Source organism: Paramormyrops kingsleyae, chromosome 1 (assembly GCF_048594095.1).
Source record: "Paramormyrops kingsleyae isolate MSU_618 chromosome 1, PKINGS_0.4, whole genome shotgun sequence".
In the NCBI taxonomy this organism is placed as follows: domain Eukaryota; kingdom Metazoa; phylum Chordata; class Actinopteri; order Osteoglossiformes; family Mormyridae; genus Paramormyrops; species Paramormyrops kingsleyae.
In genome coordinates, this window is record NC_132797.1 from 20756324 (window position 1) to 20828412 (window position 72089).

Here is a 72089-nt window from a genome sequence, read left to right on the forward strand (position 1 = left end):
GTGTCTTCAGACGACGCTTGAAGACAGGAAGGGACTCGGCCGTTCTTATGGCAAGAGGAAGTTCGTTCTACCACTGAGGAGCCAACATTGCCAAAAGTCTTGATGCATGTTGTCCTCTTTTAAGTGCTGGTGGTTCGAGACGAGCAGCCCTTGATGCTCTGAGAGGACAGGAAGTGACACGATTCTTGATCAGTGTTGCCAAGTAAGGAGGAGCTGTTCCAGTCTTGGCTTTAAAGGCAAGTGTTAGGGATCTGAACCTGATGCAGGCAGCCACAGGGAGCCAGTGCAGGTTCCGTAGAAGAGGTGTGATGTGTGAGAATCTAGAAACATTGAAAATGAGTCTTGCCGCTGCATTCTGGATCAGCTGAAGTGACCTTGTTGCCTTCAATGAAAGACTAGCCATAAGGGAGTTAGGGTAGTCCAATTTGGAGATGACCAAGGATTGGACGAGTAGCTGAGTAGCGTCTATCGTGAGAAAGGGACGAATCCTTCTAATGTTGTAGAGAAGGTATCTGCAGGACCTGGACAGGTTGTTAATGTGCGACAAGAATGTCAATTCGTCATCCAGAATGACACAGAGACTTCTCACTGTTTTTGAGGGGACAATAAGAGAGTTTTCAAAGGAAATGGTAAGGTCAAGAGTCAGTGATGAATTGCCTTTCATGTACAGCAGTTCAGTCTTACTGGGGTTTAGCTTGAGGTGGTGGGATGTCATTCAAGAGGAGATATCAGTCAGGCAGTCTGAGAGTCGAGTTGAGACCTGATGGTCATCGGGTGGAAAGGAAAGAGAGAGTTGAGTGTCATCTGCATAACAGTGGTAGGAGAGCCCATGTGCAGATATGACCTTCCCAAGAGAACCCGTGTATAAGGAGAAGAGAAGGGGTCCTAGGACTGAGCCCTGAGGAACACCAGTGGCCAGCCTTCTTGGGGCTGATTGAGAGCCTTGTCATGCCACCTGAAATGACCCGTTATCAAGGTAAGATGCAAACCATTGCCAGACTGTACCTGAAATCCCAAGGCTGGAGAGAGTATCCAGGAGGATCTGGTAGTTGACCCTGTCAAACGCTGCAGACAGGTCCAAGATTACAATTCCCAAGGTGGCAACGTGTGGCTCAGTGGGCTAAGCCTGTGTGCCTGTAATCTGAAGGTTACCGGTTCAGACCCAGCCTCAGCACGTCTGCGGGTCCTTCCGCAAGACCCTTAACCCCCAGCTCCCTGGGCGCTGCTACGGGCAGCTGCCCTTCACGGACAACTTACTCTTCAAAATACAGCATGTTGAGGGAGGCATAAAGACAATTTCCCCACGGGGATCAATAAAGTATCGATTATTATTAAGGTTAGACTATATATATTTAATTAGATTGACCTTATTGACCCCAGGGGGGAACTTCTGTGTATACAACAGCAAGGAACATAGAACACAGACAAGCATACATTCAGTGCAAAAGAGAAAAAGTGCAAAGACAGTAAACATAGTGCAAACAAATTAAAAAGTACAAATATAAGTCTGAAACTGAATTTTATGGAATGTTGAGTATATAAATACATGTTAAGAAAAAGTAAAATGACAATAAAAATTGATTAGCTAATGTCCAATTAAACTGGTACAGACTTTTACTGTGACAAAGACGGGATGCTGTCCTGACAGGTTATGGCTGAGGGGTGGAGGTGGCATTTCAGGAGGAGCTGTTGTAGTGCCTGATTGCAGTAGGTCTGAAGGAATCCCACACAAGCTAAGGTAGAATTAGCTGGGGGCTAAAGGTGCTCTGAGATAATGCCCCCTGGAGTGGATAGGTGGAATTGTTCATAATGCCGCCCAATTTTGACAAACATCCTCTTCTGTAATACCGCCTCCAGTAGAAGTACAGTAGAAAATAACAGTGCCAAATATATCCATGCAGTACAGGATTCCAGTGGGCCTATTGGTGGGGTTCCACCCAACTTGAAAATCAACATGAAGGCCCAGCATGGAAGTTCCTAAAATATCCCAGCAATTTACATTGACAGGGTCAGCCAGCCCTAGAGTCCTTCTCACATGCAGAGCTCAATGAGAGGCATAGGAACCTTCATACAGCAGAGATATTGAATTGGTGTTTGCATTCCTTAATGTCTGTGATGTCATCTGTCTTTTTGAAACAAAATGCAGCTCTCTGGTCCCATTTTTGGGCTGTCAACAAGGGTCTGTACTATACCAGCTGAGGTGTCCTCAACAGAACTTAGTGGAGTGTGGGTGACAGACAGACAGACACAGACAGAATACCCACTGATTCTCCTCAGGAGAAGACTGAAGTGTCAATCAGAGATGGCCATGCCCAGAACATCTCCAGTGTTACCATAATTTATCGGAATGATAGGGTTGTGACCAGTGTTGCCTGGAGACACATGGATTTGGAATTGTAAGTGGCCACATGCTTCATAATCTGTTAGTTATTGCTGGTAAGATACCTGTGCCTCAAATTACACCCAAGGGGATCTACAGTGTTTAGCATGCCATTGGATGATAAAGGAAAGGACTTCTGATTTGTCGCTAAACAGGGACTCAAAGCACCACTAAAGAATTAAAATGCTGAATTTCTTGTATAGACAAATAAAGCACTTATTTATGCAGAACATGGTCCAAAGTCATGTTTTGCTCGCTGTGAAAAAATGAGATCTGGAAATTACTGGTACAGAAGGTGAAAGCATCAGTGTACAGTGTTGCTATGGAAACCTTCACGGTCAGAAGAAATGGTGCAATATCTGGGACTCCTGGGAGTTTGGATGTCAGGTTAGTTGTGATCAGTGATGACAGAAACAATAACGTGTTCAAAGTGACAGTGAGGGGATTTGCCTTCGTAGGACACAGGCTGGTACTGGGGGGAGGTTTCAGACTTGCAGATCCCAATTCAGATTACTGTTAGTCAGCTGACACCAACAGCAAACAATGACACTGTTAGCACAGGTAGAGAGTTCATTAAAGTATAGTATCACGTAAACAGCTGTAGATGCTTTCACATGTTGTTTCATACAATAAGAAAAAGGTTATTCAAATATGTAGCCCAGCAAATCAACCTATTCTCCTGCATTAATCAATGGAATATGTTTTTTCCCTCTTGAGAAATGTTGGCATTGTAATCCTTCTACATAATTCCGTGTTCCTGTTAGCATTTCTGTCACTACAGGAGATATCAAAAACAAGTGATTACCATGTTTTTCATAAATTATTCATTCACACCCAACATGGTCTGTCAGATAGAGCTGAACAAGTTGGCTGCCATTTTGCTCACAAATATGGAAATGGGCAATATCACTCTGAAGAACTGTTGTGTTGTTTCTGGATTTAGCTTATTATTTACACAATTAGATAATTTATATAATTAGATATTATTGCAAACTCCTTTAGACTGACAAAATGTAAAACACAGTTGTTTAATTGTAATGTTAATAATTCATTTTTAGCATTGTTTTCTCTTGGTATGATAGTATACTGCAGACAGTGAATTGTAATGTTAATAATTCATTTTTAGCATTGTTTTCTCTTGCTCTGAGAGTTATTATACTGCAGACAGTGATCAAATTGATAGAGGCACTTTTTATTTATTTATTTTCCATATTTTGTAAAATGTTTATTTCCAGTGCAATGAACGTTCTCAAATTCATTTAACTCTATTTATGTGACAGTTTATTTTAATAAAATTACCAACACTGCATTCACCATATAAAAATGCACATGGCATTATCTTCTAACCTATTCATCTACAGGAATTCTAAATATGACCACAGTATGATCCATACAGGGGTAAAATCACTAGCTTCAGATGTGGTCCTTCCTAATCTTTACCCAGATGACATTTAAGGAACATCTGACAGGTTTGTACAATCAGAGCCCAAACTCTGAAGCAAAGGATAGGAGATCCAGTCGAAGAGAAGAAAATGGAGCATAACAAACCACGTAATTCATCTGGAAACTTCACCAGTTCAGTAATTCTGCTCAATTATCTAACTTGTGTACTTCATTACAGAAAATAAATGTATGAAATGTAAGATGGAAACAGATGAGGTTGTGTTGTGCATTTATTAAATTTGCCTTCGTATTTCAGCAATTGTACGTGTTTACATCGCAATATTTATTTTGTGCCTGGTTCCCTGGGGTAACTGGAGTTGAATTGGTTGAGTCAGAATGATTGTAAAATATGTGCGGCACAGCCTCCAATGTTCTCGAATCACCGGAGCACATGCCACAACAATGGACTGTGGGAGGGAACCGGTGCAAACACAGCAGCAAAAACACACATGCATGGGCCCGCATGGTAACAGAATCCACATCCTCAGGCACATGCGGGTGAAATGCCAGCACTGAGTCACTACTGCTACTCTTTATTTGAGTGTCAGGAGTGTCGATAAGCAGTAGCTGGGTCTGAGCTTGAATGGCTATGTGGGCATAGCACAAACCAGGGAGGAAGGCACTCAGGAGTCATTTCACCCCGACTGCAAGCAGCGCTCACCAGTCGATGTTCTTTGTCTATAAAAACATCTACATTCATAAGCCATCCAAACCAGCGATTCCTCAGTTCCTGTTAGTGTCCTGTGATGAGCGGCACTATAAGGGAGATCAGTGCTCACAGCTGCACTTCTGCCTTTGCACGTGTATGACGAGTAGGATGGCTGAGCTCGTCCCTGAGATGATTCCAGTTCATGTGTCCCATCTTTATCAGAAAAGAGAATAGAGGTTTCCATAGTAAGAGGGCCAGCAGATAGCCCAGCTTCAACGAGACACCACTTAAACAGCTACTTTCCAAAGGCAGTAATGCTGACCGATCAGACCTGAGTTCATTACCATAATATCTGCACGAATCTGGACCTCGGCCCACATACTCTCTGCATATTCTTGGGCTCCTTGCATATTTTGCTGCTGCTATATCCTTCTCCACATAACCATGCAAATCTATACCGAATGTATAATTTTTATATATTAATTTGTATTTATTTGGGAACTTGGTTTTAGGCAGTAGTTAAACTTGCACATCTAGTTGCACATTTTACAAATAATGATTTAGTGGCTCTAAACTGTACTGTTGCTCATACCTTTAAATCTATTTTAAGTTATTTCTGTTTATTATTTTATTATGTATGTTCTATGTAGTTTGAATTAATGTACCAGTGCTGCCAAGACAAATTCCTGGCAAATGCAGGCGTACCTGGCCAATAAAGTGAATTCTGAATCTGATGACCTCATTTGTTATTGTTCTTACAGTTCCTGCTTTATTCCTAACAGACAGAACTTGGAGCATTGTAACCCTGAGTTTTGCATGCATTGACTTAATTCATAAAACAAATTCATAGAATATTTTCTATGCATATTTTAGATTTGCAATGAGGACATTTTACTAGATAAAACATCCAATAGTTTAATTTGCTTTCAACACCTTAAACAATAAAGACAATATTACATAACTGTTTTAATCTTTTATGCATTACTTACATTTTATTACCTTTCCACAATTTATGCAAGTACATATAATTTTAATGCATCCGTATAACAATTAACTTTTTTTTGTATTAATGCTGGACGTTGTAGTGTCAGTGATACACATTTAGTTACCCAGAAGTGAAAACACAAAAAAATGTACAACATTAAAAGAGAAGCGACAGAAAAACAAAGCGTTTGTTCCTTGCGGCCAAGTTTTTTTTTTCAGGAGTCATGAGGCAAGAAATTAGTTTCATAGTAATTTATATTCCTTAATGGGCCCGAATAAATTGGCAGAACTTGGGAAGCCCATCACTAGGAATCTCTGTTAGTTACTGAAGTTTAGCAATCACAATCAAGTTTTTGTTAGATAAACGAATACATAATACATTTTGTTATAACAGTATAATTAATGAAGTTAATGCAGACCAACACTGTCCCGTAGCTTTTCTTTCTTTCTTTTTTTTTTAAATATGTGACGTTTATTTCTTTTTTATGAATTCCTGGTTTGCACCTCTGGGAAACGGCATATAGATGAATAGCAACTGTACAACTGAACAACAAATGCAAACTTTTATCCATTTTCACTTGACTAAAAGACAGGACTACAAGGGCACCCGACCATAGACGTGCATTTTATTTTTCGCAAGAGGGAAAGAGAGATAGAGAGAGAAACCCAACAAGCAAGGTAAACACATTTACAGACATAGGAACGTTTAGAGGGGGGTAGCATGAAAGGGCTTCGATCTGTGGTTTTTAACCATGGTCCCTGCGGCCTGCAGCGGGTGCATATTTAACAATGTACCCAGCTGCTTCAGTGCTTCATTAAACCAAGCGTTGCTCCTATTGAGCCCCTCTCTCAGGCAGTACTGAGGTTGTTAGCGGTTTGAAGAGAGCTGGGAAATCCTGCTGTGCCCCATCAAGACTGAGAACCAATGGTTTGGACCAATGGATTAAAACAGAGAAGCCATATTGTAAATAATAATCATAATAATAATAATAATAATAATAAAAAATACAAATAAAAATGATTGGAAGAATGGCACTGATGAGTTAAAAACACTTCAGCTCTGCTCCTGTTTGAGAAAATCGGTGGACAGCAGATGACCAAACAAACCATTACCCATGTAGTATGTACATGTGTAAAGCAACAGCCGGAGCAGTAACAAGAGAACGGAACAAGCTACCACATGTAGCGCAGAGCGAGAGCACAGTTCCACTGTGTCAGCACCAAATCAACAGGTAGATTAGAAAACACAGCACCCTGGAGAAGAAAGGCATAGGAACAGGTTTGGGGAAGGATAAAAAAAAAAAAAGCGAGGATTCCTCCCTTTCTGTATCTTTTTACTGAAAGAAACAGCAATGGTATAAGCATCGCAGGACAAGCATTGTAAGCTAGCTACATCCTGATTGGTTTGGAAAGGAGACTGGGGTACAGGGGACTGGGGTAGGGGAGACCGCGGTGAGGGCAGGGGGGTGGGGTGGGGTGGGGGGAACGGTAGGACCGATACTTGTATCAAAGTTCCAGCAAAAAAATACAAATGACTATAATATGGGTTGGCTATTTTCTTATATTTTCCCCAATTACTTTGTTTGGAAAGTCATTGTGCATTAATCTTTAACTGCTACGGTTTGATCCTTGAGGGCGGCGGATGCTTCTGTGCTGTTGGCCTCCAGGGCTGCACTCTCGGGGGCCGCTGTTGAATTCGGCACTGCCTCTTTCACTGGAGCTTCCTTCGGAGAAGTAGCGGCCACGGTCGGTGCTGCCGGTTCTGTGGCCTTGGCATCCGGGGCAGTGGGGGCAGCCTCGGTTTTGGCTTCCGGTGCCGCGGGGCTCTCCGCTTTTCCACTGGCTGGTTCCGCCTTGGACTCCGAGAGTGTGACGGCTTGGGGCTTCACCTCAGGCTCCTTAGTGGGAGGGTCAGGGCTGGTGGCAGCAGCAGGTGGTGCCTTGTCTTCCTGCTTGCCGGTAGCTGGTTTGTCCTCCTGCTTAGAGACGGGCTCTTTGCTAGTGGTTACCTCAGCCTTGGGCTCACCGTTGACCGTGGGCTTGGCCTGGTCTTCCTTGTCTGCAGCATCCTTGTTCCCCTCCTTATTTCCTGTCTGGTTAGCCACTGGCTGGGCCTCCTTCTGCGCCTTGTCATTGGCCACGTCGGTGGTGGCCGCCTCTGGGGCCTCGCCTTTGTTCTCTTCCTGGGCTGCTCCCTCCTCCGCAGAAGACCCTTCCACCTTCTTGTCCTTGGCCTTGTCGTCACTCACATTGGAAGCCTTCTTTTTTTTGCTTAGCTTGCCACCCATTTTCTGTTAGGAAGAAAAAAATGAACAGCACATATAAATAAAGGAGTTAGACAATCAGTGAAAATCATATTATAGTTATCTACAGTATTACTACTATTAGAACTGCTACTACTACAGTAGCTCCTACTCGTATTGCTACTACTGTAAATAATTCCATTGGCACTGCTATTGGGTGGTTAACTTTCAATTATATATATATATTTTATGAATGTGATGCCATAATAGAACAAAGAGGATCATTTGACAAAAATAAATAAAGATGTATTTGCAGGACTGTAACACCCACACCTATCCCCGTCTCGTGGTATAGTGCCTTGGGGCAGGAAAGCTCGCACAGGTTAACCTGAAAGCTAAGTGATCCGATCAGGGTCACCCAAGGCTTGAGTTGCTAGCCATCCTGCATTTTATGGGATTGTCCCTCAATGAAAAATAAAATGCTATGTCCTGTTTCAAACCAATTTTGCTAGAGATTTGTTGTATGCAGATCAACTTACAATTTAATCCGAAACATTAAAAAAAAAAAATCTTACTGTTTTTTCATCTGAGACCCCTGTGGCGGGGGGGGGGGGGGTCGGTTGTCTTATTTCTTGAGATTGAAAATGGCAACCATACCCAAGGCACACAGCTCTTAGCTAAGGGGCTAACTAGCTATGTTAGGCTGTACCCACTGGATGATCACAGTGGTGAAAGCGGCAATGACAGTATCTCAGCGTGCAGAGGAGGAGACAATAACACACTAAAATAAATAACAATATATGCTGGAGAAGAAAACCCAGCGCTGCAAGGAAAGGATCGATACTGCTTCTCCAGTACATATTTGTAATATTGCAACAACGAAAATTAATTCTAAATGTATTAAAATGACGGTGTTGTTGCCTAAAGGAACATAAAATATCTGTGTACACTTTAAATTAAATGAGTAGCCTCCCCAAATGCCACTATCCTCCAGAATCAAGTAGCAAGCCTGTCAGAGTAAATCCCCAAGACTATCACTGGACCTCCAAAAACAGAACAATTTCAGGATCATAATGGGATTATAATGTATAGAAAAACAAGTCATTATTACCAGTACAATGGCAATATCAATTCCCTTCCACTACACAACAGACAATTTTCTCAGTACAAAGTTGGTTTACCTGCTGTCAAATTAATAGTTATTTATAGTTACGAACATCTTCCAAATTTAACAGTGAAGCAAAATATAATCCCTGTAACTGATAATAGCAATACAAGCAATTTACTCTCACCAGCATCTGCTGATATTAAGAACAAAGCTATTGCTGCAGATGCAGTTTTCTCTGATGAGATGTGTTGGTGTTTTAGTGGAATAATGGAAAGGAAAAAGAGAAAGAGAGAAAAAAGAGAGAAGAGATCAGAAAAACAGGAACAAGTACGTGAAAAGTACAGACATGGGCATGACGTGGGAAAAAGACCAAAAACGATGGAGAATGACAGAGATTACATAAGACAGAAGTCTGCGCTGATATATTTTCAGCCTAATTCTTGAACAGACGTTTGCACTGAGCTGTTCTCCAGCATAGAGCCAAAAAAGCTTGGATGGAGAAACACAAAAGGAGTTGCAGCGAGACAATTTTTGATTTTTCCGAGGAGACAGGGCCAATGGCAAATCGAAGAGAGTCAAAATTAACAGACCCTTCAAGATGCAAGACACGGGGTGCTTCAGCTGAGGAAGATCAATTGTTGCCACACTGCTGAACAGCAGAACAATGCGATAACGGTGCATTCCGGAATTACAGTCACCCTAAACTACAGTAATATGAGCTAGAAGTGATGGAAAATTAACTTTATTTTTCTTAAATTAGTTATTATGTTGTGCATGTAATTGTGACACCTTTTATTACATTAAAGATGTGATTGCTCTTAAAAAATATGTATATGTATATAAACATAAATGTGAATATCCAACCGTGAGATTCAACTATAACTCAAGCTCCTGAGAGGCAGACTATGAAGTAAAATGTCCTGGTATTTGATCCGCCAATGATGCCATGCATCGTAAGAAGGTTCCCCAGGCTTTTGGAAGAAAAACAGCCCCATAATATTGCAAATCCACCTCCGTCCTTCACAGTAGGGATTAGGGCCTTTTATGTATGATCATTCCTCTTTCAGAGGCAGATCCATCCTTGGTATTTGAGTCATCTGACCGTAGATCATGCTTCAATCAAAATTCCAGTGACATTTCTTTCGTTTCTTGGGATGACTCCACGGGCTTTCTGACAAGCCTTTCAAATGGCTTGTTGGTATAAAGATGGTGTATAACTCTCATTTTGGAGACTTGAGGCCCCCAGGTTGTAACCGCCTGCAGTTCTCCAGAACATTCTCCCTCTTGAATCATCCTCTTGACTGCAATCGGAGCCAAAGTACACTTGCATCATCTTCCGTGCAGGTTCACAACAGCACCAATTGTTTTACATTCCTTAATTATACTGGAGATTGGTGTTTTCAAGCATGAAGCTATTTTTATAGTAATTTCATTAAATTAGTGTATTCCCTGATTTTCCCCGCGTTGATGGATGACTAAGGGAGTTTGGCATGGACGTCATCTAATACTTATACCCCTTAAGACTGAAGTGTGCTTAGAAAGAAAACCTTATACAATAAAATACTTCTTATATTTTGTTTATAACAATTCCCCGGGGTACTAACATTTGTGACTTCTGTGTTTTTTAGAGTTAAAAAATACAGTAACTAAGAAGTTTTCTTTAAATAATTATAACTCAATCTCAAGCTAGATTTCCCTCATATTTTGACTTTAAGATACAGCTGGTAAACAACAAGACCATTTCTCATCACCCATTTAGTTCATATTTAATAAATGTGAAAACTTCTGGGGAGCACTATGTTAAGCAATGCTGGGAAGGATTTGAGGAAGGTGAAAGAACAGGGATGATATTTAAGTATGACAGTGGGGAGGGCTTTAACAAACACAAGTACACAGAAAAACCAAATAAAATACAATCAGTTTGGCTTCAGAACTGGCGTGATAAAATGGGTATGGAAAGAAAGCTGATTAGGCATCAGGGTCTGTGTGGTGTTGGTGAGATGTTTCAGGGTACTTATGCGGGTAATAAGTGTGTATTTGCTTAGAACAAAAAAATCACAATTAATATTAGAATATACTGTATGGGAGCTGACAGTAACACAATAAAAAATAAAAACATTCTTTGGTTCTCCAAAAAGTTACTGATATCCAGTTGGATGGCTAGATGATCACCTCTTCAGTTCACAAATCTCTCCTCAGGGGCACTCCATCCATTCCATGTATTTGTTAAGTTTCACCAACAGCTCAGTTATATAATTAATTAATGAGTTAAATAACTAAATGTGGTATTGACTAGTCAAACCTTTGGTATTGGGCTGCTGCAAATACTGGAGTGACTTTAGGAGAGGTTTTGAAATAGCTAAGCTGACACACTTTGACAGACATAATATCACAGTTTTACACAAACATGCAGATCATTTAAAGATCATTTCTTTGATAGTACTGTAAGTCTTAAATGAAAATAAGTTAATTTCCTAATTTCCTGCTCCCATCTTACGTGCTGGTAGGAAAAAACAAATAACTGCATTCAGAGAAAATGTCTGGATAGCAAATGATACTGTGGGCCAGATGTGTTTCCAAGTCATTACCGATATGGAAATCTAGGTATTCTTCCCTCCCATATCCATAGGGAGGGAACTGAAAACAAGAATAGCACTTTTAGACTTCTAGAACATCTAATCTCTGTCATGCTATCAACTGAGCTAATGTACCCAGATCTGGTGACATGGCATAGATACAATAGCAGGTTGGAGCTATCTTTAGGGTGCATGAAGAGATCAACAACTTTCATTCCTTCCCGTAAAAGCTTTTCTGTCTTTTATCACACATCCCCTTGGAACCAGAAAAACTGGCACAGTTGAAGTCTTAGCCATTATATTTCTGAATACTGGCAGAATTCGGGGAATCAAGCAGCTTTCGTCAAATGAAAACACGATGAGAGCTGATTGGTGGTTGTCATGCACACAACTGCTGGTGCAGTTAACTCAAGTAAGAGACAGTAAAAAATGTATCTAATATAGCAAGCTTGGTGCGAGACTGACATTCATATGAGAGAGACATTGAATAAACTAGTAGGAATGTGTGCGTTGAACTTTGTCGTAAGGAAGGGCAATTTGTACAAATGCATAGGAATCTTGCTCTACTTTTGAGACACAAACAGGCGAGGAGTAAAGCTTGGAGTCAGAGCTCAGGTTCAGCCGTTTATCTCACATCTATCCCTGGAGCAGTTTTCAAAGGGGGATGGTTAGAGGTCATGCTTATAGGCTCAGCGGCAATGCAACTACTAGCCGAGCCTGGGATTCACGCTGGCAACCGTCCAACCACAGAGCCCTAATCCACTGAGCCACTCAACATCCTCCCAAGAGTTGTGGGTTATTAGCTGACTCTTTCAGGGTGAGCTTGATTACCACCTTTGAATATAAAAAGAACAATAACTGGCAGGAGATGAGAGCAAGTAGCAGAATTTGCGAGCGCCGCCCCCCCCCAAGGACCTGCCTCGGGTGTTAGCAGGTGTGTTTCTCGCTCAGTTCTAGTTGTAGCTGTTTGTGAGGAAACGAGCCGCCTGATGGCAGCAGAAAGTGCTGACGAGGCGCTTCCCAAAGCAGAAACGGCAAGGGAGAAGGCCATTATTTTAAGGCTGACCAGCTCAGAAAAGTTAGGCAGAAGCAGGAAAGTTTAACGACGTTGTCATCAAAAAAAAAAATCTAAATAAACAAGCAAACAAACAAGCAAATAAATAAAATGACACATTCCAGAATTATTTTTATTTTGCATGTATGTCTTTGAATTAATTGTTAAATGCATCACATAACAGTATGGATGTATTTTTAGCTAGAGGCAGCCAGAGAGTGTGGAGGGAATTTATTATTCAGGTTGTTTTATAACCTGTCTGCCGAACACAAGCCCACAGACATGCGGCATACAAACCAGCACAGCTTCACAGAGACTGGTGCCATCTGCTCTCTCACTGGCCGAACGAAGGAGACACATTTCATACCTTTTGATACTGACACTCACTTTTATTCCATATAGATTTAACACCGTTTATGTATGGATCTCACTTCCATAGCTTATTCTAATTTTGGGCTCCTTTTTCATAAGAAACATGTTAACATTATTATTTTTGTAAATGTTCCTTTGCCATATTTTTTCCCTTTTGAAGTGCCATCTAGGTAAGATATTTTCAAACGAACATAATTGCTGAACACAAACTGAAATTGCATTAGAATTAATGCTGGATTAACGTTCAGAATATCCTCTGGGTTTAGATTATTTCAGCCCTACTCCTTCCATGCACAGTGCACATATGGAGGATGTTCATCTGTTCCTATTTATGGAATAGAGTTTTGTGCTCAACCCTAGTAAACTCATCCCCATGCCAAGTCTCACACTCCCATTTCCTCATGTGCGTTTTCCCCATGCTACTGCTGAAATGTCAGCTGTCTGCTTTCCACTCAATGCCGCCCTTGTGAAGTCACCACCACTCCAGACTCCAAGCAAAGCCCCCCCCCGATCTGCAGCTATGTCTGCCCACCCACCAGGACTAAATACCACAACATGTAATAAAATACACATCCAGCGCATGATCTGTTTCGCTTGCTTCTCTCAGGTAGATGACTCAGACCACTCAGACCACAAACAGCACTTCAAGGACAGCCTCTTCCCCAGTGCTTTCAGACTGCTGAAGAGTTTCTCCCGGCTTGAAATCAAGCAACAATGCAACATTTCAGTCTTTACATTCTCATCAGCACAGACCCATGATGATCTATTTGCACATTATAATAGCACATCACATGTGATGTGTGTTATGCACTATATGTATGGACGTCTGTTGTTTGTATTGTAGCCATGTCAATTTTCAGCATCTAAACCTGCCGTAAACATTGTATTCATCTCATATTCATCCTCTCTGTTGTGTATCTTGTCTGTTGTATTTATCTTCTGTCAGTTTAGGCCCTAGTTGGTCAGTGTTTATTGTCACGGTGTCCCCACAGTACCAAGCTGTGTCAAAATGAATTCCCACCCGCCTTGGCAGTAAAGATGCTGACATTCAATCCATCCATCCATCCATCCATCCATCCATCCATCTATCTATCTATCTATCTTCTAACCACCTACACTGGTCAGGGTCATATAGAGGGCCTGGAGTCTATCCCAGGTAGCACTGTGATAAATGAACAATCCTTTATTTGCCATTTGCAGAAGTATGAGTACAGGCACACTGGAATTCTTCTCTTTACCTCCTTCTCTTTACCTCCTCCTTGTGGCGCAGGATCAGGCAACATATGGCAACCCCGGAGCTGGGGATTAAGGGCATGTGACTGTATTGCCAAGGCTGGAGCTTCAACTGGTGATCTTCCAACCACAGGCACAGAGACTTAGCTCACTGAGCCATTCACCCCCCCCCCCCCCCAAGAAAAACACCCGGCTTTTGGGATCTGAACGTTGAGCCCCAACGTAGGCAGTGTTGTGTGCTTGACCAATGACTTAGGGCCCATTCTTACAGTAAGACAAGAGATTCTGTGAAAACAAGTGGGAAAAACATATAGACCCCCTTCATCTCCAGCTGGACTCAATCTTACATTGTGCACATAGGAGTGCATTACGTCCTGGATGGGATTCCAGTCCATCACACACATACTCAGTCACCCTCTATGGGCAGTTTAGAGACACCAGTCAGCCAAGCTGCCTGTCTTTGTACTGTGAGATGAAAGAGGAGAAGCCATACAAAACCCTCACGATATGGTGAGATCTCCATACACACTCCACTGAGCAGAGGCACCTTCCCACCCATAATCCCTTTATCTTAAATTCTATTAGCGTCCTGTGCTGCTTTAAATACAGCACTTTTCCCTACTGGTCTGTTCCACAGCTGCTGCTCTATTTCCTCTGGCCTCCTGTCTGCAGGAGGGGGCACCCGTGTAATGCTGTTCAGAGATTTCCCTCTCGTTTGGCCTCCTTAGGGCTGCCCGCTCCCATAACCTGCATATGATTGGCTGGGAAGTGAAACATCGGCCGCGACTTCGCAGTGGTCCTCAGCACGCACGCACTTCAGGTTTAGCTTTGCGCCCTCAGGCCAGGAAACAAAATGGTTTCTGGGAGATAACTTTAGCTTGTACAGGAGGGGCAGGTATTTTCTTCTATAACGTCTTTAACTTATATAACTACAAAGAAAGCTGGCTTATCTCTGTTGACATCTGGCATTATCACATTCAACTCATAACTACTGAACTGTTGAATCTTTCTGTGATGCTGTAAACGTACCTCAGGCTCCTTGAGGTGACCTTGCTACCCTGTAATTGGTCCATCTGGCTATCAATCTCCATTGCAGAAAGACTTAACAAATGTCTTGTGACTTCTAGGGTTATAGTTTAGGTCTGTTTTCCTTCAAGGAGACCTTGGCAGCCTTATTACTGGTCTCAGAAACACCCTAACTCTATTCTTGCAGCATTTCACTCATCCTCATACTTGGTTTAACACTGTTTTTCAGGAATTTCACTCCAACTCTCATTCTGTCAACAGCTCTATTAAAGCTAATTAATGATCAGCCCTGCTGAAATTAAAAGTGGAATACACATAGGCGAGCTAGGAAAATGACTGAAAGCCTCTGCTGTAAAAATCTCAAAAAGCAAACACAACAAATTGGTTTTGGCAAAAAAAAATAAAGAAGTTTTGAGCTACTTAAAAGGCTTCAAATTCCAATGACTGGTGGAGTAAGCTGGTGTCCATAGCTGGTGATGGAATGCTGATCGAGTCTCGGTGAGCATAGAGCCAGGCATCTACAGAGAAAGGCCAGGATGGACAGGATGCCAGTCAATCACAGGGAACAAGACAGACAGCACCCTGGACAGGATACCAGTCCATAACAGTGCTCATAACAGGAAACCTTCACCTAATCCTTCACTTTAGTGAGCAGGAATGGGAGGATCGGAAAGAAATATGAAGAAGAGTGCCAGGAAAAGGACCCTGTACCCTGGAGTACTAAGGCTAAAGCTCCATTTGCTAAGCCATACAGGATGGATGGATGGATGGATGGATAGATAGATAGATAGGTTGAGAAATAAAAATGAACAAATAAGCTTCTTTGACAACCATTCTCTATAGTTGAACCTCTGACTGTAAAGAGCTAATCTTAAGGTCAGCTGCTGTATAAAAAGCAAACGGGAAGCAAGCAGAATGATTGGTACCTATTGTTGACATCTAAAAGCTGAAGAAAAGGTGCCCGATGAGTTTGATGCTGTGCTCTGCATTTTTCCTGAGCAGACATACAAATAACGCCACAGAATATACCCTTGTGTCAAAGTGTCTAAACATGACACCGGCTTCTTGCAATGCTTGTGGTGGCTAGATGTTGAAGACACTGACAGTGTAGAATGACAGCTCATGTCTCTGGTGCTTTTTGCTGCAAGCATAGCGGTTTTGAAAGCCACTGAGGACAAAATGAGCAACAGACACCATTAGGAAGCACATAGACATCTGTGTGAAATCAGACCCACAAGAAAAAGCCACTGCACTAGTAAGAAACTTCTGACATTTAGAGGTTGATTATAAATGGACAAGTGTTCATTCTAGGTTCAACAATGACAGATGAAATAGGCAGAAATAAAAGATTGGATGTAGAGTGGGAGAATGTTTTAGATATAAACAATTTATTGGATATTTTTTTTCCTTGAAGAGGACACACTTGGCTGGAATAGAGCTGAATATATTTCATGTTGATGGTCTGGACGTTTTACGAACAAAAAAGACTCCAATTAAAACAAAACAGAATGCTTTCCATATTTGAACAGTCAATGAGGGCAGTGGCTTGGATAATTAGTCTGCCTGCGATTAAGCCAAAGAATTCAAGTGCCAGGAGAGATTCATGAAAGACAAATCGGAAAATTGTAAAGTATGTAGGATTCAAAGTAAAGCCACTGTAGTTTCTTTAAGGAAAAAAGCATTATTAACAACTTGACTCTTATTAATGACTAGAGCGAATACTATGGGAAAAGTAAATTAGTCAGGGTGCTGGAGGCCTGAAAGCACAGGACACAGGGCTGGGGTACATCCTGGGCAGGATGCCAGGTCGTCATAGTAATTTATCTAATTAATTAAATTAATCAATCAGTTAATTTATTAGTTTAGCTGGTGGTGAAATTGTAGATAAGCAACCTTAAACCTGCATTATGTTTAATGGTGGAATGGAAAATGGGAGTAATTCTGAATTTTTATTTAGACTGAGCAGTAAGTATAGCTTTGGGTGAGAGATGAAAATCAAGATTCTTTTCAGTGAATTGATTCCTTTGAATTTGTTCAGCTAAATAATTCATTCATTTCCAACACAGTCCCTGTAGAATTTTTTTGTTCCATTGATTGGGGGGGGGGGGGGGGCACTATCCCAGACAGCAGACTGGCTGGGGTTCACCATGGACAGTATGCCAGTCCATCGCAGGGCACATACACACACTCACTGGCACACATTAGAGAGTCCATGCAAAGACAGAGGAGCAGCCATTCTCTACCGGCAACCAGTTAGTCTGCAGATCGTGGGAGGAAATCCGAATACCTGGGGAAACACACACAACACAGAGAAAACATGCTAACTGCTAACTGAATGTGGAGCGGGATTCACCCCCAACCCTGGAGGTGTGAGGCAACAGCGCCCCCCACTGAGCCACCTTGGTCCTGTTAACATTAATAAATATTTTATTACTTAAACTATATAGGCTATTTAGCTTTATGTATTATATACTATTATATTATAATATAATGATAAAATTATACTGGCCATACTGAGTTTTTCAGATGTCTGTACATCATGCTGAGTTGGTGTTTTGGTCATGAACGGCACCATGCAGGTTCACGAATCTTGTTCGCGAAGTGGACAGTGACAAATTGAACCAAAGAAACAAACAGTGTTGACCAAACTGAACGAAACATGAATGAACTGAACAAAATGCAGATTATTGATAACTGAGATTATTTTGTATACATAAAATATTCATTCAAAAACAATGAATTGCTCATGAATGACACAAGTCTAGTTCGCGCTTAGTCTCTCCATCGGTCTCTCAGTTGGTGGCTCAGTTCTCCTTTTGGAGCGGAGTCCAGTCTCCAGGTGTGTGGGTTTGGCTTTAATCTGTGAGTGTTTCATTTCTATGTTTTAATCAGGGTTGCCAGGCTTTGCGTTTCCCAAGTGTTGTGTCTTGTTTTAGTGAGCCAGCATCTTGTCTCGATTTTCATTGCTCTGGTTTGCCCAAGTCTTGTTTCTATCTACGTGTTCTTGGTTAACAAGATTTCTGCAGCTGGTGCACCATGCAATCGGCGTCTTGTGTCGTGTTTGTTGTGATTTTCTTGTTTTTTTTGTTCTTGTATTAAAGCCTCTTTTCCTGCTTCCCATGTCCTGCTTCCTGTGCCCTGGTTCCTGTTCATGGTTCCTGTTCCTGGTCTTCCCCAGGGTGCTTCATCTGAGTCTGTTTCCCATAAACCTTGTTGTGGAGCTGCCCATCCAGTCAGCAGCATCAAATCCCACTGGTTACCCATTTCCTGTAGTGTACTGTCCAGTGGTCTCAATGACCATCAGGAGGATAGCCTGCCATTGAGGACGGACTGTCCAGTTCAGGGTGCTGTATTCTAAAGGTCAATAAATGTATTGGTACATGGCCTCGTACATTTTACATCGCTAAACAGATTTGGGATAAGTTGGCAGATTCTGGATTGGATAAGCTGTTAAATGATCCTGACCCTATGTTTTAAGTTATTGGAATGTAAAACTCAGGTTTAATCGTCTGGTTGACTTACGACTGAGATTCTAATAAAGAAATTAAAGTAAATAAATAAATCAACACTGGCACGGCAGGCAAGGCACAGTGAGAGCCTTTCAAGAATGTCACCAAGAAGTTAAACAAGTATATAAATCTGCTGTATTTCTGTCTCACAGTTTATGGTAATAGGACATAGCCCTAGCCTTTATGTTAATAAATATAGGTACAATCTATCTATATATAATAGCCCATTTATTAAATTGCATATTAACATTCACTTAAAATAATGGATTTACTTTATACTCTTATTTCACTGTTCCAGTCCCATGTGGATTAAAAGGTCTTGGCAGTGAGTCAAGGTAAACTATATGAAAATCTTTCCGAGTGGTTAGATTAGCAGACATTTGCGGTAATTCACATTTTCCACTGACTAGAGATGGAATCACGTTGCCTGAGCCTCTAGTAACATCCCTGGAAGAAGTATCTCTGTCACAGTATCAGTAGCAATTATCTGCAATGCCTAAAACTATGTTTATTTAAATGAATAAATAAATAATCCGTAGTGTGCAAAAGTCTTGTGTAGTAAAAAAAGCAAAGTATAAAGGATTTTCATGTTTGTGTAAAACTGTGATATTATGTCTATCAGAGGGTGTCAGCCTGTATTGTAATGTTTTTTTTTTTTATTCCTAATATGGCTAATGAATTCCTCGCTGACTTTAAAAAAAACAATTTCATTAAATAATTAAGTGGGCCGGTGGTGAAATGTAACACAGACATGGAATGGCTGAGGTGCCCCTGAGGAGAGGTTTGGGAACTGAAGTGATGTTCATCTAGCCATTAAGACATCCAGATGAACAGCCTTAAACATTTTCTTTGACTGCCTAAGACTTTTGCACAATACTCTATATGTGTCCTCAGGACAGAGAAATAAACGTTACTAAGAACAAAATGGACTAAACACCTTTTTGAGGATGACACCAAGTACTGATTCACTCAGTGACATTACAGTGTACTGCATAGCAATCAGTACAATATCCGGTATGTCCTCAGGAAGTGCTCTGCAGCAGGGGTCTCTAACTCCGGTCCTGGAGAGCTACTATCCAGTCTGTTTTCTATCATACCTGGCTTCTGATGAGCCACATCTGTTCTCAGGTAAATACCATGGCCAGATGTGGCTCATCAGAAGCCGGGTAGGATTGAAAACCTACTGGATAGTAGCTCTCCAGGACCGGAGTTAGAGACCCCTGCTCTACAGGCACCACCTAAAAGGAAAAGCCGCAGCAGGAAATGGCATTCAGAGCTCAAAAGAGGAGAACAAATGCAAATAGTTTCTTTACACAACAGCAGCCTGCTGTAAGTGGGCATTGCTTCTGTGACACAGAATTACTTGTCTGAGACTGAATGTAGAAGTCAATACATTACCTTTCATTTCCATTCACAGGGGCATTCTTCAAACATTTTTTTTCTCAAAAGTTGCCGTGGGATATTTTCTTTTCATAATTAAAATTAAGCAAGGCAAAAAATGGTGGTGGTAATTAAGTATGGAAATAAATCATACAGCACAAAGAAAAATGTAAGCTATATGTGAAACAGTCACATATTTAGCTAATATAGGGGGTGCTGCTGGCTGACTGTCGCAATCCTACATAAAGGGTCTGTGGAATAGTCAGTGTGTGACTACAGAGTGTTAGATTTATTTGGTTCTAGTAATTTACCAAGATATTATCAGCATTCCTTGCCTATTGAACCTGTATCGCTCTATCAGATACTCGTCAGAATGATCTGAGTGTCTTGACGATCCCTCAGAACTCTTACTGTTGGAAAAGCACGCTTGACTAAGAGTGCTTGATCATCTACAGAGATTTCCGGGAGGGTCTGACTGCTGTTATTTCACTGGCCAGGATTAAATATGGCGAACCTCCCAGCCAGCTGAATCCAAGTTATCCTGCCACGAAACAGGATTATGATGGGACACATTGCCACGGAAGCATGGCAGGATGAAGCCTATGCTTGCTTTGACTAACCAAAATATCCGGGGTTACCGCTAAGATATCCTGAAACTTAAACATATCTTCAGTCATCGCCAATGTGTGAGAGCAAAAGGAGAAAAGAGGTTGACTTCCTGAGTGTTATGCTTCTCCTGATATACTGCAATAGACCCGGACTATTTTGAATGGAATGACTATTATTGAAGTCAGGGTTTCCTGAAAAGCATTGTAATTTGTTTCTACTTTGAACAAGGATACCTGTATTCACCTAATTGAAAATTTGTACAACACTGTGTTTAAAGATGCATTAAAGGTGTTAAATCGTAGACTAACCCAAAACATTTTATTGAGTTAAAGTTATACACTATATGGACAAAAGTATTGGAACACGTGGCCATTAAACATGCAGGAACTTTTATGACATCCCATTCTAAATCCATAGGCATCAATGTGGAGTGGGTTCCCCCCTTTGCAGCTATAACAGCTGCCACTCTTCTGGGAAGGCTTTCCACAAGTTTATGGAGTGTGTCTGTGGGAATTTTTGCCCATTCTTCCAGAAGAACATTTGTGAGGTGAAACATGGACGTAAAGGCCTGGCTTACAATCTCCCAAAGGTGTTTGATGAGATCGAGGTTAGGGCTCTGTGCAGGCCAGTCAAACTCTTCCACATCACACTCTCCCAATCATGTCTTTGCCTTCCTCAAATTGTTCCCACAAGATGCCTTGGTATTCTGAAGCATTAAGAATTCCCTTCACTGGAACTAAGGGGCCTAGTCCAACCCCTATAAACAGCCCCATACCATTATCCCTGCTCCACCAAACTTTACAGTTGGTACAATGTAGTCAGGCAGGTAACGTTCTCCTGGCATCCGCCAAAACTAGACTCATGCATCAGACTGCCAGACAGAAAAGCATGATTCATCACTCCACAGAACATGTTTCAACTGCTCCAGAGTCCTGTGATGGTCTGCTTTATACCACTCCATCCAACATTTCACATTGCGCTTGGTGAGGTGAGGCTTGCATGCAGCTACTCAGCCATGGATGTCCATTCCATGAAGCTCCTGGCACAGGAGTTTTGTGCTGGGGTTAATGCCAGAGGAAGTTTGGAACTCTGATGTTATTGAGTCAATAGAGCAATTGAGACTTTTACACACGACACACCTCAGCACTCAGTGATCTCGCTACTTTACATAGTTTCGGCTGCTCCTAAACATCTCCACTTTGCAATAATACCACTTACATTTGACTGTGCAATACTGTGAAATTTCATGAACTGGCTTATTGCAAAGGTAGCATCCTATGACAGAACCAGCCTTGAATTTACTGATGTCTTCAGAATGACCCATTCTTTCACATCCATCCATCCATGTAACTGCTTCTGAAACCAGAGCCTATACTGAAGACTAATGGTGCAAGCTAGGGAACAACCCAGGATGAGGCACCAAACCATCACAGGGCACACTCACACACCACACACTCACGTGTTCACACCAATGGGCAGCGTAATAACTCCAGTTAACCTCACCATGTTTTTGGACTGTGGGAGAGAAACTGGAGTACCCAGCGGAAACCCCATGATGACACGAGGAAAACTCCACACAGATGGAGCCATGGACCCTGGGGTGTGACGCAATACTGCTAACCACCGTGCCACCCCGTTCTTTCACAAATGCTTATAAAGCCTACTGCATGGCTAGGTGCTTATGCACCTGTGGCAAAGGGTCTGAATAAGACATCTTAATTCAATGACTAAGAGGTGTGTCCCAATACTTTTGTCCATATAGTGTATCCAGAGGGCATTCGAGCTTCCACTGGTTCCATCACTGAAATTTGAGGGAGCACATCATAGGTGGAAAAATGTTCTTAGGACCACTCTGAGACAATGAAAGTTCTATGATAAGTGCTGGAAATGTTGGAGGTAGAAGCTGCCCAGCTAGTATTACTACAGCTACAAAAAATCAGTGGAATAACTGAATGCCTAAAAACACAACAGTTCCCTGCTACAGAAATTCAGCAAATAGGAAATTTATAATAGGCTATTATTCTGTCTGTTTATGACACCCTCGGGGTCCCTGGTTAATGGGCAAAATTATTAAACCCCCTTCCTGATTCAAAGGGACATATTTAACACATCTTAAAAATAAAATAAAGATCAGTATTGTGGAAAGGCCAAATCAGCCAAAAAATGCAACATTTTTGCATATACCAGGTACACCACAGTCCTACCTTGAACAGATTTATGGACAAATGTTCAAATACATTTGCAGGGTGGTGGGCTTCTGCCAGACATTATGGGCTTTATTTCTTTTACCACCTTCTCAAGCAAGCTGTTAATTAGGGCTTTGGCTGCAGGAGTCCAGGAATCTGTGGACAGATGGTCAGATTTGTCTTCTGGGCTCTCAGGATATCAATCCCTCCTCATGTAGGGGGCTTGTTTTACAAGCGATGCAGTGACAGTTATGCATTTTTCCCATCATTTGAGAAGGTAGCTGGAAGATTAATGTGGTCAGTGATGTGGCAAAAAAATCTTGGCCCTCCATAAGGAGCATCCTTATTATGATTATTGTATGGTAAAGATTACAACACATTGTACTGTTTTTTAGCAGGCACTTTTATCCAAAGTGACAAATATTTTTTGAGAAAGTAGGATCAGCCAGTCCCTGGAGCAGCTGGGGTTGAGGGCCTTACTCAAGGGCCCAGTTGTGAAATCACTCTGTCAATCATGGGCTTTGAACCAGTGACCTTCTGATCAGACATAGCATCCTAGCCTGCTGAGCACATGCTACCCCCATCACGCATGGTGCAAACTCAAGCCCCAGTTGACCTTGCTCCAGAAGTGTGTTTTAATGAAAAACATCACCATTCTCTATATACTGATGAATATCTACATACTTTCCTGTTTATTTTGTTTAGATCTTACATTGTGAATGGTTCATTACAGCGTTTCCGAAAAGACCCCAGCAGAATAAGTCCTTCCTCAAATGTTCAGTGTTCCACTAAGAACTGAAAAATATCCTAGAGCAACAAATCATTATGTGTTACTCAATGCATCGGAGTTCTTGTGTAACACTTGTGTAACAGTTCTTGTGTAAAAGTAAATGCTTTGTGTTTATTATATTTTTATTATATATGAAGTATTACAATGCTAACAAGAAACAGAATAGAGGTTCCGCTAATGGCATTCATCCCAAGCAGGGTTTAGTTCTATTATGGGCTCAGTAGATGGCGCTGATGACTCACACCTCTCGGGTTTGGGTTCTTGCCCCAGTGAGCGTGTATGTGTGCATGTGCCCTGCACTGGCCTGGCATCTCATCCAAGGTGTACCTACGCCATGTGCCCTACACTTCCTGGGACAGGCTCCAGGCCTCTCTGTAACCCTGACCAGGGTAAGGGCTCCAGCATGGATGGGTGGCTGGCAAGCCCATGTGCTATTGGATAGTCGAGGGGGGGCTCTGCAGGCTAGGACTGTGTGCCTGTAGTCAGGAGGTCACCAGATCAAATTCCAGTGGATTGCAAAGTGATTTCACCATTAGGCCCTTAGGCAAAGCCCTTAACCACAATTGCTGCAGGGGCCCACTGACCCTGCTTTCTCAATTGAACGTGGGCTACTGGCCCACAGTGTATGATTGTGGTGGCCCACTACCTTGTGCCCTGTGGTTGCCCACTGCCTTGTGCCCTTTGCTGTCTGGGATAAGCTCGAAACCCCCCAAACACACACAACCCTGACTGGAATAAGCTATTGGAAAGTGGATATATATATATATATATATATATATATAGTGGAGTTATGTATCAAAGGTAAGTAATACTCATTTCCCTAATAAGGAGGTAGTTACTACCTGAGAGTACAATAACTTGTACTGACAGGTACTTCTGAGTATTGTTACCTGTCATTTGATATATTGCCACATTAGTGTCCAGTGCTATGCTACTTGCAATGATTTCTGACACAAGAATTCGGTGGATATAAGCAAATTAGTTCAGCCCTTAAGACTCAGAGGCTTGCATGGTGAAGGTGTTACAGATGACTCAGTCTAAGAGACAGTACTGGGAGACCAGTAAACGGGGGTGGAAACTGGAAAGGAAAACAACCAGTTTACTGGTGCCCAGTGCAAATGCTCATATATCGCTTGTAATCAAGAATGAACACCTAACACATTTTAACATATCCGTGAATTGTTTGAAGTATTTATATTTTCAAGATAATTTGAGTTTATGCATGGTTTTAATAGGAACATTTCTTGATTAATAAATGTGTATATTTGTTACATAAAAATAATAACTAAGAAAATGTAGTTTTCTATATTTTACATTATATTCTATATTTATATTCAACAGCCTATTAAAAATGAAATAGCTCCAAACATGCATAATGATATTTTCCATCTTGTGCAAGTATTATATATAAAATATGTGATTTGAATACATACCTGTATATGTTTGTTTCACTGATACTTAAATACAAAGTAGATATTCTTGGTTTAGACATAGTAATGGCAATCTTATGGACAGGATGGTAGTGTAAATATGGATAGTAAGGAAGTAAGTGATGGATCAGTACCATAATGTAAATTAACCAGTGTTAACATTTTTCATTTACAAAATGTGCAAAACATTCCAGTAGCAGTATATTCCATGAAATGTATAAATGAGCACATACATAGACAGCAGAGTATATTTAAATGAAGAATGGACCCAAATACATATTTGTCCAGAGATGAATATGCATGGAATTATCACTATATAAGTGAAGGTAAGGTCATGATACTTGCAGTTTGTTCTAAATGTCTTTTGTTTATGGAGTTGTATTACTATCACTATCCTCTGGTTTCTCGTAACTCGTTAGTCATGGTTTCTCATTATTCATGGAAATGCAGTGGAAGGAGCCTGACCGGCCACAACATCAATATCCGTTGCTGTGTATAGATCCTAATTGTTGTGCGATGAACTTTAGAAAACACAACACCGGAGCAAATACAGCGGAGAAAATGAAGAGACCACAGCACAATTTTTTGTTTCACTCATTTCTCAGTTTATGGGTGTGCATCTGTGAGTAATATCTATCTTTTTGCAAACTGCAAGTTCTTCTCTGTTTCTCATTAATGAAGGGCTTCTTCCTTGCTTTATGGGGCTTCAGTCCTGCTTCTAGGAGCCTGATACGCACTGTCCTAACAGTGCACTTCACACCTGCACTTAATGTTTCCCATTCCCTTTGAACGTCACTTGATGTCATCCTCCGATTCATGAGAAATTCTTGGATAAGTTAACGGTCGTCTCTGGCATTAGAAAGTCACTTCCGCCCTCTACCTGCCTGCTTTCTGGTTGTTCCCAGTCTCTCCTGTTTCACCTTATTCTTCCGTACTGCTGTCTTAGAAATTGTGAACCTGGAAGCAACCTGCTGCTCAGTGTAGCCTTCTGCCAGGAGAACCATGATTAAACTGAGATCTAACAATGTAGATTTGTTTGTGGCTGTAGGCAAAACGACCCGATAAAGAATGACTCTGGGTATAATGTAGGCAGTACTGCAGTCTGCAGGGCGTGTAAAGAGCAGCGGTTCCCAACCTGCTCCTAGGCGACACCCAGACAGTCCACATACTTGCTGCCTCCCAGCCCCCTACCGGTGTAGTACAGTCTGACGCTTTATATCAGATCCCGACTAATTGCAGATGCTATTTTAAGTCTGAACATCGATGGACAGAAAGCTACTCAGTAACATAGCAGACTAGTACACAAAGTAGTCGAATAAAAGCAAAGCAAAAGTAACTGTGAATGTGATTAAAATCTCTGATTATGGGAGACATTCAAAATAATTTACTGAAAGAAATTTAACGTTTTTAAGACAGTAAAATAAAATCTTTCTGTAAAATCTGTATAGATTTTCAGGGTATATGTTTGGGAGTGCATGGAGCAGAGGAGCAGGTCCTGTATTTGTATGTATATACACTATTTCTTATTTTAGACACTGTTAAGGTTGTATAAATAACATGAGGCTATACGTCTGGGGGAGCAGAGAGGAGAGTGAACAGGCCTCCTGATCCGAAAATTCACTCACTGGGAATGTCGAAAAGTCCATATGCACTGACAGGCGCGTTCCAAGAGAAACACAGCGAGAAGATGTCGGCTGCCTGTGCATCCAACTCATGAATAAGAAAATAAAGCCAAAAACCAAAAGCGCTTCATTACCATTTTAATATCCTCCAGATCTATTTCATGTTTTGCCCTTCCTCCAATTTCTACAAATCAATATTTTAGTAAAGTAACTGCTATGATCAGAAATCAAAGAAACTCAAACACAGATCCGATTTGGTTAACAAATTGTTCTGTCTTAGGCTATTTACACACACATTACCTCATGTGACACCTTCACCATTTGCCCAGGGTGATACATAATTCATATTGTAATTTTTAAGCTTAAGGGCACATCTTAAACGCTCCTCCAGGATTTCAGCTTGTCTGGTTACTTATCCAGTTTATTAACACCGTTCTTGACCTATGAAAGAAAGTAGTCACACTGCAATAACAGGGAATGATAAGAGAAATGAATTTCCAAAGTGGGAGAGAGAGTGAAAAAAAAACTTTTTCTAGGTCACTGCTCAAATCTCATGCAAATGGCCAAGCTACCCACTGACCACCGTGCCCAAGGCCCTGGGGAATTACAGATTTCTGGCTCACATGATATTGTTGGCTGAAAGCTCAAATACTACAGCCCTGACACTCATGAGCTATGAAGTCTTGGCCTCGATGTTTTATACTGCTGGAAATTTATAGCATTACAGCTAGGTAGTAATCGCTATCTTTCGGATTTCTCCTTTTGGTGTTCCTCGTTTTGCTGTTGCTTCGCTGATGCGCTATGGTCTTCTTATTAATCCTTGTGAATTACTGAAACCGATCTTAATTTCCTTTTCATGTTTGTCTCGGTGTCCCCTGTATGAATCAGAATTCAAGTAAGTTTGACTTAAGAGATGTAAATGCAACAGTCAGCTCTCTTGTTGATTCAGTAAAGCTCACCAATATTGAAATTGGCTTCCAGTTCAGTTGAGTGACTGCAGAAATATAAAATATTTAGTCGAACTTCTGATTGGCATGAACTGTAAATTTCTTTAATGCCTTCAAACTAAAGGACTGATTGACAGGTAACCCGGAATATACCTTTGGCTTGGGGCAGGTAAAGAACGTTTTTATTTATATGCACTTAAACTTAATACTACAAATGAGCAATTTCAATAATATGCTGATGAGAACTTTATCTCCACATGAGATATGTTGTGTAGTATTATAAAACTGACTGATTTGAAAATATTTAGCAATTGTTAGAGCAATTATTATCATATATGTCTTCAAAAAAACTAAAAGTGTCAGGAAAAGTAATTTAAAAAATTGCTCTTTCATAACATTGTGAATACTTATCAGTCAGTGTGTATAGAGCAAGGACAGATATGAATCTCAAATAATGCATCTGGAGACGAAATTATAAAGTGTAATCTGACTAGATGCACTCTACAAGAAGATGTGGTTATGTCCGACCTGCTCAGTAGGGGTCTCCACACACCCTCTGCCAATGACAATGACTTACCTCCCGTGGTAAAAGAGATGGATGACTTAGAGTGTGTGTTGGCTTCAGCTTGCACTTTAACATGCCACACGTGTGTAATGCATCCATCCATTTCCATAAAAAAAATCCATCCTGGAAGCACCATCGAATTCATATCTGTTGTCTAGGTATGTAATGTACAAGGCAGGAACAGGCTCCAAGGAGTATGATATGTTCTGCCCGCTAGCAGTGTACTTCTCTCCATGTCTTCTACTTCATCAAAATAATATGACTAGTCTGCAACTCACATGGTTATTATATAGCTATTCTTCTCTCCGCTGTTGTACTGAGCTGTGATCTACTGACTAGTGGCCATCTTGTTAGCTTTAGTGAGTCTGGCCATTCTAACCCGACATCTCTTATTAAAAAGTGTTGCATCCACAAAAATGCGCCCGACTGGATGATTTTGTTCATCTGACCTTTCCTGTAAACTACAGAGACTGTAGTATGTTAAAAAGCAGCTATACCTGACATTCTGGAACCATCACGTCTGGCACCAACAATCACATCACTTGTAAAATAAGTGTGTGTGTGTTTGACACACTTCCCTTAACCATACTCCTGTGCACAGATAAATTCAATTCAAAGCATGCTGCAGATTTTAAGGAGAATGTTTCAGAGTGTGATGCCTCCAATTAACTGCCACCATTAAGAACACAGAAATAATAGACTTCCTAGTGATAATGAGAGAGTTAAATCACAGTCTGATTAAAGCTTTGGACTATGATCTTGAACTTTTATTGATATTCTAAACAGAGCTGAAACATTGAGTCAATCTCCTTACATGTGTTAGTAAGTCAGACAGCAGCATATTGCAGGTCACCACCATGTCTCTCCTCACAAATCAATGCACCAGTAAATTAAACTGTGTTTGTTAAGTAAAAATCTATTTTTTGCCCAATAGCTGTCTTTTACTGGACAGAATATATGTATTTGCCAAACTTCTGCGATTATACACTTGTCTAAATACTCTTATTTTATTTTATTATTTGGTCAATACACAGACTAATTGTGCAAATCTTTACCTTGCTCATGAGAAAAATGTCACTCAGTGGGAATAAATAGCAATACGGTAAAATATTAAAAGCAGAGAAATAATATTGTGTGACTTCAATGTTCACTGTATAGCCGTAGAGATTTGAGGTTGTCAAGTTTCATTCCTGCAGTTTAGGTGAACTGGTGTCTCTCACTTTCTCTTCGTGTCTGTCTGTCTATTTTAATGTTTCTCAGCCCAGTCCTCAGAGACCCCCAGACAGTCCAGTTTGTTGCTCACTCCCAGCTCCCAGCGCATCTAGACCAGGTGTTTGGTGTTCTTCATCTTTGGTTTGTTCTTGCTTGTGCGGTTCAGGTTTGCTGGGAGGGAGTAAAATGTGTAATGTCTTGGTGTCCCCCGGACTGGATTGAGAAACACCTGCTTGTGCCCTGTGATGGAATGGGATCCTCTCAGTTTATGTTATAATGTAACAATAAATCCTGGTATCACTATGTAAAAATAATGGTCACACTTGCTGTTGTGCATGCAATATTGATTAAGTCTGATTACAAACGGTTTCCGTGCCAATCCAGGAAGGGTATATGTTTGAACTGTTCCCGAAGGATATTGCCAGCCATCTTTGAGCATGGTCACACGCTTACAGGTATTCAAAAAGCCCACAGCCATGGAGGGTGACCTCACAGACTGAGCGAAACGCTGGCCAAGACGATGGGTTAGCAGTCAGTGCGAGGGGAAGCAATGGCATTTCAGTTTGGCTGCTTTCTGTGTTTCTTTTTCCAGAAAGCTCCGCTAGACACGTCAGAAGGCAAATGCACATAGTGATCCAATGGGGATCATGCTGATGATGTTTTTTTTGGCTGGTCAGCTGTCCGGTTACTGAAAGACAGGTTGACATTGAAGGAAAAAGCATTAGAAGGTCCCCGTTCTGCCTCGCCGCATGGAATTATTTTTATAATTTATATGAATTGCAACAATTATGCTAATAAGTTTGATTAATGCATGTTATTTCCACCACAAAGATCACCCATGAGGTTCTCCAGCTAATAAATGATTCTTGTTATATTGCTTCTATGTGAATTATATTTACAGGAAAATATTTCGTACGTCACCCATTATAAGTATGACGCCTAATTTTCCATTGCATTCCTGATGAGTTTAAAGTACCGTGATTAACTTCTCTTCCCTTCTCTTCATTGCTTTGCACGCTAATCAACCTTGAAAATGTAATTATGGACACAAAAGAGTCAAGAGGCTTGTTTTTCATTTCACACTGAGGACAGATTTCTTGTCGGCCCTAAGGATTATAACCATTTATCAATAAATGATGGACTATTAAGTTCACAAGGATTTAAATTCCAAACACTTGTTATATGGACTGGATGACAGGTCTTTTGGGGGACTTCTGTAGATTAACATACTGTTCTAACAAAACCTGAAAATGCGGAAGAAGGTTGCGTTGGAATAGCATAGTACTGGTGGAATAGATCCTTAATCAGCCCCACGGCTGAGCTGCTCTATCAGACATTAATCACTGCCAGGCAAACTATTTGTCTGATTAGGGCTTAGCTTTGTAAAACGGCAAACAAAATGGAGGTCAAACAAGGACCCAGGAGGTAATGCTATTAAAAAGCAGCATTAATGTATTATGTTATACGCCACCAAAGAAAACACACATCTGATCATATGGCGTACCCTTCCTTTGCCTACACATTTTACGTATTTGGCCGACGACTTTTACCCAAAGTGACAAGCATTCATTTTTGTGAATGCAGAGTCTGCAGTTGGGGGTTAGAAACATGAAATCACTCTGCCGAACTTGGGATCTGGACCAGCAACCTTCCGATCACAGGCACAGCATCCAAAGCCAGAGACTGACACACCTCCCTCTAATAAAGGTCGACAATTAACATGCAGGTTTGTTGTCATAAACCTATATAGTCAGGGTTTCATTTAAACTGTGGACAGGCAAGTTGGTACTAAATCCGGCATCGATTGATATGACTGAACACATTAACAGAATCTTGGATCTTGTTAGTAGCCTACAGCTGGATTATTGTTTTTCTCCTGCCTCCTGGTCGATGGCCGCCTTCTGCTCGCTGTCCAGAGTCACATCGCTGTGCTGTTAATTTCCTGATGGTCCTTGTCTAGATAAAAGGTCATGACCTTTAAAAGTTAACGGTGCTGTGTTAAATGAGCTATGACCAGGAAGCCCTGTGGTCAGTCTGTCTTTCAGGGAGCGGCCAGTCAGCCAGCTACTATGTCCTCATGTACTCTGCTGTAACTCAGACGTACTGGGAGTACTTGTGAGGAAAATCTCTAAAATAATCTTTAGTTTAGCTTGAACTCCTCCATCGAGGGAATGTAGAGTCTTGGAAAAACATGGCATGGACCCAAATACTACAAAGAGGCACAATGGACTTTTCTGTTTGTTTCGAATAATAAATGTCATTCGAGTGGCTTTCTGTCAGCATGTACACTGTGCTATCTGACACTCCACTTCCTCAATAAGAAGCAATAGTGGAGTAGTTTCCATAAAATTAACTACATCCATCACTTTGAGAAGCAAACACGGTAAGTGATCTCCTTTCCTTGAACGGGCTCATCACACAGTTATCTTGACGGCTCTGGAAGTACAGTCTAATCCACTTATATCTTCTTGTTTTTCGCTGTGCATTATGGGATAGCTAAGATAAGACGGATAAAATCTTGTACCCACTTTTGTCGATTTGCCTGCCTCAGCTTCATTTAGACTGATGCCAAATCAATCTGCCAAACGCCCATTTCAGTAACTAACTGCCCAATGGCATTTGATCATTTTTCCCATTCATACTTCATTAGTCACATCTTTGGATCTGTCTCAGCATAAGATTACAAGAGAACTCACACTGGGGCACGGAGTGCATTACGCACCTTGCGCAGTGTGCCGCGCGTGGAAAGTCTAGGTCATACCTTACACTTTCCGCGTGCGCTCTCGTGCGCTTCCGGTCTGGGGGGCGGTCGTCCGCGCGCCAGCTTGTTCATATAGTGCATGTGGATGGTTGCGATCTCACTATTTCGTTCCACACCACCACCGTCGGCGAAACATCTACCTTTTATTATTACCAGGAGCGACAATAGGGATTTATCAAAGGGGAGGGGGTAAGCCTTCTACTTGGGTATCACACACTATTTAAACTAATTACATATAGTGCACATTTACTTGTTTATTTATTATTATTTAGCAGACACGTTTCCCCAAACGATGCAAATCTGAGAGTTAGTGTCGGACAGTATCCCAATTTGCCATTTAAAGGACACATCTATGCTGCTGCAGCAGCTCAATGAAATTCAAACACCGGCTTCCTCACTCACGCTGCTAAAAAGGCGGTGGTTTCTTAAAGGGACACGAATAGCTAAAACTGCAGTTCCGCCCTACCGATGACCACGGTTTGACTTCACATCCCAGCCAAAGAATTGTAATACGGGAGCTTGTTCGCGCCAGCTTCATGCAGATTTAAAGTCGAGGTTCTCGCGTCTTGGCAACCATATTACTACGTCTTTCAGGAGGCAGAATGGCCGTTAAGCATAACCTCAGATGCGAATCTGAACTGCCGCAGAATTCATTTACTGCATTGTGAAATTAACGTAGAACTCCTCGTGTGGTGGACTGCATGACCTAATTTTACCATGATGCGTTTACAAAATCCAGGTTTTTAGACGATACGTCAGCCGTACTTAACCTGTAGCGTATGCATTGCTCAATGAAAGCGCTGACTACTTAAAATTGGCTTTCTTATCGAATGATCAAGGGACAATAGAGTACCCGCTGCCTCCGTCCGTAATGTAATGAAATACATGGCTCTCCCACACCCTTCTCCGACTGCGCATGTGCAGTGGCCGAACAAAGGCTCCGGCACGCTGGCGAGCCCCATTCATTGCCGGTGCGGACGTGCGGTGGGTGGATGGATGGATGTGTAATAACAGGACGAGTGCCAAGTGTGAGCACTTTCGATCACTCCCGTATTAAACGTTATATTTTAATTAAGATATTAAAAAATAATAATGACAATAAACAGAAGGACACTTACGATCTCCACATTATATAATACCTGTTTTAAAATGAATCATGCTTCCTCTCGACCGCTTGATGCACATGGACAGCATAATGTCTACATTATAGATTTCAAACAATGGTACCGTTTTGTCGTTTGCGTTTCCTGGAAAGTTTAAGAATTATTACCATGAATAAATTTGGGAGATTCGAGAGTAATCATAAAGGAAAAAAATACAAATGATTATGTCTACTATAGGCTATTAATGTTTGCTCGATGCCCCAAAAAAGCAAACCTGAGACATTAATTGATTTTTAAACACACACAATGTCGAAATTCAGCTTTATAAGATCTATCCATTTTTCTCTCAGAATATCGTTAATAATAGTTCAGCGCTTCGCCTGAAGAAGAGCTGTGCAGTTATCTCTGAATCTGAATATTTTCTCCATCCACAGTCATCTAAACCAAATATTTCGATGTATTACACAAATTAAAGTCTTGCATTTCTGGACGGAAGTTGAAATTTTCGATTGTGCGTCCGCATCAATTTGATATTTGCATGTACGGCGGTAATAACTACTATCATTCTGAATTCCATTTAATTAAATAAATACAAATATAGACAAGCATAGTTCTCTTTATATAATATAATTCTACCTATACACCTGTATGCAAATACACCTAATTTATGCCATTTTTTGTTACAGCTGTCTATACCAAATAGGGTTAAATTGGAAAGTCTAAGAGACCATAATTAAGAAATTATCTGATTTTGAGCAAAAATAGTGAAATAACATATTAGTAAAAAAAATAGCTAGAGACTCACCGTATTTCGGCAAACGAGATCAAGCGCGATCTGCTTGAATAGCGGTTTGTTACGTGCTGTATGCGCTCGCCCGTGCTACCAAGGCAGTGCAGTGAGCAGCGCTCCTTGCATCTCCCAGCACCGCGCGGAAAGGAGCGCGCATCCCACTCATCGGCGCATATATGGCCGGGACCAAGAGGGCGCTTCACTGCCCTTGATTTTGGCGAGATGCAACCATGCGTTGATTTATGTTTTAGCCGGTCTTTTTTAAAGCTCTGTACGAATGCAGCACCCTTAAGGACTGTCTGAAAGATAAAACGCGGCATGAATATCCGATTAACAACTTAGCTTTTTAAGGATTTGTGCCTTTTGTTCCAATGACTAGGAATGCATTTTTTTATATAATAAAGATGGGGATGCATTTTTCTTGACATGGCCGCTGATACAGAACTAGCGCATAAAACATCTACTATATAACACGACTACAGTGCAGGAAATAATGTTTTTGATAAGGCAATTTATTAATTGATGTTTAAAAGTATTTCTGTAACCACGTTTGAAAAGCCAACACATATTTCGCTTGTACCTTTTTATCACAGTAATTTCAGCCTATCTCTGTTACACTGATTTTGTTGATTAACAGACGTAAGTACTATTGGCATGTATAGTTGTAAACTGTAAGGCAAATTAAGTTATTTCTATCAAAGAAGGGCGCTAAACATTTTCAAGTCAGTTACTGCAATGGAATTAATTAAGTGACGAAAAGCTAAAAACGGTAACTGCAGAGAGGTTCGGTTTCGATTTTTCTAACGCAGAATCGGTTGGTCTCACTTTCCACCATTTCATATTGCGTGTACAGCTACATCCAGAATCATCCATCCATGTTCTCACCACCTGGTCTGGGTCACCTGGAGCCTATCCCAGGCAGCACAGGGGTGCAGTGCACGCTGTCTGGGGTGGCAGTACATCACTGGGCACATGCACTGTAAGCAAACACTGTGGGTAACTTAAAGATACCAGTTAGACATATCTGCATGTGTTTGGTCTGTGAAAGGAAACCTGAGAATCCAGAGAAAACCTCATGGAACATGTAGGAGAACATGTGAACACACGCCAAACCCCAAGAGGTGTGAGACAGCAATGCTACTGATTGAGCCCAACCATAACTTATCATTAAGCTGACAGTTATTGCATGGCATATCAAATTCAATAACAGACGTTAGAATTAAAAACATAATTAAGATTTATTCCATTATCTGTCTTCAGCAGGTTAAAACTGTCTGTTGTAAATCACACTGAACAGCATGTTGACTCTTTCATCCAAATAATAACTGCAAACTGCATGCTTAATTACCTCTATGAACTTGAAAATATTTGCAAATAATTAGAATAGCTAATATTTGTTGGGTTTGTAACTCCTCACTTCACCCATGTAGGGAGGTGCTTCTGCATGAACCTGTAGCAGAAGGTCTCTTTTGTTTATTTCAATGACTCTATAGTTTGAACCAAAGGTAACCAAGGTTACAGCATTAACCATAGAGATATTTAAATGCGTAACTTGTTTTACCCTCGTAAGTAAATAAATACCAACAAAATGATGCACTGAAGTCATGTCATCAGATGAATGTCATCACAGAATGCAAGTGCTTGTATCAGTGCAATGCTGCACAAGTGAATACTCCAAGTGTGCCAAGCGAGTTGTCACCACTGAAGCTTTGCATTTTAAAATGGTTTGTCGTGCATATACCTTGCACGCAGATTTTTCACACTGTGATTTTGTGTATGTATGTATGTATGTATGTATGTATGTATGTATGTATGTATGTATGTATGTATGTATGTATGTATGTATGTATGTATGTATGTATGTATGTATGTACTTGTACAAGGTAGCATGCTGGTGCACTGTTTTACTGGCGCCTCATACCTCTTGCTCTACACGTGTGGAGTTTGCATGTTCTCATGTCATCATGGGGCTTCAGCCAGGCTTTAATGGAAAAATAAACCAACATGCTACGTACGCTTTATTGGAGTTACCAAATTGCCCATAGGTGTGTAATGTGTAAGTGAAGGGTGTGTGAGTGTTCCCTGAGATGGGTTAGTGCACCATCCTAGGTTGTTCCCTGCCTTGAGGCCGTAGCCTCTGGGATAGGTTTTGGATCCCTCCATGACCCTGAATAGGACAAACAGTTTGAGAAAATGGATGGATGGAAATTGTCCATAGATTTGAATGGTACTGTATGTGTGCCCTGCAAGGGGTTGGTGCCCCATCCCGGGCTATTCTCTGTCTTCTGCCCATAGCTTCCAGGATAGGCTCCGGATCGCTGTGACCCTGCGTAGGACAAACTGGTATAGAAAATATATGGATTATATATGTGCATATATATTTATGCTTTGAATACAGAGTGGATGTGGCCATTTCAGGCTTTATATAAACCCTGTGGTCAGTGTCAGTAATTCTTTTTCTTTCACAAGTGAGCCAATCGAAAACTAGATTGTCTACTTCGTTTTTTTCCCCACAGTATGTGTGTTAAGTCAGAACAAACTCTGAATTGAATACTCTTTCACCCATCTATTGGGCAGTCTATCTCTCCACTTTTCCATCTTCTGTACCTGTTCCAGTAAGTGCCAAAAAATCACAGTTCAATGACAAAGGGTTCCAGACCCTCTTCATAACTTCGCTATACATTGACATCCTATCCATGAAAATCGAGAATAGAGCCACAGTTAACACCATTGCTGAAGTCTGGCACCCAATGAACTTACCCTAAAGCTGGTTACAATAACCGTGCCCAGTATGAAGAGATACTGGATACACCAGAAAGATACATGCAAACCTTGAATTGCATTTTGCAAGAAATACATTAACATGCCTTTGCTCATCTACAATATGTGTTACGTTACTGTACCAAGTCTATACAATAAAAATCTTATGAATGCAACACAAAGGGGTTAATCCTTCACGAAGGATGAACACATGATAAAAGAGCAAGTGCTGAGATATTTGATTAAGCACTGAATGTTACACCCATACATTTAAAGTTCTACATTTATACTTTTGCTATTTTTTTAAAATCAGTTAAAGTATTTTGAAATCTGAGGGAAGACTGAATGCATTTGAATAAATGAATATTTTAAGTGTAGCTACATTCTACAGCTATCTGAGCATAACATCTTTGTCATCATTGGCTATCAGCATTGTTAGCCCCATCAGGGAAATCTAAGTAAGCGTATCCTGAGACCTCTTCACAGCGAGTCTCTGGAACAACTGTAGCTGGAGATTTCTGGCTTAATCTCAGGTCAAATCTCCTTTCGTTCTCTCTAATGCCTCAGACCCAGCTGCCCATTCTCCCACACACACTATCCTTCTGGCTGATGAGCTGGTACAGGGTGATCCATTTATTTAGTGATAAATACGCTGTGATGTTGTTGTCATACTATTTATGGCAGATCATTCTGTGCGCCTAGCATCTTTTTTGACACGGTGGTCAACAGCCCACCATTGATTACCTTAGACCAGTGTTTCTCACCCTAATCCCAGGGGGACGCCCAGACAGTCCGCATTTTTCTTCAATCCCAGCTCCCAATACACTGGGGATCCCCAAATACTGGATTAAGAAAATTGCCTTAGGGAAATCCAATATCCTAGATGAAATAGAAAGTGGTGTGGAATATGGATGGGATGGGATGGATGGATGGACCTCAGTGTCAAAGTTGACAGGGTGCAGGTTAAGCTTTCCATAATTTGGAAGGGTTTTCTGGTGGAAAAAAAATAAGTAGTAAATCTTTTGTACATGGAACAAATAAAAATATATGCAGGCTTAAAACAGTCATATTTTGCTTTTTAAAGAGAAACAATATATTAATTGCTTATGCACTGGAGTATTGAGTAGGTGCTTTTTTGTCATGCTGGAGTGAGACTACAATGCCTCCCTCTGAGTAAATAGGAAGTGGTTCCTGGCAGCCTCTGGATATAGGAGTGTGATGCTTTCACCAATAACCCCTTCAGATGGAATATGTCCCAGGATATAATCGCCCGCACTCCAAAAAGGAAGATTTGGGTCATCGTCTCTTGGCAGGCTGAATTGTCACAGTCTTCACTCCTTCAGAATCACGGTGAACTCTAACATCTCCCAGAGGACCCATGCTAATGAAAAACGCCCCACCGTCATTTAAAAATACAGCATGATTAGTAGGAGGTGTTTGAGAAGCACTTCGGTACTGTAATGTTTTATGGAAAATAACTGATGGTTAGTCAAAGACCTTAATCACTGAAGGGCAGATATCGAATTTATTATATGTGTTTAACGTGTCTTGAAGTGTATTGTGCAACTGTCAGCCTCATCGTAAATAGACAGGCATTTTCTCTACGAGAGGAACAATTTAGGATCATAATTTCGCTGCTATACTGACTGCAGTGCACTACTAGATATACATGTTTTCTGCCATATATGACAATATGAACAAGACCCAATGTTCTCGTATGATGAACTGGGCACAAAAACTGATTGGAGTAAGCACCACAGAGGGAAGAAGAGGGCTAATTAAGCCAGCTTAAGCTAATCGACTGTTCTTGCACAGATATGAGGAGGACATATCTGTCCATGCCAGTGTGTAGGTCATCTGCATTTCCCGAAGATCATCTGCTGAATGCAAATTCATGTTAAAATGTGGTTGTATTCATGCTGGTGAGTGAGAGACGATAAAGATCCCCTCCATTTTTATGGGAGGTTATTTCTGTACCAGGCGTATCCCTGCAATGTGCCATACATCTTTCATGACCGATTATCAGCGCAAGGTCACAGTGAGTCAGGAACCGAGTGCTTAATTTGTGCTGGAGCTCAGCTCTGAGACCTCTGGCTTAGAGCCGCCTGTGCTCCGCTTCCTCAAACACTACATCCAACATAATGAAATGAAAAGTGAAACTTTGGAATAAAAACAGTTTTAACTAAATAAATGTATATTTACAAAACTCTTTGTACTGATGTTTTTTTACATATATTTACCTAAATAAGTATATTTTGCTTGTTGGACTTTTAATTTGAAGGGAAGAAACTGCATCACGCAGTTGCAGAAAAATCCACTTTTTGGCCACCGAAATACACTGCCCGTCCAAAAAAAAAGGTCACCATTTGAATTTATATCAGCAAATACTTAAAAGCCAATGACTAGATCATTATTACAGTCCTGCAACGTTATGCAACAATAAAGTAAAGTCAGCTGAGTACCTGAATCTACTGAATGGCCAGGTTACACCTCCATCCATCATAAATGGATTTTTTCTTCCCTGTTGGCATGGGCATATTCCAGGACAAGAATGCCAAGATTCAATGGGTTCGAATTGTCAAAGAGTGGTTCAGGGGGCATGAGGAATCATTTTCACGCGTGACTTGATCACCATAGAGTTGTGACCTTAACCTCATTGAAGGTCTCTGGGATGTGATGAAGGAGGCTTTATGGAATGGTTCAACTCACTTGTCAATACAGGATTTTGGTGAGAAATGAATGCAAATCTGGATGAAAATAAAGGATGACATGTTGCATGAGCTTGTGGAAACAATGCCATGACAAATGTGCGGCATAATCAAAGCTAAAGGCGGCCCAACAAAAAATTCAAATGGCGACTTTTTTTTGGACGGGCAGTGTAGATGAGGGTACACGCCAGGTTGTTACTGCAAAATAATTAAAGGAAAATGTTGAAACATTTAGAGTAATATTTTGAACTTTTTTTGGCAAGCAAGCCATTGGAACCCAAGCAGAGCAGAAATGAACCAGAAAACCTGACGGAAGAACAATTATAGACAGTGAGGAGAGGAGCTGTGTTTGTGGATGCTAACAGAGAGAGAGCGGAGATAAGGAGCGTACTCTGATACAGCATGTTGCTGCACCCACCATAAGATAAACCACCTCAGCAATGAGAACCTGAGTCCAGCACCACACTAGTTCAAATGGAATGGAACAGCATGAAGTTTATTCCAGTGGCTGGAGTGCCAATCCTGCTACCAACCCCGGATTTTCTTTGTAAATTGGAGGACCTGCTTGTAGGGCTGGATGTAGATTAACGTCATACCCAGAATGAAGCAATTGAAGGTTAAGGGCCTTGCTCAACGGCCTAAAAAAGTAGAATCGCTGCTATTCATGGGATTAAAACCAGCAACCTTTCAATTGCCTGCACAGGTCCTTAGCCTTGGAAACCTGACACCAGCTGATGAGAATGAAAAAAGAGTAAAAAGGAGCAGCATTTGTGGATGCTAATGCTAATGAGAAGGCCCACAAAAAGGAGCAGTGTTTGTGGATGCTAATGCTAATGAGAAGGCCCGCAAAAAGGAGCAGTGTTTGTGGATGCTAATGCTAATGAGAAGGCCCTCAAAAAGGAGCAGCGTTTGTGGATGCTAATGCTAATGAGAAGGCCCACAAAAAGGAGCAGCGTTTGTGGATGCTAATGCTAATGAGAAGGCCCGCAAAAAGGAGCAGCGTTTGTGGATGCTAATGCTAATGAGAAGGCCCGCAAAAAGGAGCAGCGTTTGTGGATGCTAATGCTAATGAGAAGGCCCCAAAAAGGAGCAGCGTTTGTGGATGCTAATGCTAATGAGAAGGCCCACAAAAAGGGGCAGCGTTTGTGGATGCTAATGCCATCCTGACTCATATGTGACTGCATCCAGCACAAACATCCTTCATCTTCCTTTGTTGTTTTAAAGATTTGAGGATAAAACATGTGGAAAGTATACTTTCATGGACATTGCTACGTATCTAATATAGATGTTGATAGCAATGTAACGTGACAGCTTCCCAAAACTAGTTAATCATTGGCAGTGTATGTAGTTCTCTGGTAGAAAATGAATGTACGTAATTAAAGAGCACATTCTAATTATTTCTATGTTTAATTTATAAAAATAATCCCATCCATCCGTAAGTACAGTGGTACCTCGGTTCTCGAACTTAATCCGTTCCGGACTCCGGATCGAATCCTAAAAAGTTCTGATCAAAATTATACCTAAATATGTTTAAGCATTTAAACACAAAATGAATAGAATAAAACAAGGAGAGCATTTTTTTCTTAATGGCTTCCAAACCGATAAAGATCTTATCCCAACCTTACCCCTGTCCTGCCCCGATTGTCCGCTCCTTTCGTGTGCCACGCCCCCTCGTTAACCTCGTGTGGAATCCCCATGTGATCAGCTGTTTCTGGTGGTTGTCATTAGTCCTCTGTATTAAGTCCGCGTTTCAGTTTGTTTCCCCAGTCCGGTCATTGGGTGCGTTCGACTTGCTTACAGCGCTGACTTAAAGCAACGCATTCTGATCCTGATGCAATGCATTACGGTTAGATGCATTGCGACCTCTCACCCGGCTGCACAAACTGGAACCGCCTCTGTGACGACACATCTTTGCCCTTATTGGCTGAAGAGTTTAGTTACACGCATGACGTTTGTATCCCAGGCAGTTCCGATCGTAATCTGCTATTTCTCCCGAATATCATGTAAAGCAGTGAGAACTGGTTTTCAGTTAATTTACCTGGAAAAATAAAGTTTAAATAAATTACATAAATGCTGTAATAGTACACGTAAGTTAGTGGTTTATTTATTTTTAGTTACTGTAATGTTGCACTGCTTTATTTGGTTAATCGTCCAGGCCTGTGAAGAAGGCATTCAAGTAATTGCATTGTAGTATGACTCATTTCCTGGCGCGTACAATTTATATTAGGTCAGCGTTCATGGTTCGACTTCTGATATTCAGATCGAGTTCTAGGTCAAACTGGTTTGTTCGACTTTCAAGAAATTCGAGTTCTAGTGAGTTTGAGAACCGAGGTACCACTGTATTATACATGGAGGCATTAGTTATCATTCATTCCTCGTTTGAGAGATTTAGACACACCCAGGCCAGGTGCAGCAAGTGAAGCCAATGCCTGAAGTACAGCGAACCACTGGATTGCCAAACCTCAACCTACATAAGAACAGAAGAACATAAGAAATTTACAAACGAGAGGAGGCCATTCAGCCCATCAAGCTCATTTGGGGAGAACTTAACTAATAGCTCAGAGTTGTTAAAATCTTATATAGCTCTGATTTAAAGGAACCCAGGGTTTTAGCTTGCGCTGCACTAGCAGGAAGACTATTCCATACTCTAACTACACGCTGTGTAAAGAAGTGCTTCCTCAAATTCATTTTAAAATGTTCTCCCGCTAATTTCCACTTAATTGTTCTCCTGCTAATTTTAATTGTCATCACATCCTCAATGACATTGTGCTGCATAATAAAGTTTTACATTGTCAAAACGGCCTTTATGTGAGGTGTCAATCAATTCTCACACCTCAGTGTTTCAGCGAAATATCCGGACGTGTAAAATAGCGTAAAATATTATTATTTTAATGTAAAAGGTCAAAATTTGTGTCTTTTTTGCATTAGCCGAGTCTTCAGTTCCCTCCTCCGTTGCTAATGATGATCTTATTATAAGGGATGTTTACTCCAGATTTGAACTCCCTCATTAGAAGCCTGTCAGGGCTGCGCATCTTCACAGAAGGCACAGCTCTTTGATGTGAGATGTGGCTGTTCTGTTTGTAAGAATCTTATTGCTAAAATGACGCTTAGTACTGGCAGTCTAGCGCTGTGAAGACTTCTTAAATGAAAAGCAGAGAAGGAAAAGTGTGAAAAGCAGGCAGAATTTTCTAGCTTTCAGTAGCTTTTATGTTTTCATGTTGCTTGCTGTGTGTGTGGCATTTGGCCAGGAGCTGGAGAACTTGGTATGGGAACTGGTTGTGTAGGACAGCCCAAAATTCTTGTATCCATTGGTGTTTGTCCTTATGTCAAGTTGCAAATGCAGCCCTACTTGTATTTAGTAAATGAGAAAGCATACATATCGGCTGTCATACATATATGTTCAGTTCTATGTCATGTGACAATAAATATTGTGAGAAGGTTTTGAATTGTACTGAATTAATTAGATTTGACAGTCAGGTATTGATTACATGCAATTTTGATACAACTAATAGGCTATTTAAATATATATCACACTAAATAGTTAGACATGATGATCTTCCGGACCTTTGCTTCAAGAAATTTTCTTTAAGTGGACCTTAAATTTTAGATGAATACCCCTGCTTTATGCAAACTACATTAGTTCTGATCATTTTAGTCTGAAAATAAAGGTTGTTGACGATAACTGTGACAAAAAAAATTTGAACCAGATCCCTGCTTCATGTCAACCCCTGTCCAACTTCTTCTTCTTCATAGGACTGATCTCCCTGGCTCTCCGGCTTAGCACTGTGACCCCGATCAAGTCTCTACACTTTTGTGCAAAGTGACGTACAGCAAGGCAAATAGCAAACATTCAAACTGTCACGGAGTGAAGTAAGCATAAGTGCAGCCAGGCTGATCTTACAGTGACTGCCCAGGTACAAGTTTAAGCATTTATTAGAGCAGGAGCAACCGAAACAGCTACACATCTACACATGGCAATTAACAAAGTAAGAACCAAATAAGCCTGTGCAAGGGCCAATAAATGCAACATAAGGACAATCAGGTTAGTAAAGGAATTAATGCAGGCATGGCCAATCTTATCTGCAAAGGGCCAGTATCTATGCAGGTTTTTGGGATAACCTTTATTTCAGCTGTTCAAACCAAGGCGTGAGGACTCTTCAGCCAATCAGTCCCCTAATTAGTAATCAAATTAGGGAGTTGTAGTGAAAACCCACATACCCAATGGCCCTTCCTGGATAAGATTGCCAAACCCTGAATTATTGGAACAGATGGGTCTGGGTGTTTCTTGAAGGTGAAGAGGGAGTCTGTTGACCAGACATGGTTCAGCAGCTCATTCCACCATTAAGGAGCCACACAAGAGAATCAACTGGAATGACACTTTATATGTAGTGAATAGAGCTCCAAGTGGCAATGGTTTGCTCACCGAAGCGGGACACATGGCATATAGGTTGTGAGGAGCCTTTTGTTGGAAATGGGTGCCTGTCCACTAATGGACCTACTGTATAAGACAGCACCAAGGTCTTGATGTGAGTACCAAGAGAGAGCCAGTGAAGAGACAATAAGGGTTAGGGTTAGGGTTAGGTTTAAGCTTATACACTCACCTAAAGGATTATTAGGAACACCTGTTCAATTTCTCATTAATGCAATTATCTAATCAACCAATCACATGGCAGTTGCTTCAATGCATTTAGGGGTGTGGTCCTGGTCAAGACAATCTCCTGAACTCCAAACTGAATGTCAGAATGGGAAAGAAAGGTGATTTAAGCAATTTTGAGCGTGGCATGGTTGTTGGTGCCAGACGGGCCGGTCTGAGTATTTCACAATCTGCTCAGTTACTGGGATTTTCACGCACAACCACTTCTAGGGTTTACAAAGAATGGTGTGCAAAGGGAAAAACACCCAGTATGCGGCAGTCCTGAGGGCGAAAATGCCTTTTTGGTGCTATAGGTCAAAGGAGAATGGGCCGACTGATTCAAGCTGATAGAAGAGCAACTTTGACTGAAATAACCACTCGTTACAACCGAGGTATGCAGCAAAGCATTTGTGAAGCCACAACACGCACAACCTTGAGGCGGATGGGCTACAACAGCAGAAGACCCCACCGGGTACCACTCATCTCCACTACAAATAGGAAAAAGAGGCTACAATTTGCACGAGCTCACCAAAATTGGACAGTTGAAGACTGGAAAAATGTTGCCTGGTCTGATGAGTCTCGATTTCTGTTGAGACATTCAAATGGTAGAGTCAGAATTTGGCGTAAACAGAATGAGAACATGGATCCATCATGCCTTGTTATGACTGTGCAGGCTGGTGGTGGTGTAATGGTGTGGGGGATGTTTTCTTGGCACACTTTAGGCCCCTTAGTGCCAATTGGGCATCGTTTAAATGCCACGGCCTACCTGAGCATTGTTTCTGACCATGTCCATCCCTTTATGATCACTATGTATCCATCCTCTGATGGCTACTTCCAGCAGGATAATGCACCATGTCACAAAGCTCGAATCATTTCAAATTGGTTTCTTGAACATGACAATGAGTTCACTGTACTAAAATGGCCCCCACAGTCACCAGATCTCAACCCAATAGAGCATCTTTGGGATGTGGTGGAACGGGAGCTTCATGCCCTGGATGTGCATCCCACAAACCTCCATCAACTGCAAGATGTTATCCTATAAATATGGGCCAACATTTCTAAAGAATGCTTTCAGCACCTTGTTGAATTAATGCCACGTAGAATTAAGGCAGTTCTAAAGGCAAAAGGGGGTCAAACACTGTATTAGTATGGTTTTCCTAATAATCCTTTAGGTGAGTGTAGATGTTAAGCTGGACATGATGGTCTCTCATCCAAGATGCAATGTCAACCAAGCATGTAGAGATCTGACCAGACACTGTGGTGTCATCGGGAGAGAAGATCAAGTAGATCTGGATGTTGTAGGTGTAGTAGTGGTAGGAGAAGCAGTGGGACTGGATCATTTGACCTAGAGATGTAAAGAAAGATGAGGAGAGGACCAAGAACAGAGCTGTGTGGAACACTGTGTTATCTGAAGTGCCTTAGACACCTCTGCACCCTAAGACACTTGGAATGTCCTGTCTGACAGGTGTGAGTCCAACCATTGCAGGGCAGTTCCTCTGGTGCCAAGTTGAGAAAGGGTAACCAGGAGGATTTGGTGATTAACTGTGTCAAAAGTTGCAGAGTTGTCTAGTAGATGACTTGGATGCACAACTGCAAGAAGGGCAGTCCCAGTCAAGAGAACGGGTTTAAAACCAGACTGAAGAGGGCCCTTGAGATTGTTCTTAGCAAGAAAGTAAGTGATTTGATTGAGGGTAGCACGTTCAAGAGTTTAGGACATGAATGGGAGGAGGGAGACTGGCCAATTGTTCTGAATCCATGAAGAATTGAGTGAGGGTTTTTAAGAAGCGGCGTTAACCAAGCCTGCATAAATGGGGCAGGGAATGTGCCAGTCAAAATGGAGGAGTTAATTAAGTGGGTAAGTGTAGGGGTAGGAGAGATGGCCTGGAGAAGATGGGAAGGGATAGGATCCAGGACACAAGTGGTGGGCTGATGGGTGAGTAGATTAGAAATGTCCAGGCTGGAGAGAGGGGTGAATGAGGGAAAAGAAAGCTCATACAAGGACGGATCCGTTTGGGTGGATGATGTATAGAACATATATCTTATAAATATGTATATATATGTAAATGCATATGTATCATAAATAGATGTGTATATATATATATATATGAGCCTGTTTATGCATGTGTGTATATACACACAATATATATATATTAATACATTTTGCAGTTTTGCATTTTCCTGTCTCAAAACTTAATTTATTCAGATAATACAGTGCAACATTATTAAACCCTACAAGAATCCCAAACCAATAGTCGCTAACTAAAATGTAAGTGTGTAGTAAAAAACCCTTTAATAAATAAGTAAATAAACCCTTTTTTATCTTGGAACTGCAAGTGGATTGTCACCCTTTTTCTGGCCTGTGCTTTGCCACGCCATCACAAATGTAACATAATACAAATCTACCACTGGCTAAGCAACACAATTCTGAAAATAAAAAGAAAGTATTATACATGCAGTAGTTTCCTATTTGTTAGAATGTATAACTGATTAATGTCAATTATAAGTTATATAGGTATACCTATAGGTTATATAGGTATTGAGAACCATGTCCCCTGATAAATGTTGTGTGTGGGCTTGATGATTCTCTGGATAAGGGCAGATTACATCAACCACGTGATACTATCCAGGAGAAAGACCAACTGCATTAGTGCATAAATTCTTCACCAGCATGACAGTGATGACCTGGTGCTGAGGCGCTGCAGTGATGCTGTTGTACTGATCTGCCAGTGATTTAACCCGATCACCCATCTTCTGTAACTGCTTTATCCAGTGCAGGGACGCTGTCCCAGAAAGCACAGATCACTAGGCAGGGAATTCCTCAGATGAGATGCTGGTCCATCACACACTAATGGGTACATTACCAAGCCACATGCCTTTGGACTGCCTTTAGACCAAAATACCCCAAGAAAATCTAAACAAAAGTAAAATGAAACTAGCATTGAGTCCAGGGTCTACCCCAGCCCTGTGCTGCCTGGGACAGTTTCCTGTAAAACAGCGACGGCCAATCTTATGCAGATAGGGCCGTAGTGTATGCAGGTTTTTGCTGCAACTCCCTAATCAGATTACTAATTAGAGGACTGCAAGGCTCAAGAGCCCTCATGCCTGGGTTTGGACTGCTGACTTGAAGCTTATTCCAAAATCTTACATACATGATGGCCCTTTGTGAATAATATTGGCCACCTGTGGGCTAGAAGATGGACGAGCATAAGAAGAAGGTGCAGAAATTAAAAACAGAGAGAGAGAGAGAGAATCAAACCTGCCACCCTGGAGGTGTAAAGCCACAGTGCTTTACACTGAGTCACCATGCTACACTGCCAGTGATTCTGCTAATAAATTGTGGGCCAGTGTTAGCAGTTTGTGGACCAACATTTCTTATTCAATTAGCATGAGGCTGGAGCAAATTGCAGTGTGTGGTTCTGCGGGTTTATATTTATTAGCTGTTAGCTGTAATGACACTGGCTATTCTCATCTCGCCGCTCCCATTAAGAAGGTGCTTTTCGCCACAGCAATGCCATTGACTGGATCATATCACATTCAGAATCACTTAGGTCAGACATCATGGGCATTCCAATGCTGCTTCAATAGTAACTGAACCTCTTCACGTGTCTATGTGGTTATGTATCTACTGCTCAGAGGAGCCTAGGTTACAGACTGTTCAACATGCACCAGCAGGGGGCGATCAGCACCATGCAGGCTAAAACATAGGCTAAGGGGGTTATGTATACGGTTCCAGACAAAAGTTTGGACATGCCAAGCCGCCTACAAAAGAGAGTGATAGAGTCTCATCACATGACCTGACTACCTGTCCTAAACACAGTAGAATCGGTTTTGGAAGAATTGACCAGAGAGTAGAGGTCTGCATTGCCGCGGCTTTCCCGCGGGACACGACCAGATTTTTTGCTACGCGGGAACAAACAAAACGCGGTAGCGGTCAGTAATTCTGGTGTAATTTGGACGGGAGCGGGCGGTCTAATAAAATACAGTTCCCGAAGTCCTTTCTGAACAGCATATCTGCGCTTTACTCAATCTTATCGAGCACCTGTATGGCCTGCGCTCATGACTGTTATGCACGCGCTGCACGCATGGACTGCATCACGCATTTTATTGGCAAGGTCTGTGCACGCAGGATTTGCATAACGGTCATCAGAGCGGGCTGTACTGAGGATGGCAGAACAAAGTGTGGATGTGCTGTCCTTGGAGGACGTTCAGCTTGGACTAGAAAATGATCAGTTTACTGTTAAGAAACCCACATCGGGCAAGTCTGATGTATGGGAGTCTTTTTCGTGTGTCATAGATGCAGATGGAAAAAAAATTACCCTTTGCGTGTTGCGATACAACCTATAATTTTTTTGTTATCCCTCTCTTTCAGTTTACATGTGAGATTCTGGAAACAGATAAAAATTTAGCGGGAACGGTCAGGTCGGAAAGAAAATTATTCTAAGCGGGCAGCGGGTGAATAAAGAGTGAATATATAGCGGGAGCGGGTGGGTGCGGAATAAAACCTCGCAGGAGCGGGCAGGAGCGGGACTAAAAAAACAGTCCCGCGCAGACCTCTACCAGAGAGTGAAGGAAAAGTGGCCCATCAGTGGACAGTATATGTGGGACCTCCTTCAGGACAGCTGGAAGAGCATCCCAGGAGGCCACATCATGGAACAGGCACAGAGGAGAAATCAGGGTCAGCCAGTCTCTGGAGCAACTGGGGTTAAGGGCCCTGCTTAAGGGCCCAATGGTGGCACCACTCTGCTGACCCCACCCACAGAGCTGCCCCCCTCCACCAACAAATTAATTCTTTTTTTGTTTAATACCTTTTTGGTCAATGTATAGTTCCCTATATGCTATTTTATTCGTTTGGTATCTTTTTAATTATTCTAAATTGTAGAGATTAGTAGAAATAAACCGTTCTGTGGGTAGGTGTGTCCAGACCTTTATCTGTATATATAGCTTAATTAATTATATTAAACAGATTACATTTAAACAGAAATGTAGTAAGAAATACTGCTAATATATTTAAAATCTGAAAATAGGATGGATGTATTGTGTTGCATTGTAAAAACGAGCTTCTCCATTTTTATTATTATTATTACTCCAGTTGTGCTCTGGAGTAAGTCTCATCTCAGTGGTTAAATCATGACTGTAGCTGAAATTCACACGTCAGTTTTTTCTGTGTTGCTGTTGGCCTCACAAAGCTTACATTTTTCATTTATATTTTATTTAGTTGTCATTTTATGCAGTTGCATATATTACTGGAGAAATTTGATGGAACTATCCTGCTGAAATGTAGTGCAGCAGCAGGACCTCGCTGGAAGATTTACTCACGATGCTTTGCATGCCAATCCTAGTGGCCTGTGGCAATAAACAACTGATGGCAAACTTGCACCTCTAACTAGCCAAAAAAAACATACAGCAGTTACCCCCACCCCTCAAAAACTGCAAAAACAAAAATAAGACAATCATGCAAGGATACAAAAAGGAACCACAACCATCTCTGTCAGTATTACCATTTCCTAAGAATTACTATCATTTCTCAGAGCAGCAGCAGGAATCCAGGGGGGAGCAAATGATGAGGAGAAGCTGTGAGCGAATGAGCATGTGTGAGATAAAGCTCTACAGGAGAGCTCAGCACAAGAGGCTCTTTCTCTGCTTCTGATTCCGAGACGTCCTGAAATACCTGCAGTGGAGATAAAGCGAGACATCTTCAAAGAAAGCCCTGTCTTCTGTAGTTTTACACAAGAAATATCTGAGAAATATGAGTCAAATCAGTGAATCCCATGAACCTCATTTTGTCTGTTGCCGTCAAGCCCTCACTGTATCTGACTATAGTAATAAATATATTCCTCAGCCTTTGGGGAATACATATGGTTTTATCACACTTTGTCTTGTGAATACAGTAACACTAAAAATATTGTACAGCTCTTTTTCAGACACATTGCAGGGGTGACAAACTGGAAGTTATCTCCCCAAAGACAGATCGCCCCCCAAGCTGAGACAGCACTGCATAGTGATGACAAACACGCACACGCACGCACACACGCACACACACATACAATATGTTATATATAACATCATCCAGGTCAGTTGTGGAAGCCATTTTATGAAGTCTTTAGAATGGCCCACATCACTGGAATTGTCATCTGGTGGTTTTTATGGCTTACATACAGTATATATCTAATTTATTATTATATATATAATTCGTTGAACTTGTGTGGCTCAGTTAGTTAGGATGATCTGTTTGAAATCAAAAGGTTTCTGGTTCAAATAGCAGTGTTGGTAAGATTATGTCCCTACTGTACACTTGATCAAGGCCCTTAATCCCTCAATTGCTCCAGCAACTGGCTGACCCTGCATTTTCAATTGTATGGTACTTTGAATATGAGTGTCTGCTAAATAATTAGTGTTTCTATCTCATTGATCATCTATGGGCAGCTAGGTTTTGATGAATAAGGCATATGTAGTATTAGTTAAGTAACAATATGTTGACATTAGTTATTTGTTAAAACAACGTGGTTATTAAAAGAAGGGTGTTTGGGGGGTGTTTTGGTGTAAAGCGACTGAAGTTTATCAGATATAAATATGTTTAAATTGATGAGCAGTCACTTAAGCATTAATGCTGTGGAATATGTTCATTTTCATTGTACACTGAGGTACATATTTTTAATTTTTCAGAGATAATCTGTAAGAGTTAAAAATGAATAAAGCAGCCATTAGAGGTCGACGTTTGCGACGAAGAAGATGCTGTCCGATCAGAACTGAAAGACAATTAAGAAAACAAAGAAATCACTACGACTTAAAAGGTTAAAAATAGGTCAGGTTTTTTTTTTAATGAACCCACGAATGGACACTTACTAATAATGTGGAAAACCCAACTGAAAAACTAGGACAAACTAGGACCAACCATCCTTGAAACAACGTTGTCTTTGCTACAACAATGTTAATCATTATGTGTTTTCCTCTGCACCCCTGTGCAGAGCATGGGATCTGGGCACAGAGACAAAACAATTTTAACAAATGCACTGCTCCGATGAAAGAGCGGGCATTTGCCATAAACAAAGAGACCATAACTGAAGAGAGTGACTCATTTATAAGTTTTATAAGTTTTATTTTTCCACCAAGGTAGTACTTTGACAGTTAATCAGTCAGCTACATAATCACTTTGGGAGCATAGACAAGGAATACATGATGGTAGCGTTTGATTCTTGCACACTTTATCTTTATTGTGCCTCTGGCTTTGGTGGGATTTTATAAGTTAGGAATCTTTTCCATTTTCCCAGGTCCTTTTTCAGACCTTAAAGGTATTACTTTTCAAAAAGCAACACATGACCTGAAATATAACAGTTGTAACAGAATATTTTCCATCCGTCCGTCTGTCTTCCAAAAACTTAGAACAGTGGATCCTAATGTAGGCAGCATAAGGTACGATGCAGCTTATAACGATTTAAAAATGGTCAAAAACTGTATGTAGCAAATATTAAATTAATTAGCTTTATTGCAAAACCTTAGGTGATGCTGCATGAGTAGTACACAAACTTCATCTGATCCTGGATTTTATTAACTTTCTGCCTCATAGGCGGTGCATCCTTCCCAGAAACTGCAGGCTGCACATTCTATAAGCTGTAGATTTGCATGCTCCCTGATTCCCCCCCCCCCCCCCCTCCTCTGATTGGCTGTTTTGTCCAGCGTAATGAGCAGCAGCACATTCTTCCTTACATTTGTACATTGTAAAAGCTCAGTCATCATGCTCAATTGCTTTGGATAAGCAACATCTTCCATTCATGTCCGTCCATCCATCCATGCATTTTCCATAATAGATAATCCAGTTCAAGACTGTAGCGACCATCAATGTTCCCTTTCATATATGTGATCTCAAGACCCACACGCTGTCATAGACCATTCAAGATCTTTTTAGATTCAAGGTATACAGATAAAACTGTTTCTATTTTCTATATCAAACTGGGAAAAAACTGCTCTGTTTCCTTCAGGCTGGAAGTGGAGAATTCAGCTTCTAATGAAATGCTTTCATCTCACCATTAGCTCAGAATAGCCTGTCGTCAGTGTTACATCTTGCAGTTGTTCCTGTCATGACCAGTTCTGACAGGAGAATCTGCAGTTTTCCCGATTGTACCAACAATCACCTCCTCCTGTGTAGATGCTGCAGTTCCACTAGGGGGCATAGCAGTCAATGATAGAAACGTCCATTCAGCTATTGTGAGTTATAGTTTGTTCACAACATGCTCTTTTAAACCCTATTTTGCATTGGGCTTCTGTGTTCCAGTCTCTTTACAGAAGAGTAACAACCGCCTCTTTCCCTACTTACAGGTTTTCAATAACCTTTCGCAAATTACTTCATTATCTGACGCAACTCTTCTGCAATAGATTTAGAATCTACAGACTCTATAATTACTTCTTCCGAATCAATATGTGATAAAATGTTATTGTAATTTAATGTTCATTTTTGCACTGCAGCTTTTGCACTTTTTTGGGGGTGGGGGTGAGGGTGGTGAGTGCCCGAGCCTGTGATTGGACGATTGCCCGCTCAAACCCCGGCCTTAGCAATACAGTCACAAAAAACTCCATGGGCCCTTGAGCAAGACCCTTAACTCCCAGTTACAAGGGCACCACATGCTGGCTGACTTTGCACTGTGACCCCCCCCCAAGCTATTGAGAGCAAGATGGGGTAGGCTAAGAGACGAATTCCAATATACCTGTACAAATGGTAAATAAAGGATTTATCTTTTTTGTTTATTTTACTCAGTCATTGTGGAGTACATTACAGTATAGCTAACTGTTGTGTGAGAGTATAGTTTTTTAATATTGTGTTTATTTTGCAGGTTATCCTTTATACACAACAGGAATGTGGTTAACCTATAGCCTTACACTGGGGCACTTTTGACTTGGTTACCAACCATTAATTCAGAGGCAAACATACTCCTGACCTCAGTCAACACTCCCTGCAGCCACATCCATCCAGACCACCCCCAATCTCACCCCTAATTAGGGGAAAATAAGGACCTCCTTTAAGTAAAAGCTCTGTGAGGTATTGGGTCTTCTCTCACTATGATTTGACTTCTCATCTTGCTCTGCACTGGGTTTTTATACTCTCCTTGCATTTTGGCCCTGATTCTTGGATTGTGTTTCAGCGCCTGCCATTCCTCTTTTTTGAGTAATTGCGCTAGCTTGCTCTGCACTCAGATCTCAGAGCTTATAATTAAAGTCATTATGATAATGAGCTCATTTCGATGAGTGACTCCATAAGGTTGTAAGTCCTAAAACGATTCAGTGTCTGTAAGACACCTGCCTTGCTGTAGCGTTTATATATATATATATATATAAATATATGAAATTGTCACACATGAACATAGGGAAGGAGTGACAATCCATGTGCTGCTTTGTTGAAATGAAAGGGAATTTATTAACACAGGCAACTAGAAACAAGAGGAGCATGAGAGATCGAAACGGAGGGCAGGCAGGAAGGGAGAAACACAAATAAAGACCACAAAGGGAGGAAAACACCACAATACTGACATCCACAATGGCCGACAAGGGCAAGCACATATATGCACCTATAACAAGCCCTACACAAGGGTCAGGTGAAGGACATAACAGTTTACTAAACACTGGGGCTGGGAAGAACAAGGTACAGGTGAGAGTCATCATCATTAAACACTCAGGACTCAAACACTAGGAATGGGATAGCTAGCGACACCTACTGGCCAAGTCAAGATGAGAATCAGGACAGGGAAGGAATTGATCCTGACAGAAATCCTTCACCTTAACCAGTAGAAACTGGTAAATATAAGTGCAACATTCTAAAAAAAAATGGCAGGATGTAAAAACAATACAAAAAGTGGATGCATAAAATTATGCAGGATATCAGGTTAACCCAAATAATTGGAGATATAGTGGGATTTATTGTTGGCTCAATGCAACAATTTCTCATGAACAGGTGTTTAATATAAGCATAAAATAAATTTTACATAATTCCACTGTAGAAAAACCTTGAAATGATTAAGGAAGACTAATACAGAAAGACTTCATCTTCCGTCACTGGGGATACAGTATGTATTGTGTTTGATTTGACAATGAGAAGACAATACGGCAATTTTGGCAGCGCACAGACCAATTGTGCCCATTACTTGGAATCCGAACAATAACAATAGAAAGTAAATTAGCTTTTTGGAGAGATATGTTTTCTATAACGTTAGGGAATAGTAAGTTAACAGCCTGCCGCAGCCAGAACACTTTGCATCTGAGGGAAACACAGAGCTCTCTGGCAAGAAAAGTAAACTACAAATGCCTGCATTCATTGATATCCCTTTTCAGCTATGTACAGCTTAATTTCCAATTAGCTCCTGTTGCGGCCTCAAGGGAAGTGAGAAATGGAAGAAATCTGAAGTTGTACAATTTGTCCACTTACAAGGTGACTTTGGTCCATGGAGGTACATCAGCACAAAAATACAAGGGCCAATAAAACTTCATTATGCATTCAAATTCACAGGTTTAACTCTGTATTATGATGAGGTCTGTTTTTGTTTACCTATGCATTTATTGAGACACATACTTTGAGATGCCCGTGCTTTTGCAGGCATCTCTACATGAAGTGCGATATGCCGCCCAAGAAGGAATCCTACCCAGCTCAATAGTGTGACGGAGCTGATGTGTTTCAATAGACTCACGTCGAACAATGGCTGGATAGTATTAGTTGCACATTTTATTCTTCAATATGTTTACTGGAAGATTTTTGGGAATGAAATATAACAAAGTTAAAGAGCAGTAAAAAAAAGGTGGAAATGCAAAATATGACTGATCCTCTGTAGTTAGGACCCAAATAAACCTGACGCACAATAAAAGGTAACTGGAACCTATTAAAGGAATGGTTCTAAAAATACACATTACAAGTAAAAAGTACAGTTGGGACACCTATATGTCTTATGAATATTACAATGCTGTCCTTGACCATTGTGACCATGGCTTGCTTCTTTAATGCAAAGTTAGGGTTGCACTACAGCTAAGAGTGGATTTACCCATTGGCAGTGTGTGGCTCAGTGGGCTAAGCCTGTATGCCTGTAGTCACAAAGTCGCTGGTCAAACCCAGCCTCAGCGTGTCTGTGGGTCCTTGAGCAAGGCCCTTAACCCCCAGCTCCCTGGGTGCTGCTATGGGTGGCTGCCCTTTGCAGACAGCTTACTCCACAAAGAGCAAGTTGAGGGAAGTATAAAGACAATTTCCCCATGGGGATTAATGAAGTGTTAATTATCATTATTAAGCTGGGCCCTTCTAGTTCTGCCACAGCAGCATACAGGGTCCCAACAATTACTTTATTCTAGGGGCCCCCAACCCCCTACTTTCAGTCATCACAGGTTTTTATCACTTTTTAAAAAAAAAAATATGTAAAAATGGAAAACCATGTACGTTTTAAATTGAAGTGCAAAATTATAATAATGTTTTTTTAAAAAATGCTTTTCTATGATAATAATGAGAGTCAGTAAATTCACAAATTAATTGATTTTACATTATTATACAATATGCCTTCTCTTGGAATCAATGCCACATCATAGTAAAAAAGGTGTTTACAATCAAAAATAATAAACATTACCATTTTGACTACAACTGACAACAATAATGATAACAATAATTAGGCTCCTTCCCATTAGTCCTCAATATTTTAATTGGAGAATATAATTAAATTCAAAATTAAATGTTCAAAATTATGGTCATTTTTACATGCATTGAAAAGAAAAAAACCCTAAAAATGTCTTTTCTTCACAGACGTTCATCCATAGAATTCCAATATAGACTCAATTCCTGTTGTTCTCCATTTATCCTTTATCTTTTCAGAACTGCAGTTTAAGGTTTTTATACTGTTTATGAATGCTAGCCCTGCCCCATATAAGATATACTGTATAAGATTCTAACAGGTCTGGATGCTGTTCAGTCAAATGGCTATTTCAATATTAGTTGAAATACTAGAACTCGTGGCCATAAGTGGAAATTAGCGGGAGGACATTTTAAAATGAATTTGAGAAAGCACTTCTTTACACAGCGTGTAGTTGGAGTATAGAATAGTCTTCCTGTTCAAAGAAGTGCAAGCTAAAACCACGGGTTCCTTTAAATCAGAGCTAGATCAGATTTTATCAACTCTGAGCTATTATTTAAGTTCTGCCCAAATGAGCTTGATGGGCTGAATGGCCTCCTCTCGTTTGTAAATTTCTTATGTTCTAATGATTATTTAAATAATTATTATGAAATTATTATTAGGTTAGATAAAATTTTTTGATACCAGAGGGAAATTATGTACATGTACGAAGAGCACAGACAAACATGCATTTAGTGCAAAACAGGCAAAATGTCAAGACTACATAGTACTGTAGTAATAGATGATTGCTACCTGTTTGAATATTTTATCATTACCTGAATTACTCATTTTCTATTAAACCTTAAAACTTAAAAAATGTTGAGTAATGCTGCACTTAATAATCTTTGATTGTGTTTTGTATCGTCCCTAGTCCAAGATAGGTGTCACGCCCTGCATTCCTGCCCCGTCATTCTCTCCCTCTCAATCGTTTATCTTACCTCTCATTTCAGCCCTCGTGTGGATCACACCAGATGCCTCTTGTTCGCTCCTCATCAGTGACGTATAAGAGTGCCTCCCAGTCCTGTGCAACCCCAGTCTGGTCATTGATGTTGCTACCTGCTTGTGCTCCTGAGTATGTCCTGTGCCTTGTGATCCTGCCTAATCTTAATCTCCCCGTTTTGATCCCTCGTCATCCGTTTGATTTACCCCGTCAGTGTTGTGATTTCCTTTACTTAAGCCTCTTTGATTTCCCTTGACACCTGCCTTCCCATCTGTCCTTGCCCTTGACATGACAATAGGAAAATGGAGCAAATTTAAGCCCCAAAACTCTGAGCTATAAGGTACCTGTACTGCTTGCCATCAAATGACATGTGATCAGTGTGGCTCAACCTATTGGGCAGCATAGCTGGCTGACTTTGGGCACCATCTTTTGATGGCTGATGTAACAGGTTGATTTCACTTTGCTTCTGATTGGAATCGTCGGCAGTGATGCTTGCCTAGGATGCCACTTGGCTTCTGAATGACACTGCATTTGACATCATCACTTTAAAAAATTGCATTTACAATTTTTTTGCAGAAGTTCTGGAAACAGTTTACCTGGTCTGGAAACTTAGATTTGTGTCAAGGGTGAACTGAAATGTCATCCATTTAGTATAAGCTGGAGCAACTTGGATGTAATCTTTGAGTTAATTTCCTCAAAACACTGCCTTGCTTTCCTCACCATTGCTGACAAGAAAGATCTGGCTATATAGTGAATATGTGCTGTTCGTTATTCATAATGTGCAGAAACTAAATGGGAAAATAAGAAAAGTTGTTTAAAAATGAGGGGCAGATACCTTAATCTTGCAGCCAATGATCCATGAAGCTGTTATCTTTTAAAGTTTTGGATAATGTATCCCATTGAGTATGGCCTGAAGTCCATGCGTCTTCATTTATCAAAGCCTGTAGTGCAGAGTTGAAAGGAAACAGTGAGATTTACTGGGGTTTGTGGTATAATGTGATAACCTTGTCCTGCTAACGAGGCACCCATACATTGAACATTTATCTTATACACATAATTCATGTAGTCAATTCATTATAGAACTCCATTATGAAGTAAAGAAGTTACATAAATAAGAATGAGGATTCTTTGGTTCGATTTATGGAACTGATCTACTGTCCTTTTTTTTTTAAATGAAACAAATGTTCGATTCAAAGACTTGGTTGGGGGGGGGGGGGCGGTACTGTGTGCTTCTGCACTTCAGTTCAATTACTTTCAATGAAACAGCATGTTTATTAAAATCTTATTTTCATTAAAATATTGGTCATCTCCGAGCCTTGTGAATGTATATCAATCAATTCTGGTATAATTAAAATAAAAAATGTAAACAGGCTTTGGCGTTTTATATATAAACAATCAATCAATCTCCAAAAGCCTGATAAAATTTCAAGTACTTTTTTGCAAGCATATAATCTACAATGCTTTCATTAAAGGATAAAAACAAACACCAAAGCCACAACATACAGAATACAACACACGCTGTTCGCAAAGGCTATTGGGATCGGCACATTTACTCACTGGGGCCAAGTTTCCCAAAAGCTTTGTAAGCCTAAGTAGTTCGTAAAACCCCTCTTACAAATCATCTTAGATTTTCAGAAAGTTTCCCAAAAGCACTGTAACTTAAGTACTATTTGAAAATGCTCATAAATTTACATGTGCTCAGTAGTAGTCGTCGATGTCTGAGTCAAAGCAAATGACTGGAAGCCAGCTGGAAGTTAAGTCACATTGCTGTCTGCAGTAATGTACTGTACACCTAATGTATGGTGTTTTTTTTTTATTACGTTGTGCAATTATTTTCTAGGAGTTTGGAACATAAAAAATAGTGGTTCAGGGCTATAAAAAAGGCAGAGACAGAAAAAAAAATGAGTTATTAAAAGGTAAATAAATAAATTTTAAAAATGCAAAAACTGAATCGCTACCAGAGATAACCCGAAGTCATACTGACTCCCCACACCATGATGCCAGGAGTAATGCCAGTGTGTCTCTATACAACATTGGCAGGATTGGTCCTTTGCCCTCGATACCCCGCACACGACGGTCATCCGTGGTAATGCAGAACCGAGATTCATCGCTGAACATGGCATGACGCCACTCGTCATCGGTCCATGCCTCCTGATTACGGCAGCACTTCACACGCAGCCCTCTCTGTTACAGTGTGACTTTTTACTCATACATAAGCCGGCATTCTAACCAAATTCAAGTGTCTGTCTGTTCATGGTTTCCACGGTAACTTAACCGTTATGTACATCGGACATTCAGGAAACGTATTACATACACATATTACATACGCGCGTGTGTGTGTAAAGCCACAAAATAACATATTTCAAAAGATGCTGAAAATGATCTCTTAAGTCTGATTCAGTTGTTCGTTCTCTACCCAGGTGTCTGGCCACAGCTGCATTTTATATACTAACCCTTTCTGAAGCAGACCTAGAACGTGAGTTTGTCAGATAGGAACAATGGTGTAGAAAAGGAGAGTTTGTTTAGAAAGTACGTTGTACTCATTTGAAGCGAAGTGAATCCAGTTTGCCTTTATTTGAAGCAGATTTTGACATATTTTTCATTTTTAATCAATGAAAACATAAGGAAAGAGTTATGGGAACTGAAGTGTGATGCGCTACATTCATATTAAATGTATTTTAAAATTGCATGACTTGATTTGTGAGTAAAGCCTTTGATTGCCTTCTTCAATAGTCATGCCCATCTTTCTTCCTGCTCAGGTACGTTTCTCCATCTCGTCGCTGATATGATGTCATCTGGGATTTGCTAATTTTCCCTGGAATAATATGAAACCTCTTATATACTCTATACTTTACTAGAATCATCATATCTGGTCCACAATTCAGTTGCCGTTTTACTTGTCACTGTCATGGTTGTTCATTGTGGCCACGCCCACCTCCAGATGAGCTCAATGGACAATCACCCACATCTGCACTCAAAGCTCTTTCTGATTGATGCCTCTTTGCTTGGTCTAGATGTCTACTTCCATCTATTTAGATTTGGCTTTCTGGCGTCTTGGTTTGGATCTTTACCTTTCTGATGCTGCCTGATTTCTTGGTTCTCTGGTTTGGTTCTGAGATTTTGATTCATTGTATTGGTCCTAGTTTTGACTTTTTGGCTTGCGTTCTGGTTTCTGGTGCAGCTCTGCCTCTCGGATACCTTCTGCATATCTCCTGACCTTGCTTTGTCCTTCAGCACCCTCCTTTGTGTCACCCAGTGGAACACAGTGCCTGAGTCCTACTTTACCATCTCAGCTGGATCCCTCTCAGTCCGTGCCTGAAGTCCTGTCAGTCCCAAATATGCGGATGCCCTCCAGCTGAAGAAAAGAGGTCCGACAGCCAGAATGCCTGCCTGCCAATGAGGGCGGATGCGGATCTGGGTGTGCCATTTAGTCAGGGTTAAGGAAAATCTAATTTTATTAACTCTGTCCAGATTTTGTGTCAGGAATATAGGGAACCACTTATTTATAAGTATGTTCTGTGACAGGTTTATAATGCTGAAGAAAATAAAAACAAAATTCGAGAAATGCCCTGTGGTGGACTGGCATGCCATCCATGGAATTTCGCTGCCTTTTCCCTGTGCATCCTGGGAAAGGCTCCAAGCTGTCTGTGACCCTGACCCTGCCTTGTTTATTTTTCCCATTGAAGTTTCTCTGGTCAATGATAAGATTTAAATTGACAATAGTATTTTCCCCATAAAGTATTTACATTCACTGAACTCTTCTTCAAATAACTTCATGTACTTCGCAGTTTTCAATCGGATGGATGGAAAACTCAAAATGAGAAATCACAAACGGTGCTATAAGAATGAGTTCAGTGAGCTGAATGTGATAATAATGATAATAATTATGTGATATACATGTTTCATTCTCATAGTGCAGTTAAGATATATAGCACAATCTTTATTTTAATAAAGATTAATGATCAACATGTAGCAAGTCGAATATGGTAGGAGAATTGATAGTGTAACAAAATCATTTTACAAAGTGCTATACATTAGTATGAGGGGTAAGTAAGAGGGTCCTCTGGCACCTGGACTTATTTTAATATGTTTTCTTGTTTTATGTCCATTTAACACCAGGAACTGACGCCAAGTCCATAGCATATTCAACAGAGTAGGAGACAGAGAGAGTGTAGACTGTCTTGGAAACCAGCCCAACAACGGACATCAATGGAACAAATTGGTTTAGGGAACCAAGGTTGGAAAGGACTGTAAAGTCATTTTTCAGCCTTGGAGATGACAGAGGAGCACAGTGTTGGTAAGTGAAGAGGTATTCACGGAGCCTGCTGACTATTCAAATGCACGACTCTGCCGAAGCTTGAGGGTCACATAGTTTTCCCTCCAAAAGCTACCTCCGGATTTCCCCATTGGTCACGCGCATTTATGCTGGCTCAGTGAAAATGACATGGAAATGCGCTACTGCTCAAATTAATATGCATGAGGGGAGAAAGCTATAGCCCAGGTCCCTTTAGGAATCTGCAAGTAGCTGCCGGCAACTAGGCTCAAAGTTCCCAGGCTTAACATTTTAACGTTTTCCCAGCTGTGGGATCATTCTCCATCATTCACCAAACAGAGGATAATTCTTCCTGAGAGTATATGAAAAGAAAGTACCGGAAAAAATTAAAACAGGCACTGTACAACAACAAACACCTATATGAATAATTAAATGAACGATTTCATTATTTGGAAAATTCTTTCATCCAAAGTGATGTGCAATTGAATCTTGGGATTTGAACCAGAAACCTTCCGATCACAGGCACAGAAACCTAATGAACCACCCCTTCAAGAATGAGTATCTGTATTATTTGCATGTGATGATAAATTTGATGCATGTTTGTCGTGTTTACATCTTGTGTCTATTCTTCAGTTATTAACAAATTTTTAGATTACAGATTTTTTTTAAGAATAACATTAGTCAATGAACTCTGAAACTTGCAAAGACTGAATTGAGGCATGTTCAGTGAAATAATTTTATTAAAAGATAAAATTAAAAGCTAAACCTTCCTGTTATTATATTCATCCTTGATAACCCATACTCCAGACAGGTAGCGCTCATATCAAGAGCTTTCTGCAAAAAATGTCTTGTGCTTACTCTGTCTCAGAACCTGAATGATAGTGTTAAACCCAGCTCAATATCAGCCTTTCTGGAAAGAATTACTGCCCTTCTGCGTTGCCTAAACAGCAGGGAGAAGCCTATGAGAATCTCATCGAATCAAGTGGGCTTTCTGGTTTCTGTGTGAAACATTACACCGTGTTTGTTTCCTATCATATGCAGACCAGTCAAGAAAGCCGAGGGTGCTGAAGCAGCTCCAAGCCCTTTTCCTCTTTTGTAAAGGAACAGTTGGTTATTTATGTATTTTTTTCTTTTATACATTGTAAAAGCGTACTGTTCTGAGCACATCCCAGTTAAAAAAAAAAGTGACAAGCTGGAATCAAATTGCAGGTGATAATCAAAACTTTTGTAAATATTAAAAACATTACTGTCATTTGTATTATTAGCATTTGCTGGGTAATTAAATAAAATCACTCATCTGACCACCAGACTGCAGCGACCTATGATGCACAAACATGTTGCCTAGTTTTCTATCATCTGTATTTGTGGTGACCGTTTACAGCACATGGAGTTTCAGGATGAGGACCATTTCTGGGTCAGTGGTCTAGACCAGTGATTCTCAACCCATGGGTCGCGACCCAAGCTCTGAAAGGGTTGCGAGTTGGAAATGTAAGCATTTTGAAACCAACAAGCTCCTATGCTGATCCACGATCAGATTTCCCAGCCCCAATCCTATAATTAACCTATATAAATGGGTCTTGGGTCTGCAACTGCTTAGCACAAAATAAGTGAACACAACCAATGCAAGAAGTCAAACCACAGATACTTAATTTAAAATTCACTGGCACATCCAATCAGATTTGTGTGATAGGCATTGATTGGCGTAAATTGCAGTGTTCACTGTGCTTGATTATAGCATTAATTTAAACCTATACCTGATATAGTGTTCTATATCGACTGAGCTGGCATGATAAAAAGTGGGTCGTAGTGCAAAAAAGGTTGAGAACCACTGGTCTAGACACCCCTGAGATACGATCTTACTGCTTTGTCTTCAATTTTCTTTTCTAGCAGTGTTGTTTGATCTCAGGCTTTAGGATTGGAAGGGAATTACATTCAGGATAAATTCATGAAGATGTCTGGAGTGCTGTGAGTCCCCTGTAATGGCTGCATATTTTACACTGATATTTTACTCTGTTTTAATAACGAATAACATATTCAGAGGCAGGACTTAGCACACATAACCATATGTTATGTGCTGTTGATCTCCAGTATGTTTTTAATCAAAGCCTAATACAACTTTCATGTTGTTTAATTGCGGCTTCAACATGAAGATTTAGAGAACAGGGCATTCACGTTCAACCCTAAAGCAAAATGGCAGTCGTGTGTCACTGTATTCCAGTTGTGTGCTGAGGCTAAGGCTTTGCTTCCTTTGCACTGCCGAAGCTGCACTACTGAAGCTTTGAAGCCAAGCCTAAAAAACCTGAGAGGTGCCGGCATTTTCATAAGACTATAGATGGTCACTTGAGATGATAGTTACTGAAGACATTTATTTTTTAGCAAATGAAGACTCAGTATCCTTTATGCTCAGGCTTTTCCAGCAGATTGCAGAAAGAAAATTCTGTGTCTTTCAGTGCCCTCTTCTGGAAGCATCAAGAAACTATAAATGCAGGAATTTTAAAGGAAGGCATGCCAAAGATGAAATTCAAACTGTTTTTGTTTCTTAAGCACTGTTGCCTTTCATTATCAACATATTTTCAATTGATGGTCTTTTAATAATAGTGATTGGTTGAAATTCTAGAAGTTCCATCTTACAACTGCTTTTACAATAGAGCAGGGTTATTCAACTCACGGTCCTCGAGGTCCGAGCACTGCTGGTTTTCCAGCCTTCCTTTACCTGTCAGTCAGGTGTGAAGCCTCTGACCAATCAGAATCAGTAATTATTAAACAACTACCTGGGAGAACTGAAAACACGGCCTGGATTTGGAATCGAGGTGAAGAGCCCTGCAATAGAAGGTCACAATGGGCTAGATGTTTTATGTTTTTGTTTACATTTATTTTGCAGATGCTTTTGTTCAAAACATAAAAGTGAGGATCAGAGAGCAGGGGTCAGACAGTCCCTATGGCTATTGGGAGTTGCTCAAGGGCCCAAACAATGATATCACTCTGCTGATTATGGGATTAGATCCAGGAACCTTCAGATCATGGCCACAGAGTCCTGACATTTACTTTCTGTGTTTTCCAATATTCTGTTAAAAATACTGAATGAAAATATAGACTAATGAGAAGAGGCTTCTTTCGTTTGTGCAGGAACTCCCTGAACATAATGAGATGTTTGTCTAATGCTTACAGCTGCTAGGCAAAGCATTGCATTTGTGTGGCACTGCACATTTTTTCATGTCAGTTTATCAAGTTTGATAAATTAACATACCATCCATCCATCCATTTTCCATACCTGATCACAGAAGCCATGGGTGCAACACAGAGATTAGCCCGGGATGGGGTGCCAACCCATTTCAAAAGTGCATGCACATTTTAAAAAAATATATATTTTATGATTTTGTATTATGACAAATGACACAAATTAGGTAAAGTTCTTTACAAAGAAAGGCAGCAATTCAACTCAGCATGGTTTTTTGACTGTGGGGGGAAACCCCATAATGGCATGGGGAGCCCATGCATACTCCACACATGTAGATCCTGAGCAGATACATGAACACTGGTCCTACAGGTGGGAGGCAGTAGTGCTGGCCACGGCACCACCATGCCACCTGAAGCTAGCCATGCCTGCCCACCAATATGCTGTCTATCACAGACACAGAACTACATTTCCCACAATGCTGTGCCAGAAAATTGGAAAAACAATACATTGGCCTCCCCAAACTGGCAGAGACCTGACAAGGGGCCCTCTGCAGCTTGTGGTTTTTGCGTCCGAATGCTGTTAAAGCACCCCCATGGGTGTTATTTAATCAGACTCTGCCCTTGAGGTTAGAAGCTGAGCGGATGACAGTGTCCACTGAAAGGATGTTTGTAACTAGCACATTAAGCCACTCCAAAGCCTGAAATACTTATTTTCAACAGTATTTATAAATGCTTGGTGTATTAGTGATTTATATATGCACCGGCAAACATTAGGCAGCAGCACTGTCGGTGGCTATCGCTGCCTTCAGGTTAGGTCGGAAAAATCGTAAATACGAGATGACAGCACGTGAAAGTCGTATTTACTAGTGGGAAACTCGGGATTTTCTTTAAGCCCAGAATTCCCGAGTTGGGGGCGTGTCATTACAGCAGTCAGTAGATAGCTCTACTGCGAAAGGCAAATTATTTTGAAAGTATTAATTTTATTCAGTGTGTCATTGTAAAACTGAAATGTTTTGAATGTCGAGGAGATTGTTATTAAATAGTGTACCGTGAAAAAAAAGAGGGTTTTTTGTCTCAATATTTGATATATGTAGCCTGTCAACTACCTGCTGTTTGAGCAAGGGATTACGAAAAGTTCAATTAATGCTCAAAATACATTTTGGCATTGGAGCAATGAAAAATACTGCAAATCAAAAAGTTGCTTTCTTATCTCCTCCATTCTGCTCTGACTTAATCACTTGAACACGCGTCATGTTGTAATTACAATTTTCCAACTCTCTAGTCGGATCTTCCGAGTAGGACTTGAAGCAGCATAAAATGCATCTATGCAGCGTGTGTGAGTTCAATAGCCTCATTGGATGGTGAAATAACAGAGACATTTTAGCCCAGGATATATTCTTATTAGTCAGCCAGCAGAATTTATTTGCATATTTTAGCTTGGTAGATAGCAAAATGAATTTCTAATGTTTTTTTTATCTTGACAGTATTTGGAATATCATTTCAGACAACTTGGCAATTAGGCAGAATTCAGACAGATCCAGTTTATTTACTTGATCGACATTATTAATTATTATTATTATTTGTTATGAATTCATGTCCAGAAGGTTGTGGGTTCGAGCTGTATGGCTGGCAGAGTAAACATCTAGCTGTCACGACCCTGAGCAAGGCCCGCGACCCCCCAGGTTACTAGCTACCCCCCAAGCTTTCCTCACTTGTGTCTTTCTTTGGACAACAGTGTCGGCTAAATGAATCAATGTAAAACCTTCACTCAGTGTGCCTCAAAGAGGAAATATGGTATATGGATGTAATTAACTGTCAATTGACAATATTGCACCACACATTTGGGGTGTTACGCATCAACAGGTCATCGCACTGCCAATATAACATGAAAAAAACTGATCACAACATGGGAGGCTTCTAATACAACACAAACATGATACCACATGTGAATGCAACACATTATATGGCTCTTTTGAAAACATGATGCAGATATTTGCTTATGTTTATTGCAGTTACCAAAGTGGTTTTGTGTTTGTTTTTAGTAATGTTATGGTGCCACGTATTTAAGTTGTTAAAAACGGTTCATACAAATGAACAACTTTATTATGCAAACTACCCAGGAAGTTTATTCATTAATAAATTATTTTAAAGTGTCTTGATTATTGGTCACAAAGATACAAAAAAGGCAAATATATATTTAAAAAGTGTGCGTCAATGCTAACACAAAGTTAGCCCCGTAGCGGCTCATTTTTGCCGGTAAACTGCTGCATAGAAAGTTTTCTACAGTTTTCAGTTACTAGGGGATTAACCAATTACTTAAAATAACTCTTCTATATTCTTTCAAGATGTGTGCCTTTGTGTGAGTCCCATAACAGCTTTCTTATTTATGAAAAAGAAACATTTCATGAATGTTCAGTGAGAACATGATATACCAGCTGCAATGCTCATGGGACAACTAGCTGGTGACAAACACAAACTCAACAGCACAAACAGCAACTGATTAATTTGATCACTATTTCAGTCCTTGCCTAATGTGTATATCCACAGGGGGGTTGGGGGGGTTGGGGTGCAGCCTATCCCAGGTAGCATGAGGCATGGGGCTGGGCTACACCCTAGATGGGACGCCAGGGAGGAAAACCATATGACAAGAGGAGAAACACGTGGAGGAGTGAGGAGAGGAGAACCTACACTCCAGAGGTACCAGCTGAGTCACAAAACCCCCTATATCATCACAATCAATTATAGCTTTAACACTATGTAAAAAGTAGTTACTTAAATACTATATGTGCGCCGTTAGATAAAATTGATTGTTCCCATACTTTCCAAAACAAACTGTACATCAAAATATTTGGCAATCTTGTCGGAATGTGCATAATAAAATGTATGTTTTGTAAAATGTATGACAGACATTAAGTGTGTATACATGATCATATTTAGTTTATATATGTCTTCCTTTTCCCCTTAATCTGCTATTCCTGATTGGAGGTGATTCCCTGTAATGCAACAGTGGAAATTAATTAGTAAATGTTTATTAGAAGAGTACTATGAGATCATTGTTAAGCAAAATTTTATTTTAAGGGGGTATTATTATTAAAACATGAAGAAGAAACACTCACCGCTGTTTCATGCAGTCTTGTGGTCCGAAGTGTTGTATTTGTAAGCACTGTGAGAAATTATCATTTGAAATCGATAATTAGAAAAAAAAAAACTTTAACGTTTTGTGGTCATTAGTTCTATTTTAAGAGAAATAACTTACAATAGGAAGCCAAAATCAAGGTAAAGGTAACACAAGCCAAAAGCAGACCCCCCAAGATCCACCTGTAAGGTAAATGACGTATATAATGAAAAATAACTGTATCAAAATTAAATGCCAGTTAATTTCCAGGAGCACTTGGTGAACACAATGCAACATTAGGGCGCATAGTGCACTATTTCATGTGACTTAAATGTGTAGAAGCTTTATAATAATAAGCCAACAGAGGCACGGCTAAGGCTGTTGCAGATGGCAAGTTTAGCTCAGTTAGATCATAAAATCACTGGCTAGTTATCAGCCAGACTAAGTACAGTATGTGAGATTTCAGGTCTTACCATGAGAACACTGCTGTAAGAAGACAGACTAACAGAATGATGATGAAGAATAGAACTTTCTGGGTCTTAGAGCCTGAAAAGCAGGAAGAATTTTACAACACTGTAACTGCATTTACTTCCCTATAAACCAAAGGAAATTTACTTTATGTAGCATTACTAATTCATATTTTGGATGAGGATTTTTAAATAAGGATTATAAAATATCATGAGGTGTTCATACTGTTATGGGAATACTTTAATAAAATCACTGAACTCATAATACAAGTTTGATAAACAATTTAAATATTTTGAATCTTACAGTATAGTAGAAAATGAATGAGCATGCAAGCTGTGTTTGTTAGCCTGACATTTCACCTGTCAGCAGTTTCATTTGACGGAGCTTCGTAGCAGTGAATGGCGACTGAACTGCGATGTCCAGGATCCCGCCCAGGGAATGACTGAACTGCTCCTTAGAAAAGCAGGCCTCGTTGTCCAGGGGCAAATCATGCAGCCCCCCCATTTGGTGAGTCTGCGGAGTAGTTTTCTCTGGATGTGTTGGAATTGCACCATGATCTGGACAATACATAGACACTGGCTCACTCTCCTTTCTACAGTTACTGAGGTGATGCAAGATATATTCCAATAACATTTGGAAAAACTTAAAAATCTATTTAAGGTATTCCCGCTTAAGCATACTGTTTCCAACTTTCTATGGAAAAAATGATATTGAGGCAAAATTATCAGCCTTAAAAGTAATAAGTAAGTTTATTTCATATCAGACAACAAAGATCCACATCAAAAACAACAAAAAACAAAAATAAAAAAATAATTGTTGATCCCTGTGGGGAAATTGTCTTTACACCTCCCTCATCTTGCTCTTTGTAGAGTAAGTTGTTTTTGTATAGCGCATTATCACAACATTACATCATCTCAAAGCGCTTTACAGCATACAGTACAAGTAATAAAAAATAGGAAAAGCACAAAATACCCAAAAATAGTGGTTTTATAACAGTGGTTCTCAAACTTTTTGGACGGGATACCAATTTGGATCTAACCAAAGCAGCAAAATACCACATGGGTGAAAAAATGACAGTAACATGAATAATAATTTGGGGACAGTATGTGTCTCTAAGCCTTAGCAGGCTAAGCCTCTGTGCTTGTGGTCAGACGTTAACAGGTTAAAGCCCAGCCTCAGCAGAAGAGTCACAGGTCCACGGTCCCTTGGCCAAGACCCATAACCCCCAGCTCCTCAGGCACCACAATGTGGCTGACCCTTCACTGCCACACCCCCAAGCTTGCTCTCACCTTCATATATGCTTGTGAATTTCCCCATGGGGATTAATAAACTATAAAAAATGACCAACCTTCTCACATGGTGATGCATGCACCACAGTTTGAGAACCGCTGGTTTATAACACGAACACATGCTTGTTCACCCACCTCGAATCAAGTCGCCATCCCCCTCTTCAGTGCCCTTCATCCATGTTGTGTGGGTAAGCGTGGCCTGAGGCATCCTATCAGGCACCTTCCCCTCCAGCAAGGACTCATGCGATTGGCTCATGTGAAACACACTGGCCAGTGACTTGAACGACCTCCTCTTGCGTCTGTTAAACACTCTATAAGGAGTGCAAAATGGCACACAGACCATCCTGTAACTGCCCCCTTCAACAGCAGAGTTTGCAGGCTACATGTGATATGTGTGAATTGGGGATATCTGATACATCTGCACTTCCTGCTGAAGGAGCAGTTTGCTCTAACTGTAATGCTGCATTGCATGAATGGATATGAAAAATGGATGGGGAAAAAATGTTATAAGAAAATATTTGTTTTCATTGCACAACTGTACGATAAGATATACTTTATTGCTCCTAAGGTGGGAAATCTATTTTTTAAAATTAAATATAAGATGTACTGGGTCAGCACCATGGAAGGTGGAGATATGGAAAAAAAAACACTGAATAAAATGTATATTTACTCTTATCCTCCTGAGTCCCGGGCTTTTGTTTGCTGTGCATGTTTTATTTCCCTTAGCAATTCAGAATTAGTAGGACCTCATAATCATAAAAACCAAACATTATTTTTTTTTAACAATTAGTAGTTTTAAACAAAAATGATGTCCTTATATGAGGACGTAGGGTCTCAGGAGGTTATCTTGCTGGCAGACACCTTTCTCCAGAACATCTTCAAGCGGAGTGCAAATAATAGTGTATTGAGCAACAGGTAAAACTTGTCAACACAAGCTCATGTTGCCGGGGAGGGCCGAAGTTTGGGTCAAATTGAGCAATTAGTATTAAAATAAGTGGCTGCTGTGTGTGGGAGTGAGGAGTGAGTTTGTTCACTTTAGCTAGGGAGCAAAACAGCGATTTTATTTGTTGGCTCAATTTGTCCCCTATTACTTGCAGAGAGGACAAATATAATTTCCAAAATTCATCCCATAACTTTCCTGGCCCAGTGAATCTGTTAGACATGATGGAAGTGTGGGAGAAATGAAGGCCACTGGGAAACGCGGTCCAAAGTCTGGTATCGAACCAAGGTAGCACTCACCGAACCATGTTCTCCTTGTAGGAAATGTTAGCTTGGGAGGCAGAGGGGGAGATGTTTCCCTCATCCTCGGACAGAATGCTGTCGTCTGACAGGACATAGTAGCCATTGGTGAGGAGGCGGGTGCTACGGCGAGAGGAGCTTGGAGATTCTGCTAGGGAGCTGACGGAGAGGTGGTCCTCACAACCCCCAGGTGATAATGGGGATAGGCTGCAAAACAAAGTGCCTTTCAATTGTTTTTTGCTGCTATAGATCATTTTAATGTGCCCAATACAGTCTGGATTGGAAACTATAACAAACTATAACGTCAGCTAATAATAATAATAATATTCATGAATAATAATAATTTCCAACGATAAAAAAATAATACAAAATAAATAAAAATACTTGGCGATTTCTTACGGATTTAGTTCAGATGATCTGTTGAACTTATAGTAACATGGTGTCTTAACATAAATTTTATCTTTCGATCCATTATTATCAAGTCTTTTATATTTGAATCAACTGTGACACCTATATCGTTACTATCAGCATTATCAAGCCAATGAAAGCAGAAGAAATTCAGGAGCTGAGACTTACTTTTGACATGATTGGACTGTAAGCATCTCCTTTTCTTCTCCAAAAGTTGATGCTGTAAGATGAAGGCAAAGAGTGCAATCAGGAAAATTGCACTGAAACTAAATGACGCACACTTTTAATGGCCAATGAGGACAGGAATGTCAAGTCGATATCAAAGTTTGATAGGACAGCCAGCGATACAGTGATGGTACTTTCCTTAACAACCCCAAAAAGAAAATGAACACAAAGTCACATGAACAAGATGGCAAAATACCAATTAACACTGTCCAAGTTTTAGGGTTTGGGTCTCAAAGCGGGGGGCAGGCTGGAGAGACGTCACAGGCAGCAGGCACAACACAGGCAGAATATCTTTATTTGATTTTTTATCTTTTGGGGGGGGAGGGGGTCTCCAGGCAGCACACCCCAGGAGGGGTGGGCAGAATAAAAAGTGCATTAGCCAATGTGGGGGAGACTAAGTATATAATAAATGTATATTTTTGCAGTTTTAAACACCACAAAATAACAATCTCAAACATTACCACAAAACTGGATTAATACCTCAATGACTCTATCTCAAGAGAATAATTGTCATCAGCTTCATCCCCTACGGTACAATCACTACCGCCGCCCCCCCCACACACACACACACTCACTAATGAACAAATCAGTGTGACATCATGAAAACCAGATCAAACACCTTCATAAGAAGATCTGGAGCACAGAGAGCAAAGTAGATTTCTAGATTTCACTGTCACATGTGTTTCAAGGAACACAGTCGGAAGCAACAGTTTCAGGGTATTGTATCGGGGGACAGGACAAACAGCGGTGCAGTACAGGACAAACAGTGCAGCACAGGACAAGCATCAGTGCAGCACAGGACAAACAGCAGTGCAGTACAGGACAAACAGCGGTGCAGTACAGGACAAGCATCAGTGCAGCACAGGACAAACAGCAGTGCAGTACAGGACAAACAGCTGTGCAGTACAGGATAAACAGCAGTGCAGTACAGGACAAACAGCACTGCAATACAGGACAAACAGCAGTGCATTACAGGACAAACATCAGTGCAGCACAGGACAAACAGCAATGCAGTACAGGACAAACAGCACTGCAATACAGGACAAACATCAGTGCAGCACAGGACAAACATCAGTGCAGCACAGGACAAACAGCAGTGCAGTACAGGACAAACAGCTGTGCAGTACAGGATAAACAGCAGTGCAGTACAGGACAAACAGCACTGCAATACAGGACAAACATCAGTGCAGCACAGGACAAACAGCAATGCAGTACAGGACAAACAGCACTGCAATACAGGACAAACATCAGTGCA

General features: G+C 40.7%; 2 protein-coding genes across 6 annotated transcripts in view; both read right to left on the minus strand.

Annotated features, from left to right (window-relative positions):
* Positions 1-5430: 5430 nt before the first annotated feature.
* Positions 5431-34167, minus strand: LOC111841566 (uncharacterized). Its single transcript, XM_023807403.2, has 2 exons — positions 33988-34167; positions 5431-7747 (listed from the first exon to the last, which is right to left on the minus strand). The coding sequence occupies exon 2, from the start codon at positions 7742-7744 to the stop codon at positions 7058-7060; it is 687 nt and encodes a 228-aa protein (XP_023663171.1). The 5' UTR covers positions 7745-7747; positions 33988-34167; the 3' UTR covers positions 5431-7057.
* A 15124-nt stretch (positions 34168-49291) lies between these two features.
* The window catches only part of LOC111841549 (transmembrane protein 71-like), a 25024-nt gene continuing 2226 nt past the window's right edge, over positions 49292-72089 (minus strand). The window contains exons 2-11 of one of the 5 annotated variants that reach the window (XR_011990265.1): positions 70778-70829; positions 70202-70408; positions 69098-69273; positions 68033-68230; positions 67679-67751; positions 67347-67408; positions 67207-67253; positions 57476-57581; positions 56639-56721; positions 49292-49741 (exon numbers count right to left, since the gene is read on the minus strand). Coding sequence is in view for 4 of the 5 variants with exons in the window: in XM_023807372.2 (XP_023663140.2) it covers positions 57477-57581; positions 67207-67253; positions 67347-67408; positions 67679-67751; positions 68033-68230; positions 69098-69273; positions 70202-70408; positions 70778-70803 (894 nt within the window). In the remaining variant the exon portion in view is untranslated. Of the gene's footprint in view, positions 49742-56567; positions 56722-57475; positions 57582-65481; positions 67084-67206; positions 67254-67346; positions 67409-67678; positions 67752-68032; positions 68231-69097; positions 69274-70201; positions 70409-70777; positions 70830-72089 lie in introns of those variants that run through there. The other 4 variants (XM_023807372.2, XM_072711694.1, XM_023807373.2 and 1 more) reach the window with 4 other exon arrangements.

Bases quoted from the DNA above. Each gene is read 5' to 3' on its own strand.
- LOC111841566 (XM_023807403.2), bottom strand. From the start codon at position 7,744: ATGGGTGGCAAGCTAAGCAAAAAAAAGAAGGCTTCCAATGTGAGTGAC.